At 46.9% G+C, this 71,824-nt stretch overlaps 2 protein-coding genes and 1 non-coding gene across 3 annotated transcripts; all 3 read right to left on the reverse strand.

Moving 5' to 3' along the window:
* Positions 1-22,797: 22,797 nt before the first annotated feature.
* trnad-guc lies at positions 22,798-22,869 on the reverse strand. Its single transcript has one exon. It is a non-coding gene; the product is annotated as a tRNA-Asp (tRNA).
* Positions 22,870-39,383: 16,514 nt separating this feature from the next.
* Positions 39,384-48,727, reverse strand: LOC118209719 (protein CTLA-2-alpha-like). Its single transcript, XM_035385328.1, has 5 exons — positions 48,643-48,727; positions 43,838-43,867; positions 41,749-41,811; positions 40,919-41,061; positions 39,384-39,746 (listed from the first exon to the last, which is right to left on the reverse strand). The coding sequence occupies exons 2-5, from the start codon at positions 43,863-43,865 to the stop codon at positions 39,699-39,701; spliced, it is 282 nt and encodes a 93-aa protein (XP_035241219.1). The 5' UTR covers positions 43,866-43,867; positions 48,643-48,727; the 3' UTR covers positions 39,384-39,698.
* A 2,316-nt stretch (positions 48,728-51,043) lies between these two features.
* Positions 51,044-58,493, reverse strand: ctsl.1 (cathepsin L.1). Its single transcript, XM_035385209.1, has 8 exons — positions 58,363-58,493; positions 57,791-57,891; positions 55,320-55,462; positions 54,811-55,011; positions 54,179-54,370; positions 53,186-53,351; positions 52,576-52,681; positions 51,044-51,157 (listed from the first exon to the last, which is right to left on the reverse strand). The coding sequence occupies exons 2-8, from the start codon at positions 57,888-57,890 to the stop codon at positions 51,058-51,060; spliced, it is 1,008 nt and encodes a 335-aa protein (XP_035241100.1). The 5' UTR covers position 57,891; positions 58,363-58,493; the 3' UTR covers positions 51,044-51,057.
* Between the last annotated feature and the right edge of the window lie 13,331 nt (positions 58,494-71,824).

Here is a 71,824-nt window from a genome sequence, read left to right on the forward strand (position 1 = left end):
GAAAGAAGTGATAACAGCCTGGAGTAAACATACTGCCCCTGCTGTGAAATGAAATTTTGCGAGAGTGAGAGAGAGAGAGAGGGAGAGAGGGAGAGAGAAAAAGAAGGAGAGGGAGAGAGAGAGAGAGAGAGAGAGAGACGCAGAGGCTGAACAACGCTGTGCGCACGCAGCCGTGTATGAACCAAGCCACCAAAACCGGGATGCGTTTCTGAAGCTCACTTCCTGGTCTTGTCCAGAGACGCCCACAAACTACACTTCCCAGGCTTCAAAGCGCTTTTCCACAAGCCCATGGAGAGTCAATGGGTGACATCATAGTGACTCTGCCCCGTATTTCTCTACAGTCTATGGTGAAAACGCGAGGTGGCCGCAAGGTTTCCCGCTCTTTTGCGGGTGCTGTGCGGTGGGGGGGGTGGGGGGGGGGGGAGGGGGAGGGGGAGGGGGGGGGGGGGGGGGGGGGGGGGGGGGCTGAAGCGCGGCGGGGGGGGCGGGGGTGGGGGTCCCGAGACGCCGTGCGTGCCCTGCCATCCACGTGTCAGCCTCTCAGGGAAAGAGGCCTGCTCAGTTTATTCAGAGGAGGCGCTGAAGAGCTGTTATTGGGCCCCGCTCACGGACGCCAGACGCGTCTCCTCTGTCTTTTAATTTCACTCGTCCACCACTCCCTCCTCTCCCTTTGCTCTCTGTCTCTCCTTCTCTCATTCCTCTCATCCTTCTCTCTCTGCTCCACTCCCTCTCTCGCTCCCTCTCTCTCTGCTTCTCCTTCTCTCATTCCTTGCATCCCTGTCTCTCTCCCTCCCTCGCTTTCTCTCCTTCACTCCTTCTCTCACTCCCTCCTTACGTCCCTATCTCTCTTTCTCCCTCCCACCCTCCCTCTTTTTCTCTCTCCCTCCCTCACTCTCTCTCTCTCACTCTCTCTCTCTTTCTCTCACTCTCTCTCCTAAACAGTATTCCCACAGGCTTTGTTAACATAAACAGAGTTATTCAGAGTTGCCAAAAATATTTTTGTACAAATAAACATCACAATCAACCCAGTTTTTAATGCTAAATAAATAATCTGCAGTAAGACAATCAGCAAGTCCTCCCCCTCGGTCTGTGTCTGTCTTTATTTCACTTTCACAGGTTACCAGTTATTGTGAAGCAGCAGCAGTAGTAGTAGTAGTAGTAGTAGTAACAGTAGCAGTATTCGTGGAATTATTAATATTATTGTTATTATAATAATAATAATTATTATTATTACTATCATTAATTCAAATAATAATAATAATAATGCTCCGAATACTACTACTGCTGCTGCTACTACTACTTCTACTACTGCCACTACTACTACTAATAAAAATAATAATAAAAATAAGAAGAAGAAGAAGAAGAAGAAGAAGAAGAAGAATATCCAGAGGTAAATGTGACTGGCTGGCTGGCCACTGTGTGAGTAGTTCTGCGCGTTTTGAGTATATTCCATTTTCTTAAGGCTTGTTTAGTAAAATCACATTGTGTTTTCTCCTGTGTGCCCTTGATTGAAAAGCGAACTTGAGCAGCACCCGGAAAATGTTAATTAAAGTTGCTGAATTTGTTTGTTTTCATGCAAAACCCTGTTTACAAACCATTAACGTGAAATTAATAACATTCCTGGTGCAAAATCTGACCGAATTTCGATTCACTTCACTTCAGACACGAAAAAAAAAGAGAAAGAAAAAAAAGAACACCGTTAAAATGCTGCAAATTGCTGACCTAATTAAAGGGAGATTCGGGGAGAAGGGCAATCAGGGAACTGTAGTCACTATGCGCTGATTGCATGTAAAAATAACACCTACAGACAGGCCCCTCGCATATGAAAATATCCACCAATTATTGGCCTTAGTGGCGCTCATTTAGCAAAAGAGAAAAAGAAAAAAAAAGTCCAAATACACGGTATCATTTTCAATTAGCAGCCCGGCGGAACCATTGTAATACATTTTAACGCAGCTAAAAAAAAAAAAGCAGTCAGTTACCATGGCGCCGGCGCTCCGAACGTCGTCTACCCACAATGCCTTGCGACCGAGGAGCCGTCGTGGGGGCATCCCACGAGCGCCCCCCCCCCACACACACCCCCCTCACCGCGGGCCCGGCGGGCGAAGCGGCTTTTCCCGCGAAACAGGCGGGTTTTTATTTGACTCCTGAATTAAGGGCTAATTACCGCGTTGTTGTTCGCTTTATCCCGCTTTAATCTACCCTCCGTCCCGCGCTCGGCTTCCGCGGGAGAGCGCAGGAAAAGCCGCCGACGAGATAATCAACTTTAATTGGCGCTTTGTTTCGGAGCGAGATGAGGAAGCGGGCCCTAAGCGAGGACTCAGCCGCCGCAGTCTGGGAATCGCATCCCTTTCTCTCTTTCTTTCTTTCTTTCTTTCTTTCTTTTTTTGTTTAATTAACCTCGTTTTGAATCGAAGGTAATTTGACTAAATTTTAAAAAATAATAAACAATTATATATATAGTTCGTTTTGTTGTGTATGTACGTGAGTGGTTACATGCGTAGGCATGCACGCGCGCGCGCGTGTGTGTGTGTGTGTGTGTGTGTGTGTGTGTTATAATCAGCTCACCTGCCTGTGGAGTTCTACACGCATAAAAGAGAACATAAAAACCACAAAGCCAACCCCCCCCCATCCCCACCCCCCACCAGGTGTGTAGAAATAACCTCAATGGAATGGCTACGGAATACATGACAGAAATAACCCATTTATTCTGGAAATAACAGGTTAGCCGTGCCACGTTAGCATGGATGCTGGTGTGGAAAGCTCCAGACAGCTGCAGGCCTGCATTAGCTACTCTCTGGGGCCTTAGCTGTCCAACCCTGCTGGGCTCACGGACTGAAGCTATTAATGTACGCGAGCGTTCATATTTCTCAGGTGTATAAGCGCGCGCTCTGACCCCCAGCCTTGCGTTCTTACACACGGCGCATTATCACGGCGGGATATTTCGGCTGGAGCGAACGCAGCGCTCGACGGCACAGTGGCAGTGCCACCCCAGCTGGGATTTGAACCCGTGACCCCCCCCCCGTTCTCTAGCCATTGAACCACGCTGCTGGATTGCGTGGACATTAAATGGAGGGATTAATGGCACTCGTAACGCACTTTGTTGCCAAATTTGTGATCACTGTCCGATGAGTCATATTTACATCTGGTGACCCAGAGAGGGACGCTGTGCCGGCGGAGGTGCGGCAAATTACGGGCCGTGATGGAGCGGCGTGGAGCGGGGAGCAGATGGGCCCACATCTGCACAGCTGCTCTGAAATACGGTCTTAACGAGGATCTGGATCAGTCCGGCTCTCTGCGGCACCACACCGACCCCCCCCCCCCCCCCCGCCCCCCCCCCACTACAGAACCCCCGACGGCACCCCGCGGTCGTAACCCTCTGATGCGGCGAGGTTTACGGCGCGCCGTGGCCAGGCTGCGTCCGCGGCTCAGCCATCAGCGACCCGCCGCTTGGCCAGCGGCCATTGCAGCGAATTTCGCTCCGCGCCGTTTCTCTCCCCCGGCTTCACGAACGATGCGCGCGCCGTTTCTTCTGAGTGAGAGTTGTACTGGGCAGCAGCGCTTACTGCGCACATGCTCATTGCTGACCGTTGGTGTGTGAGAGTGAGAGTGTGTGTGTGAATGGGTGAATGAGAGGCATCAATTGTAAAGCGCTTTGGATAAAAGCGCTATGTAAATGCAGTCCATTTACCATTTACCATTTACAGTAATGCCCTGTCAATGCCCCCCCCCCCCCCAAGCAGCACAACATCTTTATATTGCTGGAGGAAACCGGGGGGTAGGGGGGGGGGACTCCACACAGAAAGAGCTCAGCCGGGATTGAAGCCCTGTGAGGCTATCCACCGCACCACCGTGCCACGCTTTGCGTCTCAGTGAGGAACCTTGAGGAACCTGGGGGAACCCGGGGGAACCTTGAGGAACCCGTGCCGCTGTCTCCCCCCAGGTTCCCCCGGGCTGGAATGAGGCGGCGGCGGCAGGCGTCCCTGAGCCCCCGATCCTCGAGGACAGCGTTCGTCGCGAGCCGGGGGCCTTCGCTGCTCGTACCCGCGCCGGCAGGGCTCGACCCCCGCGGCGCGCTCGCTCGCATCACAAGGCTGTTTACCGTCTAAAAGCCGCCGAGCGCGTTTGAAGCCAAGCGAGCCACCCCGCCCCCCCCCCCCACCCCCGGCGCCTCGCCGCTGTCTAGACGACGCCGAGCCGGAGACGTCTCCCGGGCGCACGGGGTGCAGCGGCAGGCTTTGTTCCGCTGTCCTGTACGTGCGCTTTCAGCAGCGGAGAGAGAAAAAAGTTTTTAAAAAATGTGGCTGCTTCTTCGATAATTGTGCGCTGGAATCCTTCACACACACACACACACACACACACACACACACACCCTCCCCAGTTTTAATGAGCTTTAAAAGGCTCGATAGACTCAAGGCTTTTTCTTCTGCTTTTTTTTTGTCCCATCTCTCTTTCTCTCTCTCACTTTTTTCTTCCTCTTTCTCGGTGTCTTGCGCTGGTGGGACCGACCGTGGGTGAGTCTGGTCTCGGTGAACTCCCAACCCCGTCTCTCCCTTTCTTATTTTATCGACCAATCGAAGGCCCTGGTGTGTGAACTGTATCCGAGCCAACAGAGGGTTCTGAGCAGAACAGAGGGACCACTGATGTTGACCTGTGCCTTGCACAGCCTTGAGCCAATCAGGGGAGAGGAAGGGAGAATGGCGATCCAATCAGGACCGAGGAGAAAGGAGTGATTCCTTTCACACACACACACAAACACCCACACACACACTCACACAGACATACACACATGCATGCAGACACACCCAGACACACACTCACACACACACTCACACACGAACACACACACGCACACACACACACACACACACATTCATGCACACACACCCAGACACACACCCACACACTCACTCATACGCACACTCACACATGCACACACACACACACACACACATACTCCCTTGCACACACACTCACACACAAGCACACAAATGCACCCACATACACACACCCACATACTCACACTCACATTCACACACTCCCTCGCACACACATACGCACTCACATCCCCACACACATACACACACACACACTCACTCACATCCCCACACACATACACACACACACACACACACACACATACGCACTCACACACACACTCTCCCCTCTGTGCCGTGACTGCGCGGCTGACAGCCGCAGTGGCAGAGGTGATGGATAACTCTGCCTCTCGTTCCCGGCCTCAGAGCCGCACTCCGCAGTTACCGGGGAGCCCCTGCCTCTGCCCTTGTGTCCTCTGCCCGCGTCGTCGCTTCTCCGCGGCGGCCATTCCGGCTCCCGCGTTCCCGCCTACTTCAGCTTCAACCCTCCCCCTCCCCCCCCCCCCCCCGTCTCCACAGCCCTCCAGAAAAATTCAATCTAAATTCAATCTAAACTTTTACCCCTGCACATCAAACAAACGGCACAAAAAAAGAAAAACTAAGACAGTGCAGACTTTATATCACATCTCCGAAATACACTTTAGGACGGGACGGCGGTGTGATGCTATAACCGCATCAACAACAAAAAAAAAATTGCGGAATATTTATCGACGCGCTGACAGATAAGTAGCCAAGCTGACACGCTGACGGGTAATTAATTCTGCGGTAACTCGTTTTCTTCGTCAATTTGTTCCTGACGCCGCCGCCGCCGCCGCCGCCGCCGCCGCGTGTCACTGGCCCTTTGTGAACAAGCAGTTAGCAAACTAGATTTCGCCCTCAGGTCTTCAAAAAAACCGGTTTCTAAATCAAATCGCGGTGCGAAGTGACGAGGCGGAGAGTTGGGGAATTATGTTTTGTGCGTGTGTTATCGGGTTTCAGCCCACGTCCGGACAGCGGCGGCGCTGCCGGAAATCTGGCCTGGAGGTGGGAGTTTGAAAGCCCAAACCAGACAAAAATTGGCGCCAGGGGGTGGGTGTATGTGTGTGTGTGTGTGTGGGGGGGGGGGTGGGGGGGGGGGGGTGGTTTGGGTCATTGTCCACCCCAGGATTGACTGCTTTGGCAGCGTTCAGGTAATTATCATTTGTGTGTCCCTGGATTTCCAGAGGCAAGGTTCAGTGAGTTTTCGTGATGAACTTCCACATATTTTCCCTATCTACTTTACGCCCACCACTCCCCCCTGCCCGCCCCCCCCCCCCCCCCCACCCGCACCAGAAGTGCAGAGTGAATCAGACTGCTCACTGCTTCCCTAAAAATATTATTTTCTTCTCATTTAAAGCCGTCTTCACATCAAGCTGATGACTCCAAGCTCAGAGGAATTCTTGGAGCCTAAATTGCCGTCCTCGCAGTTGGGCCTAAAATCAGCTGCGCCTGCCTCCCTCTCCCGGATTTGAGTCTACGTGCGAGGAGAAAAACAGTCCGTCCGGTAGGCAGTCAAGCATCTCGCCTGCCGACGTTTATTTATTTATTTATTTATTTATTTTATTTATTTTTAAAACCTCTTCACACTCTAAAGAGCAACAGCTGGGCTGGAGAGAACCGCGGAGAGGGGGGGACGAGCAGGCCGAGTGCCTTTCAGATTGAACCAGTAATTACATTAGCAGGAGGAAAGGATTTTAAACACATGATTTAATTTAGAAAAATAGCGATATTATTTAAAACGTCGTGGACCCGGCGCCATCTGCTCCCGCTTCCGAGGAGGAGGAGGAGGCCGCGCACAAAGCCTCGCACATTTGTGTCATTTCGATTTTCTTTTTTTTTTCTGTTTTTTTTTTAGAATGGTTGAAGTGTTGTTTCTTTAGTTTTTTGTTGGGGGGCGGGGGTGGGGGGGGGATAAATGAATATTGACGGAGCTGCAGCTGTCCACATCCTCGCTACTGCCGTGCGCACTTCGCAAAAAGCGGGCCTCCAGTTTCACTAACCTCTTCTCTGATTGGCCCGGAGCGCAGCGGGTTTTCAGCTGTCGGCCAATCGCGGCTCACGGAACGCGCGCGTGGGTCGAGGCTGCGTCCGTTTGATTATCTCGCACGGGACGCCCCCGGCGAACGTAAACAGCGGTCGGCGGGGCGCGTGGGGGCGCGTGGGGGCATGTGGCGGATGAATCCTCGGCTGACCTGCGTTCACGCTAGCCCCCCCCCCCCCCCCCCACCCCAACTCAGACAGACGATAACGAGAGAGGCCAGGGCCCGCTTCTCGCCGTCTTCCTCCTGCTCATTTGTACACCTGCCCCCCCCCCCCCCCGCTCGCCACATCTCTCCTTCTCCTCCTCCTCCCCCCCTCCATCTCTCCATCTCTCCATCTCTAACCACCCTCTCTCCGTTCCCTCAGTAACGGGCAGCAGGCCCGAAGCCCAGTTAATCAAAGAGGAAAGTTCAGCTGCGATTCACCTGCATGCAGTTATGGATTTATATGTACATATATATGTGTGTGTGTGTGTGTGTGTGTGTGTGTGTGTATGTGTGTGTGCGTGTGTGTGTGTGTGCGTGTGTGTGCGTGTGTGCGTGTGCGTGTGTGTGCGTGTGTGTGTGTGTGCATGTGTGTGTGTGTGTGCGTGTGCGTGTGTGTGCGTGTGTGTGTGTGCGTGTGTGTGTATGTGTGTGTGTGTGTGTGCGTGTGTGCGTGTGTGTGTGTGCGCGCGTGTGTGTGTGTGTGCATGTGCGTGTGCGTGTGTGTGTGTGCGTGCCCTGAAATAGATTGGTGGCCTGTCCAGGGTGTATTCCTACCTCTCGCCCAATGCATGCTGGGATAGGCTCCAGCATTCCCCGCAACCCTGCCCAGGATAAGCGGGTATAGATAATGGATGGATGGATGGATGGCTATAGATACACACGCGCACACACACTCTCACACTCTCTCTCACACACACAAACACACACACACACACATACAGCAGAAATGGCCGGTGTTCCTGTGACTGTGTGTTGTGTTTAATTCCAGGCAGAAGCAGGATAATTTACTGCAGCTGCTGGGTGCACGGTCTCTGAAAGGCAATTATTATAGGATGCTTCCCAATCGCCAATTTAGAAACATGGGTCTGAACTATCTTGCTTGACTTCTCTGCAGTGGTTTAAGGGAGCCAAACACGCCACTAGCATGCTACGCTTAAATCCGCTCCACAAACTCCAATCCACAATGAATTACTCGCATATTACTCAGTACCAGGGTCATGCCCAGGTTTTTTTTTTCTTTCTTCTTTCTTTTTTTTGCAGGGCATATGTTGAACATAAAAAAGGACACTTGTGGTCAGTAAAAAAGAAATCACTGCAGCCAAAAGGACACTCTTTTTTTGATATCTTGGGGCAGTGGGCATATGCTTCAGCATATGTTGGTGTCTGTCCTTACACGAGCCTGGTCAGCACAGAACCATGTGTGGTGTTTTTTTAATTAATTTTTTTAATTTTTAGATAAAACACACTAAAAAATAAATTTAAAAAGCCTCATTCGCTACTCTAAAATGGTCCGAAACTTAACTGATTTATTTAGACAAAGAAAAAAGTTTTTTTTTATGTTCGATAAGGTGCGAATAGGACATTTTAGCATGACTAATACCTTGCAACTACATTAAGCCCACATTTGTACCTACATGTTATAAAGCAATATCACTGAAAATGTTTTTTTTAATTTTTTTTTTTACAGATATTAATATTAAAACTGCTATTTCAGCACTCAGCTGATGGATGCCATAGGTTCACCCATGGCAAACTCTTATCCAATCACATCTTGGTCTCTGCATCATGTGACTGATGGCCTGAGAAGACTCTTATGTCATGAGTGGGTGGAATTTGGTAAATGGTAAATGGACTATATCCAAAGCGCTTTTACAATTGATGCCTCTCACTCACCAGAGCAGTTAGGGGTTAGGTGTCTTGCTCAGGGACACTTCGACACACCCAGGGCGGGGATCGAACCGGCAACCCTCCGACTGCCAGACAACCGTTCTTATGTCCTGAGCTATGTCGCCCCTTGGAATTTAATCTATCCAGGTGGTTCATCTGAGAACTAATCTCACTTTTTCCCACGGCGCGCAGGAACTGTCGCCGTGGGCCTATGCATGGCAGATTGTGGTCACTCACTCACTCACTCACGGACGACCTGTGGGACGCATGCGCAGGTGGTGCTTTGTTTAGTAGGACGCACGCACAGGTGCATCTCTCAAAATCACCACTTCAAACGGCACCAGATTTTTAACCACAGCTTTATCGCCTAACGTTACTTTAGCTAACCCTAACATGTTAGCGTTTCACCCAATTTTAGTTAGCCTAGTTAGCGCGTACGGATGCCATCCTGCACACATGAGTAGGAGCTAATGACACACAGCTACAACCACCGATACAGATGTATGGACACACGGACGCTACAACCACTGACACAGATGTATGGACACACGGACGCTACAACCACTGACACAGATGTATGGACACACAGAGGACAACAAATAACATTACAGAGGTGAGGACATGCCATAGCTAGCTAGCTATATAGTTAGCCAAGTTTTACTCATGACACTTTGCACAGGTGCGCCGTGAGTCTGCACGGTTTCGGGCTTGTTTGGTCATGACCTTGGAAGAAAGGAATGGAAGAGCTTGTGTTAGCCAGATGTAGGGGTTTATTCGATGGCCAAATAAAGAGAGGGAATTTTGTGTGGATTTCGGCCAGGACACCTGGAGTTAATACCCCATACTCTTCTGAAAACACACATATTTCTGCGTTACTTTATAAACACCAACCACACTTTCGGCTTCACAGAGCGTCCTCATCCCTTGTTGTTCCCGCCTGGTGTTTGTCAAAAATTTACTGTAACTCTTTTCCTCTAAAACCGTTCATTTCATTGAACGTACCCATATGGAGAAGTAAAATAAAATCTGATGGAATCCGTTGGCATTTCCACCCTTTTTGCTCAAGTCACTGAAGCGTTTTGTGTCAAATCCAACATGGCTGCCACAAACCGAAGCCACGCCTTTGATTCTCAAATGTAAAATTAATACATTTCTCGTCCTTCTGAGATATTTTCACATCTGTGCCACATTTATTTATTTATGTATTTATTTATTTATTTGTTTGTTTATTTATTTAACATTTTGAAATGTCGCCAAATGAGAAAGAACGACAAAGCTTGATATTAATTTCAGAAATTATACCGAGGAGCTCTTCCTATGATATTTATTCTCTGTGTAAATGAAACTGGAAGAATGATCCAGAAACCTCGCCCCCCCCCCCCCCCCCCCGCCCCCCCACCTCCCTGATGACTCATGTAAATTTTACTCAGATCTGAGTTAAGTCGGCGTAATGAGCTTTTGATTGACTTGTGATGAGAAATGGTTCATATCAAATGCGATTTCGGGAGTTCTGGGAGTTCAGTGCAAAATTTGAAAGATCATTAAATATACAAACTGTAACATTTTCATAACGGCGGTTTCTAGGACTGGTGATGGGGGGGGCGAGCTTGTCTCCTTTTTTTCTCTGAACATTGTTCATACGCTTTCATGCGGAACGCTATAAATAGCATCTGGGAGTAGAATTTTTTAATTTTTATTATTTTTTTTTTACCGCCTCGGTTCAAAAGAGGCAAGTTCAGCAGCGAGCGATGGAAAACGTTCCTCCACAGAGGCAGGGACTACCCACAATCCTCTGCTCTCTGCTCTGGGCGGGTGCTCTCTGACCCCTGACCCTTGACCCCTGACAGCCGGAGAGGAACGAGCGGAGCGAGCCCGCTGCGAAATGACAAATGTGATTTCGGGAAAAAAGGCAAAAATGTCAGTCCGTGGGCCCTAAATAACATCACGACAAGCGCAGGAGAGACAGGCAGCTCGGTAACCCCCGGTTACTGACACACTCGCGGCCCCTCCCCTCCGGTTTATTCACCTCGGGGGGGCGGGGGGGGGGGCCTTAGAACCACCTGCTGTTGTAAGGTGGGTGTGGAAGGGTACAGTTTTGGTGTACCTGAATGTTAAGGTGCCTCTTTCAATTTTAATATATTTTTTAGCAGTTTCTCCGTTGAAATGAGCGTGAGTGTGCGTATACACGAGTGTGTGTGTGTTGTGTGTATGTGTGGGTGTGTTGATTAACTGCTATTACAGCTGTTATTGTGAACATGCTCATTATCATTATTGTTTAGTTTTCTTTTTTATTGCTGCTGTTCTTGATTATTTCAAAAATATTTCAAATGTATTTCCTGCCATATCTTCAAATTTCAAACAGACATTCACATGTAAGATGGAGGAGAAAAAGCAGATGAGAGAGGGAGAGAGAAAGAGATGATACTATTGTACATGAACTATTTTCATGTACATTCTATTAAATTATCATAGTTGCTGTTATGTCTTTATCCTACATGGCATAGATAGTTTGGTAAAATGCATTTTCACATACTGTATGTTCTGTCGATGCTTTGCCCGCACTGCTCGGGTGAAAAATGAACTGAACAGAATTGAGAGAGGGATAAAAAGAGAGATAGAGAGAGAAATGTGGGCTGTTACGTGGCGCTGAATTGTTGCGGAAGACGCACACATTCAGAGAGGCACCGGAGTGTGAAAATGAAAAAACCTGTTCCTCGCTTGTCAGAAAAAAATAGACGCACAATGCTTAATTAAAGGCACCCAGCCCCCTCTGTCTCACAACCGGACCGGACCGACTTCACCTGTAATCACCTGAGGGAGGGAGAGAGAGAGAGAGAGAGAGAGAGAGAGAGAGAGAGGGAGAGGAAAGAAGAAAAGGAGGGAGAGAAGAGAGAGGGAGAGACAGAGAGTGGAGAGAGAGGGAGAAAAGTATAGATGGAGGGAGAGAGGGGAGGGAGAGAGAGAGAGAGAGAGAGAGAGAGTAGGACAGAGATGGAGAGATATGGGGAAGGGAGAGACCTTTGATACTCCTTTATTGCAACCAATCAGAGCATCAGCAAGGTCTAAACACGCACTTAAAGAAGAGGGAAAGAAAAAAGAAAGAGAGAGAGAGAGGGAGGAAGGAAGAAAAGGATGGAGAGACAGAGGGGGGGACGAAAGCGGAGAGAGAGGGAGAAAAGTATAGATGGAGGGAGAGAGTGGAGGGAGAGAGAGAAGGTGGAGGGAGAGAAGGGAGGGAGAAGGGGGAAGAAGGGAGAGGTGCAGAGAGGGAGACAGAGAAATAGGCAGAGAGATGCAGTGGTGGAGGGGAGAGGGAGGGAGGGAGGGGGGGAGGGGGGGGGGGGCTGTTGGCGGGATCGGGGTGTAATTGGCAGCCTGTTAAACACAAGCAAGCGGTAATGCCCGCTGATGAAAAGCCTTTTCAGACTGACAAGCCTCTGCCGCCAGCGACATGCCAAGAAGCGCTCCCGCTTTAACTCCCCAAACAGCTCACACAATACCGGCCTGATGAGCAGAGAGAGGGGGAGAGAGGGAGGGAGGGAGGGAGGGAGGGAGGGAGAGGGAGGGAGAGAGGGAGGGAGGGAGGGAGAGGGAGGGAGGGAGGGAGGGAGAGAGAGAGAGAGAGAGGGAGAGAGGGAGAGAGAGAGGGAGGGAGAGAGAGGGAGAGAGGGGAGAGGGAGGGAGGGAGAGAGAGAGAGAGGGAGGGAGGGAGAGAGAGAGAGAGGGAGGGAGGGAGGGAGAGAGAGAGAGAGAGATGGAGGGAGAGGGAGAACGAGGGAGCGAGGGAGGGAGGGGAGGGGGAGAGGAGGGAGAGAAACGGCTCGGTGCAGCTTCAATTAATGGAACGATTCCTTGCCAGGGAACATGATAATTCTTCCCCCCTCCCCCTCCTCCCCCCCCCCCCCCTTTTCTGTGGGAGCCTGATTTGCAATCTCAGGAAGCCCTTTTTCTAAACGGTAAGTGTATGCGGGGACCGGCGGTGTCTGCCGCTGTCCATCACAGGGCTAATTTAGGGAGCCGCTGCGAGCGCCGTGGGCACGCCGGGACCAGAGCGATCGCCCAGAGTCCGCGCCTCGCACAGCCCAGCCACATAGCGAACCGCAGACAGCTACAGTGCGAGAGCTTTAATTAACCAGTCCCCCGGTATTAAGGATGCCTGGATAATTAAAAAAAAAAATTTCTCTGAAATTCACTTTTCTGGGGCGTTAGAGCAAACGGTGGAACTTAAAAAAAAAAATGCATCTGATGGCTTTGGATTTTTTATTTACTTTTTTAAAATAACAAATTATATATTCTATGACTATATACATTTTTTTTTTTTTTTGGCAGAACAGAAATTATTGGGGAATGTAAATCAACACTGTCCACTACAAAGATACACTGCAGTTATCCACTAAAACCATACACTGCATCTATATACTAAACTATACACTGCAGCTATACACTAAACTACACACTGCATCTATATACTAAACTATACACTACAGCTATACACCAAACTATACACTGCATCTATACACTAAACTATACACTGCATCTATACACCAAACTACACACTATAACTATACACTAAACTATACACCGTAACTATACACTAAACTATATACTGCATCTATACACCAAACTATACACTGTAACTATACACTGCAAACAAGGTGTTCAACAACATGTAAGTACAGAGCATCATGGCAATATATCAGAGGGCGTGAAAATTGGCCTGTGCAACCAAGGCTGTTGCTGATGATGATGATGATAATAATAATAATAATAATGATAATAATAATAATAATAATAATAATAATGATAATAATAATAATAATAATAATGATAATAATAATACCTCCCCCTCTCTTCCCTTCTTTCTCCCTCTCAGACCGTGTCTTGTCTCTCCTCCTTCCCTTTAGCACCCCTGCCATTCGTACCAGTTCATGTTTTTGGGCATTTTTATGGCGCTTGTTATGGGTGCAGACTGCATGCACTCGCGATTTGTATTTTTTGTTTTTCTTGGTCTAGTTCAGTTCATTTGCATTAGAGCTTCAGCGCACATGCTGTACAGTCGTCGGTCTGGGAACGCCATTATCCAGACCCAGCGCCATCGCTCATGTTAATCAGATGAATAAACTCGTGTTTCTCCGGCAGAGAGAGAGAAGAGAAGAGCTTCTCTGGAGAACAGCATCTGCTAAATGAATATTTTGCGATCCGATGTCGACAAATTCCATGTCAAGTGAATATTCAGGTGGCACTGCTTGGAAAAACTTTGGAGTTTCTGGCAGATACCCAACCTGTTATATTTCTGTGAAATTTGGGGTGTGTTGGTTGTGAGTCCCCCCCCCCCCCCCCCCCCTCCCCAGTGTATTTCCAGAAACTTCTGCACACTCCTGGGCCACGACAGTTCTCAGGGATTTCTGGACCATCTAATAATTCCAATTATTAATTCATGGACTCTGTGTGAGTCACGGTGAAATTTTCGTGGTGGTGTCCTGAGAAGTGGGCGGCCGTGTCCGGTAATTTATGCCAAGTGTTCGGACGAGAACACCTCCGCGCGCAAAATTCTGTTTGTTTCTGACACGGAACTGTGGTTTTCCGACATTTACGCGTGCCGCACGCGGCAGGGAACGTGTCCGTTTTCGGGTTCGTGTCCGCCCCGTAAAAAACAAAATGCCCCTGTTCGTGCGGCGTCTGAGTGGGCCTGACATTTCTTTTTGTTCTTGTTTGTTTTCCGTTTGCAGCGTTCGAACTGTACGGGAAGAGGCTGTGACCTTCGGAATGTTTCCAGCAAGTGACATCACAATCGGTCCAAGTGAGGTCACAATCATGACCCCCCCCCCCCCCTATGGAGTCTTTGGGCATGGACTCCACACAAACACTAATCCTGTCCAATCAGCTCCGTGGCTCCTCCCACCGCCCGGAGAGCAGAACATGTGCCCTCCAAAATTTACCCCCGCCCTCTACTGCCCGCCCTCCAGGGCCCTGGCAAGATGGTTCTCGGGGTGACGTCACCAGCAGTAGGGGATGCCGCCCCCCGCCCCGCCTGGCCCCGCCCCCATCTGTTGCCATCTGCCACTTGAGCTGCAGGTGATATGCGGCATTGCGATGCCTATGACAACCGCCAAATACCCACACACACTCACACACAGACAGACACACACACACACACTCACACACGCACACACACACACACACTCACACACGCACACACACACACACTCACACACACACAGACACACACACCCACACGCACACACACACACACACTCACACACACAGACACACACACCCACACGCACACACTCACATATACAAATCCCCCCCCCACACACACACACACTTACACATACAAATACCCACACATACACACACCAATATACACGCACACATATATAAATACACACACACACCAATACACACACTCACATATATAAATACATGCACACACACACACACACTTATAGTATTTATATATTTCATTTAATTACCATTATTTTATTTCTGTTATTTCTGCAGCAGGTCTAAAGGGTAAAAAGAGATGGAGGGACTGGAAAGTGAGGCGTGTGCGTTCGTTTGAAAAAAAAAGAAGAAAAACACCTGAACAAGCGACTCTGAAGCCGCCAATCAAACGAAGCCTAACAGCCGAGGTCAGGGCAGGGCTGCCGCGTCTTACGACAGCGCTGCTGACTCTTCCTTCCACCCAAAACTGCCTCAGACTCCATTCACCGCTGCTTAAAACCCTGAGCCCTTCAGCTGGGGCCTTGCCATTCAGCGGATTCTTATAATTGAGTTTCTGGTAATTACTGGGGGGGGGAGCTAACGCTTAAATGGCCCCCAAATCAAGAGAGAGAAGCCTCTCTTTTTTTCATTCCCCTTACACGCGCAACTTGTTTGCGGCTGGATTAGAGGGATCTGGTGCCTGAGTGCCTGTGCGTACGTCAGTGTGTGTGAACGTGTGTGTGTGTGTGTGAGAGTATGTGTTTATGTGTGATTGTGTGGAACTGTATACGTGTTTGCTTGTGCATGACTGCATGTGTGTGTTTACATGTCTATGCATGTGAGTATGTGCGACTATGTGCAGGCATGTTTTTATTTTCTGTGTGCATATGTGTGTGTGTGCGTCTGTGTTTGTGTGTGTGTGTCTGAGCACTCAGAGCAGAGAGAGAGCTCAGAGCAGAGAGAGAGAGCACTCAGAGCAGAGAGAGAGAGCACTCAGAGCAGAGAGAGAGAGCACTCAGAGCAGAGAGAGAGAGAGCACTCAGAGCAGAGAGAGAGAGAGCTCAGAGCAGAGAGACAGCACTCAGAGCAGAGAGAGAGAGCACTCAGAGCAGAGATAGAGAGCACTCAGAGCAGAGAGAGAGAGAGCACTCAGAGCAGAGAGAGAGAGCACTCAGAGCAGAGAGAGAGCACTCAGAGCAGAGAGAGAGAGCACTCAGAGCAGAGAGAGAGCACTCAGAGCAGAGAGAGAGCTCAGCGCAGAGAGAGAGAGCACTCAGAGCAGAGAGAGAGCTCAGCGCAGAGAGAGAGAGCACTCAGAGCAGAGAGAGAGAGCACTTAGAGCAGAGAGAGAGCACTCAGAGCAGAGAGAGAGCACTCAGAGCAGAGAGAGAGCACTCAGAGCAGAGAGAGAAGACTCAGAGCAGAGAGAGAGCACTCAGAGCAGAGAGAGAGCACTCAGAGCAGAGAGAGAGAGCACTCAGAGCAGAGAGAGAGAGCACTCAGAGCAGAGAGAGAGCACTCAGAGCAGAGAGAGAGAGCACTCAGAGCAGAGAGAGAGGACTCAGAGCAGAGAGAGAGCACTCAGAGCAGAGAGAGAGCACTCAGAGCAGAGAGAGGGAGCTCAGAGCAGAGAGAGAGCACTCAGAGCAGAGAGAGAGCACTCAGAGCAGAGAGAGAGCTCAGAGCAGAGAGAGACCACTCAGAGCAGAGAGAGAGAGCACTCAGAGCAGAGAGAGAGCACTTAGAGCAGAGAGAGAGCACTCAGAGCAGAGAGAGAGAGCTCAGAGCAGAGAGAGAGAGCACTCAGAGCAGAGAGAGAGCACTCAGAGCAGAGAGAGAGAGCTCAGAGCAGAGAGAGAGAGCTCAGAGCAGAGAGAGAGAGCACTCAGAGCAGAGAGAGAGCACTCAGAGCAGAGAGAGCACTCAGAGCAGAGAGAGAGAGCACTCAGAGCAGAGAGAGAGAGCTCAGAGCAGAGAGAGAGAGCACTCAGAGCAGAGAGAGAGCACTCAGAGCAGAGAGAGAGCTCAGAGCAGAGAGAGAGCACTCAGAGCAGAGAGAGAGAGCACTCAGAGCAGAGAGAGAGCACTCAGAGCAGAGAGAGAGCACTCAGAGCAGAGAGAGAGAGCTCAGAGCAGAGAGAGAGAGCACTCAGAGCAGAGAGAGAGCACTCAGAGCAGAGAGAGAGAGCTCAGAGCAGAGAGAGAGAGCTCAGAGCAGAGAGAGAGAGCACTCAGAGCAGAGAGAGAGCACTCAGAGCAGAGAGAGAGCACTCAGAGCAGAGAGAGAGAGCACTCAGAGCAGAGAGAGAGAGCTCAGAGCAGAGAGAGAGAGCACTCAGAGCAGAGAGAGAGCACTCAGAGCAGAGAGAGAGAGCTCAGAGCAGAGAGAGAGAGAGCACTCAGAGCAGAGAGAGAGAGCACTCAGAGCAGAGAGAGAGAGCACTCAGAGCAGAGAGAGAGCACTCAGAGCAGAGAGAGAGAGCTCAGAGCAGAGAGAGAGAGAGCACTCAGAGCAGAGAGAGAGCTCAGAGCAGAGAGAGAGAGCTCAGAGCAGAGAGAGAGAGCACTCAGAGCAGAGAGAGAGCACTCAGAGCAGAGAGAGAGCACTCAGAGCAGAGATAGAGAGCACTCAGAGCAGAGAGAGAGCACTCAGAGCAGAGAGAGCACTCAGAGCAGAGAGAGAGCACTCAGAGCAGAGAGAGCACTCAGAGCAGAGAGAGAGAGCACTCAGAGCAGAGAGAGAGAGAGCACTCAGAGCAGAGAGAACGGCTGAACGGCTGAACGGCTGCTCATGACGGCACGGCTACGTGGGTCAGCGTTGCCACGGGCTTCGGTTTAAAGACGGGAGCCGTCGACGGTTTTAAGAAACGGCGGTTATAAATGGAAGCTCATTTAAGTACCCTGAGTGTGCCCGCGCGGCGGCGGCGGCGGCGCTGTCCTCGGGAGAAGGTCGGACAGCCGCTAAACGCCGCTGCGAGCGTGGCAGCGGGGGGGGGCGGCCGCGTTCAAAACGATAAGACGGACGGAAAACTACCAGAGGCGATTACTCTGAGTGCGCCTCAGGTTTTCGGCGCGGCTCCCTGTGTTTAGCGTGCGCGCCGGTAAAATGGCCAGCTCCCGCCGCTCGCTCTAATGCACACACAAAAACAAGAGCTTTTTTTTTTTTTTTTGTTCTCCTCGGGTGTTGAGTGAGTGTGTGAGTGAGTGACAAGGGTAAATTCACATTCGCGCAATTGCGGCTAATCACGGATAATCGGAACGGTGGGTGCGAAGACGGAGGCTCTGCTGGTGTGTGTGTGTGTGTGTGTGTGTGTTTTTCTGCTCCCCCACCCCCCCTCTCCACCCCACCCGTTAATAAAGGAGGACAGGAGCGTTTGAGGAGAGAGCGGTCCTTGCTGTCCTTTTCTCTCCTTCAGTCAGACTCTCCACCTGACCTAATTAGAGAATGTGCACGTGATTTCACTGTTCCACGTTTCCTTTACATGTATACCCACCCATCCATCCATCCATTATCTATACCCGCTTATCCTGAGCCGGGTCACGGGGGGTGCTGGAGCCTATTTCAATATGGTATTTCTCACTAACAAAAATGATTATCTCGCTCTCTGTCTCTCTCTCTCACACACACACGCACACACACACGTGCACACACACACACACACAGACACACACACACACACACTTAGCCCACACCATTACAGCAGCGTAACGCTAGCGTTGCATAGCGGCGGTGGGCAGGGGGCATTGTTAAAGCGCGAGTGTTAGCCTCCTCCCTATCATATCGCAGAAGAGCCACAGGGCCCGCCGTCCAATTAGCCCACAGCAAAAAACCATTAGCCCCCCCCCCCCCCCCCCCCGCTCGAACCTGCAACAGCGCAGATTTACATTTATTCACCAAAAGCGCGAACAGAAAGCCTCTCCTCAAAAAATGCAATTACTCCAAAAATAGCCGGCTAAGGGCACGCGCAGGCGGGCCTCGGGGGGCTTTCAGCGGGGCGCTGGCGGAGCAACCTCGAACACACTCATTTAAATTATAAAATCAATACCCGTCCCTCTCTGTGCATTAAAACCGCGGTCTTCACACAGATTTTATCGAGTAAATATGAATGAGAATGCATTCGTTATTCCCCCTGGTAAAGCAAAAAGGCGTAGTTTAATAATAACAATAAGGCGTAATAGCATATTTTGCAATAACAGTTTCTGTAACAACAACGATAATCGTCGTCATCGTAATAATCATGACGAATCAAGATTTTTTTGTTTTTGCAGTCGCAAAAAAAAAAAGTGAAATGAAGAACAGGAAGTAAAAGAAGACCCACTGGAATTATGGGCACTACAGTGAAGTTTTTATGCAGCTGTTACCTGCAACTTACCTGGGACTTACCTGGGACTCAGGTATGTCCCAGGTAATTTGCAGAATCAGAGGAATTGCACTGGAATTGCAGCTTACAAGAATTCCAATGGACAACAAAAAAAAAACAAAGAAGAACATTTCTTATAAAGATTGGCTGAATTCTCCACAATTGTGCAGCTAATCCTGGAACTGAGAAGCCAACAGAAATTCTGTGAATTTCTTTTTTCTAAAATTACATGAATAATAAAAGCACACAGATGTTGTAATAGGAAGATTGTTATTTGTTCCTGGGTTTAAATGGCTGTATTTGATTTGTTTGTCATTTTAAAAAAAAAGGATGTCAACAGTTTGGCGCCTTATTTGACCTTATTCGTCACGCGATGATGTCATCAGGGCGTCTTTTGGTACACAGGGATTCTCTTTCTCCGGCTTGGGGGATTTAGACGGCATTCTGGCAACCCCCGGGAACAGGAAGCAGCCAGAGGCGCCAGAGCTATGAAACCACGGGGGTAGTAGTAAAGCAAGTTTATTAATGAACCCTCATTATTCACTGCTGCTGGGGAAGGATCGAGACTAAAACACCTGGCTAGTTAATGTTTCTCTGCTCCGTGGGACTGCTGAGGACAAGTGATTTAGTGGCCGTGTGGCTTGGGAGGAACTCCCCCCCCCCCCCCCACCCCCACCCAAACCCCCGCTCCCCTACACCCCCTCTCCCCCACCCCCTCCAGCCATTAAAATTCCACCCCGTCGGCATCTCTGGTATTTCTGTGGGGTGAGGGGAAAAAAGGCGGGAGAAATTAGTCCGGTCGCACGCACGATAGTTAAATCCTACCCATTCGCTGGCCTTGAAAAACGTGAAAATTAGTTCCTGTCTTTTTTTTTTTTTTTTGGACTACAGTTCCCAGCACTCAACAATTCGAATTGCACAGTTTCTTAGGTGTAAGTCTTGTGAAACTTACTGGGTACTGTGCTCCTTAAAAGGTGGTCATAAAACAAGGATTGAGAAAAACATTTGTTGGCAAATAATGAATGTGCACGTCTTAAATATTAAATAAAAAGTTAACAGGGCATTGCTGTAAAAGATCATGTGTGTTCAGTCAACCTACCCTGTATATACAAACAAATGAATTGACACATATACAAGGGTTTCCCCAAATCAAGGCTTACTTTGAAAGACACTTAATTCTTTTGGTTCTTTTGATCAGTTAAGCCTCTGTGTCATCAGCTCAGAGCACTGTGCGCATGTCAACCAGCAGGGGGCGATATAAAAGTGCAGAAAATGCAACGGTTTCCTAGGGGAGGGGTGTTTATGCGTGAGGTAGTGCGGTAGGCGATAGTGGGGGGTGTAAGAGTATAGTGGAAGCATGGCGTAAAAGAGCCGTATAAATCAGTACTAAATAGCTTTGCTTTTTCAGGTTATTTAATTTCAAGGGAAGGGAATTCGCATTAGCATTGTAAGATGTGACAGATCTGTCAGATCTCTTATATACGGACTAGCATTGCCTTGTGTGTCTCCAGTTCACATTGATGTTGTGGCATCAATTTAAAATAAAAAATAAAAAAAAACATTTTATATTTACTTTCTGTGATGATTTTTGATACTGTAACAGAAAAAAGTGCGTATTACTGTACTCTGCTGTTTGTATTTTAAAAGTGTTTTTAGGGTTTTCCTTTGTTCCTGGAACGTGCAGTTTAGTATAATGTGGAAATACTCCGCACGCCTGGACTGGCACCTGCAGCCGCGTGACTTCAGAGCTTCTGATTGGACAGAATTTGGAAGGAGCTAATTGGCCAGGCTCTGCTTTAAACGGAGCTTTAACTGGCTGGGTTTTGTGGGCGTGGCAGCCACAGAGCCGTCTGATTGGTGCAGGGACCCCGCGGCGGGAGGGCTGATTGAACTCCCGATCAAACATCTGTGACTCTGACCTGACGGTGAAATGAAGGCTATAAATGGACTTACGCTTTAGCCGTGTGCTGGTCGAAAGGTTCCCATTACATTACATTACATTACATTACATTACATTACATTACATTACAGGCATTTGGCAGACGCTCTTATCCAGAGCGACGTACAACAAAGTGTATAACCATAACCAGGAACAAGTATGACGAAACCCCTAGAGAGAAGTACCGGTCCAAGTGCAGGGAACAACCGCATAGTTCAACTTGGACCCTGAAGGTTAAACTGATTAACGCTAACACAACGAGAACGGCAACAACGCAGTCTATGGAAAAAATACAAGCAGTAGTTAAGACAGTTAATACACCTAAGTCAGAAGCTCCACTGAAACGCGTTACAATCACATGCTATTTTTTTTAGAGAATCAAACCCTGAAGACAAACGTGGACATTTTGAGAGAAATGATGCAGATCTGGTTGCTTTTTTGCTTTTTACGAAATGTTGCCAGTTTCTTCAGGAGATTGAGGAGGCTGACTACAAATGCGCGATAAAGGTGTAAGCCTACATATCCGCCACACTGAAACGGGTGAAGGTTTAACAATTATTAAGTTGCATCGCTGCAAGCTCGTGAAGCAAAATTTTCCACCAACTTACCGACTTCATTGTCAGAATTTTTTTGCCGATTGAGTTGGAAAGTTGTGAAAGCGGCATTTAGTGGACACAATTTTTATTTTATTTTTTTATTTTATTTTTTGAGGAGGGGGGGGGGTGGCTGTTTGTTGGTGTGCTCTGTTAAAATAGATGGTGGCAGCTTGCTGTACAGCACAGATCATAGCTGGCCACAGGCTCCCCATAGGAAAGCCAGCTTAGATGACGCGAATGTCCCCTATCATTTCCCAAGAGCTACCCCTCTGGCCAACTGAGTAACCGCAGCCAGCCTGACTGCCTGCTTGTTTTTCTAGCATTTCTGAGTGTGTGTGTGTGTGTGTGAGTGTGTGTGTGTGAAAAGCTGTGAGCTGGCAAATTAGTGGTATTCAGCTGGTGTTACAAAGTGGGTGATGCTTTCACAATCTGTCAGAAGTGCTTTTGAGGTGGCAGTTTGACTCATGTTTGTCATCTCCCTCTCTTCCTTCATATCTCTCTCTCCCTTCATCTCTCTGTCTGTCTCTCTCTCTCTCTCTCTGGAACTCGCACAGTCAGAAACATCCACAGCCGACAAGTATATAAACACACACACCGCAAACCCACGGTAAAAGTTTCGGTGTCATACATTGTACATGTGTATATGTGTGTGTGTGTGTGTGTGTGTGTGTGTGTGTGAATGTCAGTGCCAGCATGCCTGTGTGTGTGTGTGCATGATTGAGTGTATGTGTGCAACATTACAGGCATTTAGCAGATGCTCTTGTCTTGTTTTTAGATACATTAAAATTGCATCAATTTATACAGTTGGATACACTGCCACACTCGCGCTGGAGGTCGTGGTTGAGGTCAAAATAGGTGTCGCTGTTGCTGAGGTGAAAAGAAAGCCTCCCCGTCGGGGAATCGAACCCCGGTCTCCCGCGTGACAGGCGGGGATACTCACCACTATACTAACGAGGAAGAGCATGCTTACAATAGTGTGTGCGGGCGCATGTGACCATGCGTGTGTGTGCAGATCTGTGTATGTGTGTGTGGATCTGTGTATGTGTGTGTGTCTGTGTGTGTGCTTGTGCTTGTGCATGTGTGTGTGTGCTTGCGTGCAGATTTGCTGCAGACATCACAAGCATTCCATTTCTGCACCGAAAACATTTTCATTTTTTGTATTTCATTTCCTGCTAATCCCCCTTTTGAAGAAGTCAAACAGAATGGCCATGTGGGATTATTCTCTGCAGTGGAAGATAACCCCAGCAGATTAAACTGCACACAGTCAAGAAACAGCTGTGCTTTTGAAATGAGTCCCCACCCCCACACACCCCCCCCCCCACCCCTACACACATACACACACACACACACGCACACACATGCGCAAAAATACACACATCCATACAAACATAAACACACAAATGCAAATGATTATACCCACACAGAGGCAGAAATACAAACACAAGCATTAAAAAAACACACACACACACACACACACAACTCGCTTTTTCTCTTTCAAGTAATTTCACCTGTGGCCTAAAAGTCTGAATATGAAAGCTACTTCTCAGGAGTGAGTTAAATGCATCTTCTGGCTTTACTATTTATCTCCAGATCCAGGCCAGACTTCAGCAGGTGACATTTCCTCTTAACGTTGCTTATTTTACACAGAAAACCCCACCCGTTCCCACCAGAAATGCTTCCGGCAAAAACACCAGCACTACACTAATCAGACAGCCTGAATGGGGTTCGAGGTATGAAAGCCACCATTTTAGCCAAAAGAAAATAATTTCCATTTTTGAAAACCCAGCCCATAATAGCTCCATTAACAGTGCAGTATGAATGGAACTGCCACATTAACCTTGCGTATTAACATTTCACTTTTCTCCTTGTGGGTGGGGGGGGGGGGGGGGGGGCGGGGGGGGGGGGGGGTTTTCAGTTGGGAAATTGATTCCAGGGCTCAGTATTACTCACAACAGCAAAAAAAACAGTAAGAGAAAAAAACAAAACAACACAAACCAACCAAACACAACAGAGAGTTTTCACAGTGCAGAAATGTGGGGCTGTACGGGACCCGCACGTACGTGCCTGACGGCCCGACCACCGCGCAACTCGTGCCATTGGCCAGCTGGATTAGCCAATGAGAGACCTCCAAACAGAGAGGTTGATGCAATCGGGCGTTATTGTTAGCTTGCCCTCCGCCTTCACCAAGCTTGTGTAAGGAACCGTGCGTGCTCAGATGCCAGTCACGTCTGATTCAGCGTTTCCAGCCCTTATGCCTGCCGAGTGTGTGTGTGTGTGTGTGTGTGCGCGCGCGCGTAAGGCCGTGAGCTGGCAAATTAGCAGTGCTCAGCTGGTATTACTAAGTGACCAATACTTTCATAGTCTGTCAGAAGTGCTTTCAAGGTGGCAGCTTGACTCATGTTTGTCATCTCTCATTCTCCCGCTCTTCTCACCTCTTTCTCTCCCATGCTCTCTATCTCTTGCTCTTTCCTTTTACTGTCACACTCTCTCTCTCTCTCTCCCCCGCCCTTTATCTTTTCCCCTCTTTGTTTACTTCGCACATTCTCTCCATGGCTTCACAGTGCAGTTGAGCACAGCGAGTTTAACACTGTTATTCTTCCTGTCTGTGTGAAACTACACCCTCCCCCCCCCCACCTCACCCCCAGCCCCGCCAAAACAAGCAGCACTGTGGGCTGGTGGCGAGGGGGTGGGGTGTTGGGGTGAGGGAGATGTGTGATTGAGATGAAGTCATCGCCTCAACCGAACCCCGACTTGGTTATATGACAGAGGGCGGAAAAAAAAAAAACTCTCTCTCTCTCACTTTTCTGCCAAAAACACACACTGTCCGAGATTCCACATTCCCCTAAAGACTGTTTTAATTAGGCCTTAATTGTCTAATTAACTTGAAGCATTGATGAGAGGGAAAGAGGGTGTGAGACAGAGCAAAAGAAAGTGTGAGAGAGAGAGACAGAGCTAGAGAGCGAGAGAGAGAGGGAGACAGAGCTAGAGAGAGAGCTAGAGAGAGAGAGAGAGAGAGACAGAGCTAGAGAGAGAGAGAAACAAAGCTAGAGAGAGAGCTAGAGAGAGAGAGAGAGAGATAGACAGAGCTAGAGAGAGAGAGAGAAACAGAGCTAGAGAGAGAGAGAGAGAGACAGAGAGAAAGGGAGACCGAGAGAGAGAGAGGCTGTGACTTGGTTCACAGTGCAGCCTTGGAGAGCTGAGTGTGGCTGTTAGGGGCAGCTGGGATATCTCCTGTGCCATGAATACCTCTACCACTCCCCTTTATGTTGACCCCTGACCCCTGACCCCTGACCTCACACGTCAGTGCTGATTGGCGGGGAGAAGCTGACACACCGACGGCGCAGAAGAACAGGAGGAGGTGGGCTCCGTGCGTGAAGACTCCAAAAGGCCACGCCCCTTTCAGCTTTTCCCCGAAACTCTCGCCCCGATCTACAGAGCGCGGACGGCGAGGATCAGCGCGGCGGAAACCTCGCCGGGTCCATCGGCGCCGTGGCGTACGCAGGGAGGGGGGAACTCAGCTTCAGGAGTGTTTGGAAGCCCCCCCCCTCCAGTTACCCTGGTAACTTTTGGATGGGAGCTCACACAATGAGCCGGTTTGTGTCTCACGGGCCGGGTGGGAATCCTACCCCCCCCCTACTGGGCACTGTCGTCAGACCAGAGAGGAAACTTGAACAGAGTGTGACTAACAAGGAATTCATCACCGCAGACGGAAAAAGTGACAGGGCGCAGTGCTGACATCACGCGTGTTCACGCAACACAGGCAGTAGTGTAGTATAGCGGTTAGGGAACTGGGTTTGGAAGTCCAAGGTTGCGGGTTTGATTCTCATGGCAAGGCACGGCTGAGGAACCTGTGAGCAAAGATGCTTAACTTGAACCGCTTGAGTAAATATCAGCTGTATAACTGGATTGTCTATGAGGAAAAGTAATCTGTGCAAGTAGCTCTGGGTAAGAGTGTCTCTGAAAGCCTAAATTTGACTCTCATGTGCCACAGGGATTGGGGTACAGGTGGAGAAGAAAGCAAATAACAAAAACGCAACAGAAACACAGAAGAAGACCAAGTAACTGAACAGGATCTTGGGTCGCCATGTGTGGCCAGTACTTCCTGCGTGCGCCGTGGAACAGGGCCTAACAGCGTGCGGAATTCTGCAGAAGGAATACCACCACGACTCTTCCAGGATACAGTCCGAGGAACATGGAATACATTCCTGCTCAAGAAGTCCTCCCAGAACATCTCATAAGTGAACCTAAACTGGGTTCAGATCTGGAGACCGAGGAGTGCGTCATAATGGATGACGTCACAATGGACGACGGGTTCTACATAACACTCACATCATAGTGGATGATGTCATAATGGACGACTGGTTCTACATAACACTCACATCATAGTGGATGATGTCATAATGGATGACTGGTTCTACATAACACTCACATCGTAGTGGATGATGTCATAATGGATGCCGGGTTCTACACAACATTCACATTATAATGGATGATGTCATAATGTATGGAGTGAGTGCTAAGCTGTTCAATTTGATGTTTCCGGGGGGGAGGGGTTTTTGGTTGTCACCTTGGAAGACACCCCTCTGGAATTCTGCAGTACAAATATATATGCCCGCTCGCCCCGAAGAAAAGAAACTCTGTAGCGCTGAGCTAATTGGGCTCCCCGAGGTCCTGAATAACTCAGAATAACTCCGGATTCTCCTTCTCCGCGCTCTGAAATGAGGGAGGTCAGGGGACGCTCCGTGCCTGCTTTACCGTGACCGTGTCTCTCATTTACGGGGGGGTGCGGGGGTATCCCAGACAGCACACTGTCAGAGGGGGTAATGAGGTGGTGCTATTTTTAAGGGTGGTTAGGTGGAGGAGGCCCACACACGTGCAGAAGAGGTTCATAAAGACAGCATCTAAAGCTCCTTCTCTCCTTTGTTTTTGCCTCTCCCATGTTTCTCCCTCTTTCTCACTCCCTCCCTCTCTCTCTCCCTCTCTTTCTCTCTCTCTCTCTCTGTTGAAATAGTCATCAGATGCAGAGGAAGGGGGAGGATGGATAGTGAATGCATGAAGGCAGAGATGAAATGGTGAATGTATAAGGGTGAGGGTGTTTTTGTGTGTGATAGAGGTGTGTGATAGCACTTACTGTACCAATGTGCGTGGGTGTGTGTTTGGTGTGGGGTGTGTGTTGTGTATTTGTGTGTGGTGTTTGTGTGTGTGCCTGTTTGTGTGATGTTTGTGTGTGTGTGTCTGTGCGTGTATGTGTGTGTGTGTATTTGTGTGTTTATGTGTTTGTTTGTGTGTGTGATGTGTGTAGTGCATGTTTGTGTGTGGGGGTGTGGTGTGTGAGTGGATGTTTGTGTGTGGGGGTGTGGTGTGTGAGTGGATGTTTGTGTGTGGGGGTGTGGTGTGTGTGTGTGTGTGAGTGCATGTTTGTGTGTGGGGGTGTGGTGTGTGAGTGCATGTTTGTGTGTGGGGGTGTGGTATGTGTGTGTGCGTGTGTGTGGTGTGTGTGATATGATGACATTACCCCCTGGAGAACGGCAGCAGTGTGAGGGCAGCCACACTAAGAGGCTGGTGAGGTAAGGCCGCCCCCCAGGGAGGGAGGGTGGGAGCAGGGCCGGGCGTCACCACAGCTCTGGCCTCCCTGACAGACCAGCGGAGGAATAACCTGCTTCCATCATCCAGCCTCCACACTTCTGCACTCCCGCCGGCCAATTAAAGCACACAAACAAAACAAAACAAAACAAAACAAAAAAAAGATCCAAAAATACACAGGCAAATTACAGGAGTACAAAGGAAACAAAGAAATAAATGAAAGCCAGCTCCCACTGCTGGTGCTAATTACTGCTGATAGCCTCGGCCAGCGGCCCTGAAACCAGACGCATTTCACCCAGAGTCCCTCTGATGATGACGATGACGACGAAGATTTTGATGATGGTGATTATTATTATTAGCATCATTATTATTTGTGTTTGCGTGCTGTTCGTGACGTGATCAGCACGTGCCGCGCTAGCTCTCCTCAATCTGCGTTCAGGTACCTTACCTGAGGACAGGTGAGATGCTGCACCACCGGCTCTCGTTCGAATTGACGGCAGATATTGTTTCAAGTGCGGAAAAAGCACCGTAACCCACACGCTGTTCAAGATGGCGTCATCGTGCGTCAACGATATGATGTGACGTTATAATGTTATTATAAAACGTGCGTGTTCTAGAGAAGTTTGTGCTATTTCGCTAATAAAGTAGCCCACAGATAACTGATAGCATCACCCGCTATACGGTTCCTACTTTAGTCAGGAAACAAACCCAGCGTCGCCCTCACAGGGAATTTATTAACACGAGAGCCGAATCGACTAGCCTATACCACCACAACCGAAAAGTCAAGCGTCATGGCCTGACAATGCTGAGCGGAAGCTAACATAGTGATAATACATGTGCAGCGACCCAGCAATGAACAGCAGCGAGCGATTCTCCCGCTCAGCCAACACGGGGATTAAAAAAAAAAAATAATAATAATAATTTTTAAAAAATGTATAATAATCATCAGCTTTGTCTGGGGAACGCCGATTGTTTAGGAAAACGAGCAGCCAATTGGACGGCGTGCTGCCGTGGCCAGTCCCCGCAATTAAGTGCTTAGCCCCTGTGCATTTATCTCACTTAAGGGGACGGCTGTCACCAGGTGCACATAAACCTGGCTGACGACGCCAGGGCTGGACCCGCAGCTGGTGAACAGCAACGCTAAAAAAACGTGTCACGGGCCAGCAGGACGGGACAGAATCCCCGGAGGTCCCGGGGAGAGAGGGCTCGTCCTGGCTCCGGCGGGAACCAGTTAAAATAAAAACACGGTTTTAACAACAACAAAAAAAATAAAAATAAACAAACAAGCACTTCACTACATATTAGTGCACTTTTTATCGACCTTTTTTTTTTAGACTCAAACGGGTAATTATTACCGTTAAAGCGACCTGCGCATGCGAAACAGCTGTTTGTAGACTCATTTTATTATTTTTGATTTTTTTTTAATTCCGTGGCGGATTAAGAAAAAACCATCCAGACTGCGCACTGAAATATTAAAGAGGTTTGTTTTTTAGGGGGGCGGGGGGGGCGGGGGGGGGGTTTCCGCGGTGCCTGCGTCTCTCTCCTGAGGGGGACTCGTTTGAGGAAGAACTTCCTGCCCCGCGGCGCAGCGGCAGCGTCAGTCAGCCTTGCGAGCGGAGACGGCATCGGGGAGAAACCGGTAAGAGGGAGGGAGCGAGGGAGGAAGGCAGTTCTGTGTTTTTTTTTTTTTTTTTTTTTAGACAGAAGGTATTTCTGCTCTTAATTTACTCTCACGCTTCCTCTCTCTATCTCTCTCTCTCTCTCTATCTCTCTCCCTCTCTCTCTCTCTCTCCCTCTCTTCCTCTCTCTCTCTCTCTCTCTCTCTGATGCTGAAATGCCATGATTCACGCAGAAGATCTCCTCTCTGTCAGCTTCGCCACATCGCCGGGCTTATTAAAGCGACAACGGCAGTCGCCACCTGAATCACCCCCCCCCCCCCCGCCCCATCCCTCCTTCCCCTCCAATGATGATGAAGCTCGGTAACCTGCTCTTGTCGAACATGAATTCGCCATCGTCGCCCCCCCCCCCCCCCCCACCAAGTGTGAGGATCCTTTAACCGCCCACAGACCCCCCTAATATACCCGCCCCAACATTTCATTCGACAGCAAGACAGAGGGGAAACGACCGCTGCGATTTCGCTCGTTACGCGGAGCAGGTGACGCGGAGCACGCCCCATCTTCTCGCGGAAGAAAAATCCCGCGAAATTGCGCGCCGCGCGCGGGGTTACACAGGGAAGTGGCGGCGTGAGTCAGCTCCCCCCCCCTTTAGCAAAGCAGTGTGCTGCCATCTGGTGGCAGGAAGGAGGAACTGCGGTTTGTTTTCTCGCACCGTAATAACGCCTTGGGAGAAGCTTCCTAAAGTCAATGCTGCCCTCCAACACCACCTCCCCCCCACCACACTCATCTGTTTATGCAGGCCTTTGTACCATCATTAAGAGGTTAATCAAAGTTCAGCGGTCTAAATGAGACTTCCTTGCGTGCGCTCAGCTACACTGCGAGGCATCGCGTTGGGAGAATATTGAACCTGCGGATCTGTAAGGTGAACAGGGCCCGCCCCCCCCCCCCCGGAGCCCGGGTCACGCGTCTTGTCTGAACGGAACGACGCCAATTAGCCCGATGTAGCGCAATTAGCCACGCCGCCGGGTTCGCTCCGTGGATTCGTACGCAGCCGAGGGGCCGCCAGCACCCCGCGAAAATCCCCCGGAAGCTCGACACGGGAGGCAATCGACAAAACAACGCGGCGAAGTGCTTCTGCGATTTTTGCGGGGGGGTTTTTTTTTTCCAAATATTTGTAGTTTTGCCTTGTTCTCTTTGGCATTAGCCCCTTAGCCCCTTAGCTGTGCGGTTTTTTTTTTCACGATGTGTCGTTACTCTTGGCATTTAGGTGTCATGTGACCGCTCCTCCGTGTCAGTCAATCCATCAATGAACATATTTACAAAATGGCCGCCAAATTTGACTGAAAGGGAAGGCCTTAGTTCTCCCACAGCTGATTAGTGATCAGTGAGCTGATCAATGTTTACTATGTTGGGTTTTCAATGGCCCATGCACTCTTTTGATGAAGCAATACGGAGTTAAAGGTGTGTGTGTGTAGTGTGTGTGTGTGTTTGTCTATGGTGTGGTGTGTGTGTGTGTTTGTGTATGGTGTAGTGTGTGTGTAATGTTTGTGTGAGCGTGTGTATAGTGTGGTTTCTGTGAGTGTGTATATGTGTGTGTGTAGTGTTTATGTGTGTGTGTGTATGGTGTGGTGTGCGTGTGTGCCTGTGTTTGTGCTTGTGTGTGTCGGTGTGTGTGTGCATGTGTGTAGTGCTTGTGTGTCTGTCTTTGTGTGTGTGCGTGTGCGTCTCTGTGTGTGTATGGTGTGGTGTGGTGTGTGTGTGTGTGTATCTGTGAGTGTGTTTGTGTGAGTGCAAGTATCAAATCTGGAGATGGTGTTTGTTCAGCAGCCAAAGGCATTTTTTTATGGAATCATTTTATGCACCGTTTTACTGCATGACTTAGGTGAAGTCGTACATGCCACATTAACTGATTTGGCAGCTGAATTTCGAGCGGGGGAAAAATGAAAATGAATACTCACGGACCTTTCCGGAAGGGAGCCTGACCCTCCCGGGTGTTAATGGAGGACTCAACGAGGGACCGGATCCCAGCTCATTTCGTTGCACCGGAGGGAATTACAGCTGCACTCTGAAGTGAAGACCAGCCACGCAGGTTTGTGGCCGCCTAAGGTTTAAGTACCGTATATATATATTTTTTTTTTTACTCATCGACGCTATATTAACTGTGAATCCGTCAACCGTGACTCGCTTGCTCCCTCTGGTGGACGATGGTGAAAGTACACGGCGAGGAAGAAAAAAAATGTAAAAAGAACGAGGTTGACAGACGCGCCAGTCAGCAGGTGTTGTCCTGTTCCCGACAGCGTCTTCCTGCAGGTAGCCACGGGGCGGGCTTTTTTTTTTTTTTTTTGGATGCGACGGTAAGCCGGCGTGGTTCTCTCGTTGGACGGTGCAGAGGCGAGGTCACGCAGACCCGCGTTCGAAGGACAGATGTCCCGCAGCCGGCCAGAGAAAGAGAAACCGCAGGCGCCCCGAAATTCACTCTGAGCCCCCGATGACAAAAAACAAAAAGAAAAACAAAAAACAAGTGGATAAAGGGTAATTTCTCAAGGGCACACAGTGTGTAATCTGCTTAATTTATTTTTTCTTTGCTGGACCCGGCAATTTGGGTTTAATTTTTCTGAAGCCATTTAATTAAGAAAGCTATTCTATCCATCCTCTCTCTCGCCCTCACTCCCCCCCTTCTTCCTCTTTCTCTCTCTCTCTCTCTGTCTTTCTCTCCCAAAGATCAATATAGTCTGGTTTCTTTCCAACGCTCCCCAATTTAAAAAAATAAATAAATGTCCTCCTCCTATTAAGTGGATTGGACCCCCTTCTCCTATGTAAATGCCGTAAATCAAAATGTAAAATTAAATTTCCTAATTGGTTTCTGTGGGAAGAGTAAAACAGATTTAAATTGATTGGTAGTAATGGCCTCTTGTGAAGCAGCATCGGCTTCCCGTTCAAGAGGGATTTAACAAAACCAATTAATTTGCACCACTCTCGCATTTATCTCTCTCTCTCTCTCTCTCTTTCTCTCTTTCTCTCTCTCTCTGTCTCTCTCTCTCATTCTCTGTGAATCTTGAGGGACCCCAAAAATCTTATTCTTTGTTTTAGTTTTTTTTCCGCGAGAAACGGGAAGTGATGGGTCGGGTAACCGTGACTCTGGAGGGTGGCAGCAGTTGCAGTGGTGGCGGCGTTGGCGGGTTAGCGACTTCGGAAAGGTGGCGGCGGATAATTACCTGCAGGCCCTCTGACACGAGCAGGAGGATGCGACTAATGAGAGGAAGAGCGGTGCATGCTGGGAAGTGCTCCGCGCGCTCCGGAGGACGTGGTTTAATGAGAGGTAGACCGATGCATGCTGGGAAGTGCCACCGCGCGCTCTGGAGGATTCCCAAGGCAAAAGGGGGCGTGAGAGAGGCGGGAACAAACGGTTGCATCATCTCCACGGCTGCAGACCAGAGCTACAGATTAAGAGCGTTTCGCCAGAGACGCAGATCTATATTCACGTGCCAGCACTACGCGAGTTACGGGTCGCGATCTTCGCACACTGACAGTCCTTTTACACGCCCTCGCAATGCAATGCTTAATTTCTATTCGCCGTTCACGCGAGTAAAATATAAATGTATTTCCGAAGTAACTTCAGTTTGGACATGGGTAATTGTCATTTCTATACACGTCCAGACCAGGGGCGTAGCACAAAGAGACCTGATTCTACTTTCCAAGGTCTAGATTTAAAGCCACAATTAGTTCGTTAGTTGAATTGGGTGTCGTACCGCTGGGCTAAAACTCAAAACCTGCACCCACGCTGGCCCTTTTAAGATAAGATTGGACCCGCCTGCTCTAGTCTTGACACTGCACTGATAAAAAGAGTGAAGCTGTCAACACATTTCCTCCAGTGATATATTCTTTTTAAAATCTGACAAAAGATAAATAAGCTAGTGCTAGAAAGCATTTCGAACAAAACACAGTTACTTTTGTCTGGGCACACTGGGTATATCATAATTCGTTGTGGATGATACGTATTGTGCTGCCATCCGTAATTGAATTGTGTGCATTTGAACGTCCTTGTGTGCGATCTCGCCTCGTTGTACCCGAAAATCGCGCGAGTAGTTCTCTCGCGGGGGAAGTAAAGCACTCCTAATCTAATCTAATTCAATCAGGAGACGGGAACTCTCAAACTGAATGTTGATACCTTGAGAGTAAATTAACATTAAATAAATAAAGACGTAAAAAAAAAAAAAAAAAAACATCCGCAAAATAAACAAACAAAAACAAAGTCACTAAATCCCTTCGCCGAACGCTACAACCACCAAGCAGGGACACAGACGTGAGAAATACCGAGGTATTTTTTTTTATAGCGGACCAGTGTCTAAAAACTCTGCCTTTCTTCCATACCAGCAACACACGTCTGTACACTCAAGCCATGTAGTAGTCACAGTCGGGTTAAGAATTCAGAATGATGTTTTTACGTGACTACATGTGAACACAATTCAGTAACTAAACTATTTTTAATCAAACCGAAAGTTTCAGAATAATCCCCACCTTTTTTTTTATTCCAAGCATCTACATTACGAATATTTCCTCTTTTTTTTTCAAAAGATTTTTCGTGTTTCACACACAAATATTTGTGTGTGTGTGTGTGTGTGTGTGCTTATGTTAGTGAGTCAGTGACTGAGTGTGTTATTGTGCACATATGTCAGGGAGTCAGTGAGTGAGTGTGCTATTGTGTGTGTGTGTGTGTGTGCATGTAGGGGATAATACACAAGGAGGGGATGTTCTTTTAGCTTGTACACACACACACACACACACATGTCCATGAGAAGGGTACAGGGTGGTATGGCTGCTTAGCTTCCGCAGTTTGACCTGAGAAGGGTACAGGGTGGTATGGCTGCTTAGCTTCAGCAATTAGCCATGAGAAGGGTATGGCTGCTTAGCTTCACCAGTTTGACATGAGAAGGCTATGGCTGCTTAGCTTCCTCAGTTTTATGCAATTGTCCTTGAGTTAAAATGGCAAGTAGGGCACGTTTCTCAGCAGACAGGGCGATATTTGTGTTCCCACCCAAGACAGCCGAGCAGTTTTTGTTTCTGACATCTTCCAAAACTAAGGGGTGCCGAGGCCTTCGCCCATTTCACTCGGCTTCTGCGGTACCTGACAGATTACGTCGCCTTGGCAACCATGTTGAAGCAGGGATTTGGGCCACAGCCTCGGTATTAATTTTCATTTGTGGCTGAAAAGATGGCTGCCTCCCATGCCATTAAGTGCTCCAATAAATAAAAAATAAAAAAAGCTTTTCGGCGTGAGCACTTCTAGGGCTCGATAGAACAGTTGACTTGTGTTGGATGGCCACATGCCTTGGCCACTGCAGTGCTGGCTGTCTTGTCGTTCCGTACGTGAAACCAATTTCCTGGAACGCTGTGAAGAGAGGCCTTGTCCAGCTGGAAAAGCGAGGCTGCACCATCATCCGTGTGCACGCTGCCAATTCCCGGAATAATAACGCACACACACGTACTGTATATGAGCTACCAGACTGTTGTATAGCCGGCGAGTGATCTATGGTTTATTTTAGAACATAATGGGGATAAAAATAGGCTATAATAGAAGAAAAAATAAAAATAAAAAAAGCATTCACGAAAAGGCATTCAGGATTTATGTCCTGTTTTCCTGGTAAAAATATAGAACAGTGTCTACATTTGTAAAGCACCGCTGATATTCTCTGCAGATTAAAGATTTTTTTAGCACACCGAACCAGCGCTTAATTAGTCTCCTGTCAGCTCTGGCGGACGCTTCGATAGCATCTCTCCCGGCCAGATAGCTTGGGCACGGAAAACATGCCCAGGAAACTAAAACCCTGTGACGTGTGTCACAAAGATACCTGCTCTTCATCCTCATCTGCTCACACGATGATAATTGTTTCATGGTTTTCTCACGTTTAGTGAATGATTGATGCACTTCATTTAAATGTTCACTAAATGAATTGCATATTCGTGTTAATTTTAGAAACGTTTACAAAATGTTCAAAACATGAAGTGAAATGTTTTCTTTTTCCTGGATATTGAATATTTAGACTGCTTTTTCAGTGTGTAGCTCTCATCAGATGCTCTTAGCTGTCTAAGCATGGACAAACATGCTTGAATGGTGTGTATGCATGGGTGCATGCTTATGCATGGATGTTTTTTTGCATGCGTGCAAGTGTGTGTTTCTGCATGTGAGCATGTGATTGCTTACATTTGTATTCCTGCATGTCTGTGCATGCATGTATATGTGTGCATGCGTGCATGTGCATGTGTGCTTTTGAGCATGCGTGCATGCACGTGTGGGTGTTTCAGCATGCGTGCATGTGCTTTTGAGCATGCATGCATGCGTATGCATGCTTTTGAGCATGCATGCATGTGCATGTTTGCTTTTGAGCATGCATGTAAGTACGTGTGTGCTTTTGAGCATGCATGCATGCACGTGTGCTTTTGAGCATGTGTGCCTGTGTGTGCATGCTTTTGCGCATGCCTGCATGTGCACGTGTGCTTTGGAGCATGCATGTGTGTGTGTTTGCTTTTGAGCATGCATGCGCTTGCAGGTGTGCATATATATTTCTTCTCACCCTTCGGTACATTCTGTCATAAGGAGATAAGTTTGCTCACAATATGATTAAACTCACCTATTTCCCAACTCATTTTCTTCTATATCAGAGCAAATATTTAATAGATGACTTTAAAGAAGGGAAAATGAAGCGCTAAGTACAATTTCAGTAATTACATCCAGGGCAACAGTTTGCCCATTATTAAAACAGATGTCATCTCTTTCTCACAGAATGGAAAAGCAATCATTTCTGTAATGGTGTTTTCCATTAATAATACTGCAGAGTCTGGGAGTTAAATGCCTCTCTCCGCACACTTGTTTTCATTTGGAGGAGAAAAGATTCCTCCTGCATCAGTTCCCAGGGGAATGAAAGAAGCAAAGTCTGACTGGCACGACAGGTTGTGAAAGGTTTCATTTCAAAGCCAGTAGGACTGGGGACTGCAGTGCAGTGTAATGGTTTGGGATCCGGACCCCCACCCCCCCACCCCCAGGGTGTTGGTTCAATCTCCCCATGGTGATTTGTTCTCATTTGAACTTTTCACAGAGGGCTTGATTAACCCTGTGTGGTGCAAGTTTGCTATTAGAACTGAACATTCCAATGCTGATGTAACAACCACTGCTGGCAGTTGAAAGCAGCGGGAGTTCTAGAACACCTACTCTTCAAAGGGTTAATAGAAAAATCCATAAGCCATTATTTCAGAACAGAACAGAAATTGAATTGGCCTCCAATCCCTTCTATGGGCCACAGGATATTATTATTATTATTATTATTATGAATAATAATAATAATAATAATAATAATAATAAAGATTTTGCATTTCACATCATACTTTCCTGTGAAGAACTTCTATTTTCCATAAAACTCTGTTCGTAGCTCAGTCACTCAACATACTGATACTGCTCTCATAACACACTATTCAAAGCTCAGTGACTTAACACTTGGGCACTCGCGACGCACTGTGTTCCCGCGAACTCCGTTTCATTCCCTGCGGTTCGGTTTCGAAATACTCCACTGCGAGAACAGAACGGAACAGAAATGAGCTCAATTGACTCGTTATCACGTTATGATTAATTGGGCGAAGTGAGACCGGTCATAACGATGTTATCGGAATGCATTATCGAACCGCGGCGGTCTGACAGGGGGAAGCCGCCAGAATCGTTACCCGCTCGCGCAGTCAGGATAAATGGAGCCGTATCCATTAACACCGGAGAGGGAAAGAATAAACGCTCACCAGTGGTGATAATGATCCACGTACAGATACCACAATTCAGTAGATTAGATTTCAGAGTAATTTACACAATTATTATTATTATTATTATTTTTTATTTTTTGCATAAATGCATTGATATGGCTGAAGCATTGCAGGTTAAGCACCTTGCTCAAGGGTACAAAGGCGGTGTCCTACTGGGGAATCGAACTTGTGACCTTAAGGTTACAAGACCAGTTCCTTACCCATCAGTAAAGGGCCTGGGCGTGACCAGATTTCTTTGTGAACACTAAAACAAAACTACCGTTTGTTTGTTTGATTTTTCTGTTTGTCTTTTACTTAGCCAACACAATGTGCCACAATTACAGAAATTAACCCAACAAGCTGTTTGGGAAGACAAGAAATATAATGTCTAACCTGACGGCAAATGTTTAATTAAATTCAGGCCCACGCTTTTAAAGCCTCCAACGGAACTATAGAAAAACTTGGGTTTTCAAAAATCTACATCAATGCAGAAACCTTTTCAAGTAGCTCACAAGTTTTTGGAAATGTGTGAGCTTTAGGCTGAGCAAGACCTCTTCTGCTCAAAGAATTCTCTCTATAATGAAGGAAAAATCCAAAACAGTTGTCCGTCAGATCAGAAACACCGCTTTCCATTCGTGTCAGCTGTGCAGTCTGGATTTGAATCAAAGAGAAGAATGGTTGGTAGCACATTACATGAATGTACATCTAGTGCAAAAACTGCCTCAAAGTTTCCAAAATATCAGCCATATTTTGGATGTGACCTTTTCGCAACACTTTACTGGAACTACACTCCATAACGCCAACCTAATCCTGCCATAGACATGACACACAAACGTATACTGAACACATTGAATTTTACCAAGCAGATTTCAAAATAACTATGAGCTGTTATGACTGGTTATGACAGAGTAATGTCGGCTTTACGGTGTATAGCTGTGGTGTCGCCGAATGTTCATATAGAAACTTCTCAGTTACACATGGCACTCTGCTGACACGACAGCTGCGCAGGAAGTGACACAACAGCTGTGCAGGAAGTGACACAGAGGCTGCGCAGGAAGTGACACAGCAGCTGCGCAGGAAGTGACACAAAAGCGCTGCACAGGAAGTGACACAAAAGCTGCCGAGGAAATGAAACGGCGACTGCACAGGAAGTCACACAGCAGCTGTGCAGGAAGTGACACAGAGGCTGCGCAGGAAGTGACACAAAAGCTGCCGAGGAAATGAAACTGCGACTGCACAGGAAGTCACAAAACAGCTGCACAGGAAGGTGTTGGGACTGCATAATGAAAGGAAGTGGAGGTCAGCAACATGCATTTTTCTGGGAGATCAGTCACTGAATCCAAATGAGAAAACGGAAAATGAATAATTTTCTTACATCACTGTAAAAAATAAAAATAAAAAAAGAGTTCTAAAGAAGAGGGACTGTGTGTGGAGTTTAGAATACAGCCGCACAGCGGTTGCCAGAGTTGTTTGGAATAACGCAAAACGCAAGCGTGTGGCTGCCAGGTCTGAATGTGCCTCGCGGTACAGGATCAATACCAGGAAGTGTTATTGATCCCCGTGTCTGTAAAGAAACAGAAATCAGGGCAGCAGCCTGCCGAGAGAACCGGCACTGGAACGCACAATACGATATCCCTGTCAGAGGACAGCCAGAGGTGACTGCACCGCACTTTGCCCAGTGAAGAGACGTAATGAAGTGAGTTTGATTTCCTGGAGTCCCAGCAGGGCAGCCACATCAGCTGCCACCGCCACCAAACAGGGAAACAAGAATAAGAAAAACAGCAGTGTGTGCGCGTGTGCGTGTGTGTGTGTGTGTGTGTGCGTGTGTGAGTCTATGTGTATGTGTGTGTGTGTGTGTGCGTGCGTGTGTGAGTCTATGTGTATGTGTGTGTGTCTGTGTGAGTCTATGTGTATGTGTGTGTGTGTGTGTGTGTGAAGTGTGTGTGTGTGTGTGCGTGTGTGAGTCTATGTGTGTGTGTGTGTGTGTGCGTGCGTGTGTGAGTCTATGTGTATGTGTGTGTGTGTGAGAGTCTATGTGTGTGTGTGTGTGTGTGTGTGTGTGTGTGCGTGCGTGTGTGAGTCTATGTGTGTGTGTGTGTGTGTGTGTGTGTGCGTGCGTGCGCATGTGTGAGTCTATGTGTATGTGTATGTGTGTGTGTGTGTGTGTGTGTGTGCGCATGTGTGAGTCTATGTGTATGTGTATGTGTGTGTGTGTGTGTGTGTGTGTGTGTGCGTGTGCGTGTGCGAGTCTATGTGTATGTGTGTGTGTGTTTTTGTGGGTATGTGCATGTGCATGCAGGTGTGTGTGTGTGTTTGTGGGTATGTGTATGCCTGTGTGTGTGTGTGTGTGTGTGTGTGTGTGTGTGTGAGCATGTATGCGTGTGTGTATACTATCATAGAGGTGGTGTAGTGGCAAACAGGTCAGTTTAGTTTTCAGACAGTATCATTACAACGAGACAAACCTTTTTGAAGAATGAGGAAACACTTGGGTTTTATTATCTTCGGGTATTTTTAATGGGTGTACGCACTCAGCATTGATGTTAGCAACAGCTATAGATTGACAGCCCTGAGAGGTGGGGGGGGGGGGGGGTTAAGCAAATGGTCATGTGACACAAGCTGGATGCTGTGATTGACAGCAGGAGGCTGATGAGCTGGTTGCTAAGAGTGATTATGTAATGAGCAGGGAATTCCACAATCAATATGAAACTCCCAACCACCTAAGAGAGAAAAGAAGAAAAAATGACCACAAAGCACCAGCGTACACTTTCTCCAGACAGGGAGGGGCGACTGCTCCCTACTGTTTCACTATTTGGGCTGCATAATCAATCCAGTTGGAGGACCTTCGCCAGGAAGCTGTGGGAGGAGAGGAACAGTCAAATTTAGGGTCACCCAGAACTGCTGCCCATCCCTTTCTTAAAAAAATATATATATATAGATATGAACACAAAATTTTCTCTCTCTATCTCGATCAGTCTCTCTTTATCTCTCTCCCAGTCTCTATCTCTATCTCTCTCCCTCTCCCCCTCTGTCTTTCTCTCTTAGTCTCTCTTTGCCTCTGTCTCTCTCTTTATATCTCTCCCCGTCTCTCTCCCTTTCCATCTCTGTCATTCTCTCACACTCCCGATCTCTCTCTCTCTCATGCTTTTGAAAACTGCACCCGACTCATCCCCCCCCACCTGTTCACTTAAAAGTACATTTTCCTGGGCGGGGCAACTGGCCGGCAGTTGGACTCAGTTCAGCTGCGCAGTCACTCTGCAGGAGGACAGCAGTGCCTGCGCAAGTGACGCAGACAGAACCCAACATCCCTTTCTTTGCAGGCCAAAAAAATAAATAATTTGCCTGTGACTGACATGTAACCATGAAACGGCAGTGGGAGGCAGTGTAGCATAATGGCTAAGGAGTTGGTCTTGTAACCTAAAGGTCGCAGGTTCGCATTCCCCGGTAGGACACGGCCGTTGGTACCCCTTGAGCAAGGCGCCTAACCTGCATTGCTCCAGTATATATCCAGCTGTATAACTGGATACGAAGTAAGTCACTCTGAATAAGAGCGTCTGCTAAATGCCTGCAATGTAATGTAATAAAACCACATTCTCATGTTCTATACGGATATTAGCATTTGAGTTGCTAATCTGACAGAGATGACCCTGCAGACGGAAACTCTCCTTCCTTGGTAACACTGCAAGTCAAAAACCCAACCGTTCACACAGCACACCCTCACGGCATTACAATTTAAACCCAGCAGACCAGCACCAGTACCTGTGCTACATGCAACACTGTACCGCAGCATTTATTATTATTTATTTATTTATATATTTATTACTATTTGGATTTCTACATAGCAAACACGTACACATCTGCATGAACCAATTAAGGTTAAGTACATCTGGGAATCGAACCTGCAACCTTTAGATTGCCACACTGCTGCCTTTAGCTGTACTGCTGCTAGTCGGGCTCACCAACAGCTCTGCATCACAGCATCTGATGACGGGCACATGCAAACGTGAATGTAAGGAGAGGCATCTTACCAGGTCAGCGAACTGGTTAGCCGCCTGATAGGAAGTCTCCTTCCCCTCCAGGTACTTCTTGTTGTGCTTTGTCACCCTGACCCTTGTTTCGAGCCACGCGTTCTTGCGTTTCTCTTCCTCTTCAGGGGTGTTGTAGCTCTTCCCTGGTTTTTGCAAAGAGAAGCAGAGAAATATGACTTTAATAAGCACTTGATGGGTAATTTAGACTGGTGTTAAACGGCCAGACACAGCGCCCCCCTCTAGGACTGGAGTTAAACCAGCAGACACTGTGGCCCTCCAGGACTGGAGTTAAACCAGCAGACACCGCGGCCCTTCAGGACTGGAGTTAAACCAGCAGACACCGCGGCCCTCCAGGACTGGAGTTAAACCAGCAGACGCCGCGGCCCTCCAGGACTGGAGTTAAACCTGCAGGCACTGCGGCCCTCCAGGACTGGAGTTAAACCTGAAGACACCGTGGGCCTCCGCAGACACAGCGCTTGGTTTTTTATTTTGTTGTAGTTTTAGAGGACACCACCAGATGGCAGTACTGATCTGAATGGTACATTTCAGTGCTACTGAAATACTATGTACCTTCTCAGAATATAAAACCACTAAGGTCTTAGTTTGATGAGAAAAAAAAAAGTCTTATGTGGAAAAACCATTGAACTCAGCTTCATCACAAAGAACATCAAAGTACACATGACATTCAAACATGATGACTGTTTACAAGTCATATTTTATATATCTTGGATCGTTATTTGCAAAGTGAAGTTAAAGTTGGATTTCAGAAGAACGAATTGCAGGTTAAATCTGTGTTTGGGTTCAGCGAACCCCTCGAGCTTCAGTCTTACCATACTTTGTCTTCCAGTCCTTCCAGTCTTTGTCCACATTCCCGTCATTGTTATCGTAAATTTCTGTAAAGACAGACAAGGTCACACGCATAACACAGAACACTTGATGTAACAGAGACATTGTCGCGCAAGCACATTCTGTTATTTAGGGATACGGGAACAATCTCTCTCCTCCAGACTCCTCCTGGTGACAGGTCTGAAAGTGAGCGTTCTGACACAACGACCCTCCGCTCACTCATTAAATGGATCCTAAGGAATGGATCCTAAGTGGATCCTAAGGAATGGATCCTAAGTGGATCCTAAGGAATAGATCCTAAGTGGATCCTAAGGAATGGATCCTAAGTGGATCCTAAGGAATGGATCCTAAATGGATCCTAAGGAATGGATCCTAAGTGGATCCTAAGGAATCTTTCCAGCACTTTGTTCGATCCACGCTGTAAAGAATTCAGGTGATTTCTGGAGGCAAAATGGGGGCCCCACCCAGTGGCAGACAAGTGCACCTGAAGTGGCCACTGAGTGTCTATTCTTGAACTTGAACAAGCAATTAACATCAGCAAGGCTGAACTGGATTTAACGATCCTCGTTAAAAACGATGCCATTCACAACCATAAAATAATAATCACACCACAACATTACATCAAAGAACTTACAATATGCAAAGTTAGGCGGTAAATAGGTTTTAATTAAGAAAAAACAGTATCGGATGAATTATCTGGGATCGTAAGCTAATTTTTGTAAGTACGTCGCTGTAGTGCAGCGGTTCCCAGACTCAGTAAACTGTGTACGCTGGTTTTCATTCCAGCCATAATTGCAATCCCAGAAATTTAACAAGCTGTTCATTTTTCTTAATTAGCTGCTTTTCATGTTTTTCAAAGGGATTGTTTACCCTTTACGGCCACATTATTTGAGAAATAGCTATACGTGACCTGAAGAATAAAATTCCCATTTTTATATTGTGCTCACTGTGCTATATTGCAAACAATTACATAAAGGTGGTAACAAATTTGTGGATCAAATGGAAGACTGAGGTAAATCAATAGATTCGTAATTTGGTTGTTGAACCGGTGTACTTCTTTCATAAATGTTTCATTAAATTTAGTAACACGATGCAGGTTTGGCTTGTCATCTTATCATTTGCTTTGTCCTTGAATACTTCATTGTAATCCAGAGGTTTAGTCTTAGTGGCCAGGTGTCCACACCAACTAGGAGTCTATTGATTCACTTCAGTCTTTAATTTGGTCAGTTAAGAATAATTTACCTCTTTTTTCATGTAATATAGCACAATAAGCACAATATGAACAATTTTATTCTTCTGGCAAAATGTGGCTAAAGAGGGCACATAATCTCTCTAAAACATGAAAAGCACCTAATTAAGAAAAAGTAACAGCTTGTTCAAATTCTGGGATTGATAAATTGTGGTTGAAATGAAAACCAGTATACACAGTGGAGAAGGGGGGGGTCCCAGGAGTTTGGAAACCACCAATATAAGTGTGTAGTGGGTTTTGCTGACTTGACAGAGGGTTTGAATCTTGCACACCCCTCAAGGCCAGTTCTGATCAGAAATGCATCAGCCGACTGGATAGTTATGTTTATTAATAAATACATTTTTGAATTGATATTATCAGGAGACATTTTGCTGCCGTAATTTAGTATAATGTCTGCCAGCAGCTGATGTGGTCACAGATTTAACACATGAAATTTTGAGTTCAGAGTTCAAAGAAGTGACAAATCCACGAAATTACCTGAAACCTGGAAATGGTCATTTAATCAGTTACTTTGGTTGTTTTGACTGTGTTGCTTCACTAAAAAAAAAATTTATTTTGAAATTTTTTGACTGGTTAGCAGAGGTGTAAAATCAGAGGGTCAGAAAGTAGAAGTCCAGCCATGTATTGCTTCCACCCACGAAGCAAGCTTGATTTCATTAAGTGGTTCTGCCTCCTGGCTGAAGATATGTGCTAATCAGCAAAACCAGCTGATCGGAGCAAAATACGGCATACAAGTACTTTTACTTTCTGAACCTGGATTTTCCTTCGCTGCTTGTTGGCTGTCGCAGTTTTGATCTGAATCGGTCTTTACGCTGTCAACTTACCGGGCTTCTTTTCCAAGTTCTTGGCCATTGCTGTGAAAACACAGAGATCACAAACTTTACAACACAGACTAAAATAAGATGTTTGCAAAGAGAAACTGTTCTGCAAACAGGTTCAGTTTATTTACTGATCTACTGTCATTAATGTGCTGACTTAGATTTTATTTTCTCTCAAAAATATGGGTAGTTTTTTTTTCATGAACAACTTTGAGATCGAGCCAGGTTCGGGTTTGCTAGTAAGTGTTCCAGTGTGTGGATTGGTCCCACGGTCTGGTATCTGTTAAGGCTCTGTTCCAGTGTGTGGATTGGTCCCACGGTCTGGTATCTGTTAAGGCTCTGTTCCAGTGTGTGGATGGGTCCCATGGTCTGGTATCTGTTAAGGCTCTGTTCCAGTGTGTGGATGGGCCCCATGGTCTGGTATCTGTTAAGGCTCTGTTCCAGTGTGTGGATGGGCCCCATGGTCTGGTATCTGTTAAGGCTCTGTTCCAGTGTGTGGATGGGCCCCATGGTCTGGTATCTGTTAAGGCTCTGTTCCAGTGTGTGGATGGGCCCCATGGTCTGGTATCTGTTAAGGCTCTGTTCCAGTGTGTGGATGGGCCCTATGGTCTGGTATCTGTTAAGGCTCTGTTCCAGTGTGTGGATGGGCCCCATGGTCTGGTATCTGTTAAGGCTCTGTTCCAGTGTGTGGATGAGCCCCATGGTCTGGTATCTGCTAAGGCTCTGTTCCAGTGTGTGGATGGGCCCTATGGTCTGGTATCTGTTAAGGCTCTGTTCTAGTGTGTGGATGGGCCCCATGGTCTGGTATCTGTTAAGGCTCTGTTCCAGTGTGTGGATGGGCCCCATGGTCTGGTATCTGTTAAGGCTCTGTTCCAGTGTGTGGATGGGCCCCATGGTCTGGTATCTGTTAAGGCTCTGTTCCAGTGTGTGGATGGGCCCCATGGTCTGGTATCTGTTAAGGCTCTGTTCCAGTGTGTGGATGGGCCCTATGGTCTGGTATCTGTTAAGGCTCTGTTCTAGTGTGTGGATGGGCCCCATGGTCTGGTATCTGTTAAGGCTCTGTTCCAGTGTGTGGATGGGCCCCATAGTCTGGTATCTGTTAAGGCTCTGTTCTAGTGTGTGGATGGGCCCCATGGTCTGGTATCTGTTAAGGCTCTGTTCCAGTGTGTGGATGGGCCCCGTGGTCTGGTATCTGTTAAGGCTCAGTTCCAGTGTGTGGATGGGCCCCTCAGGCTGGTATCTGTTAAGGCTCTGTTCCAGTGTGTGGATGGGCCCCATGGTCTGGTATCTGTTAAGGCTCTGTTCCAGTGTGTGGATAGAAATGCAGGTTTGGACTATTTAGTCTTTGTCTCTCTTTAATTTCCGCAAGTGGTTTAGTTTCAGGTTTAGTTGACCTGGTGTTACTTGCTATCGAATCCGGACCGTGCCAGCGCTGACTCCAACAGTTGGTTCTGGAGTCAACCAGGGATGGGAGGGCTGTACTTCGCTGGGGGTGTAGCATCTCATCATGCATCATACCCACCCCCCACCCCCCCGCCACAATGTTCCCCCCCTTCGCCCCCCTGTCCCAAACCCCAACCCCCGTTGTCTGATCGGGAGCCTAAAAGTTTGTCACACGACTCGTGTCTGGTGCAAGCCCATCTTGTGGAACACAGCAACACCAAGGGGCATTTGGCATCCACATGTCTTGGAGGAGAACCTTTGCCTGTTCGCACGGTGATTTTCATTTCAACACCAGACTGGCACAACCGGTTGTACCAATTGGCAGCTCAACCAGATCTCCAGCTGTTGAACGATGTTTGGTTTGGCAGATCTCAGGGAACATGGTCGGGCATGCTGGGCTTGTTGACACTTGCAGAAAGACGTTAAATAAATGTGACATTGCCTTCCTGGCGAAATGTTGGAGCGACATGGAGCGTCTTAACTACTGCTTGTATTTTTTTCCATAGACTGCGTTGTTGCCGTTCTCGTTGTGTTAGTGTTAATCAGTTTAACCTTCAGGGTCCAAGTTGAACTATGCGGTTGTTCCCTGCACTTGGACCGGTACTTCTCTCTAGGGGTTTCGTCACACTTGTTCCTGGTTATGGTTATACACTTTGTTGTACGTCGCTCTGGATAAGAGCGTCTGCCAAATGCCTGTAATGTAATGTAACATGCGAACGTTGCGCTCAATAAATGTGTTTTTGCAAGGATCGCGCTAGAGACCGAGGAAGGAGGGCATCTCGTCTGCGGCTTTGGCATGTAGACCAGGGGCGCCGATTCAATTCAATTCAAAAGCCTGTCAAGGACAATGCAGGACGTGTTAACTGGCACAGTGGATCAAGAATAACAGGTGGAGTGCAGACCTACGCAATAGCATTGCATCTGCGCATCTGCAACTTATTCTGTTGCGAATGAACCACCGGCGAGATGCCACCTTTAAATATCCGATAAGTTAGCCGAAAATCAGGAGCGCTTGCATTTTTAAGTCTAACCATTATTGTGCAGCAAGAATACCGTAGGTTGTAAGTTTTAAATTATCCAATCATCGTACATTAGCTAACTGGTTACTATACAAATAGGATGAATGAAAAAGAAAAAAAAATGACGCAAACATCTTTTAACGTTAACTAGCTAGCTAGCTAAACGTTGATGTTTAGCTAGTTATCGACTGTTCACAACAGAACTGCGACACATTTTTGTGATTTTGATAAAGGATTTCTTAAAATTTGTCAAATTTATCAAATGTGCAGTGACATCACGAAGTCATAAATGGGACAAGCCAGTAGCTCCCTAATGTTTTGGGGTGGTAAGCTGTGGAAATCTTTGCCACCACCTGCTCACTGTCATTGTCTACAATCTCTCACTGTTGCCACGAGTGGTTTAGTTTCGGTGATCTGTTGTAACTTGTTATCGTATCCTACATCGTATCAGGTCTTGGCCCATGATTGATCGCAACCTCACAACAAGTTTGTCCGTTTGTCTCATTGACACAGACTCGTGTCTGTGCAAGCCCATCTTGTGGAACACAGCAACACCAAGGGGCATTTGGCATCCACATGTCTTGGAGGAGAACCTTTGCCTGTTCGCACGGTGATTTTCATTTCAACACTAGATTGGCACACCTGGTTATAGCAATTGGCAGCTCAACCAGATCTCCAGGGGTTGAATGATGTTTGGTTTGGCAGATCTCAGGGAACAGGGTCAGGCATACTGGGCTTGTTGACACTTGCAGAAAGACAGTAATTAAATGCGACATTGCGTTCCTGGCAAAATGTCTGAGTGACATGAGAATGTTGCATCTATAAATACATTTTTGCAAGGAGGAGGAAGTCTGAGGAAGGAAGGCAGTGGGTCTTCATTTCAACCCTAGATTGGCACACCTGCTTAAACTAATTAGTAGCTCAACCAGATCTCTAGCTGTTGAATGAGTTGTGCTTTGTTAGGGTTGGAGTAAAAACCTACAGGACAATAGGTCTCCAGAAAGGGTAAACATCCCTGCTATTGTACCTTGTAGTATAGTGCTTCTCAAAATTGGTCCTGGGGGCCCCCCTGTGTATGCTGGTTTTCGTTTCCAACCGCAAATTGCAATCCCAGAATTTTAACAAGCTGTTAACTTTTCTTAATTAGGTGCTTTTTATGTTTTGGAGAGAATATGTACACTCTTTAGGCACATTATGCCAGAAATAGCGACGCATTCCCATGAAGAATTAAATTCCATTGTTCACATTGTGCTATATATATATATATATATATTTATGCATACATACACACACACACACAGCTGTTTCTTTATGCAAATCACATGAAGGGGATTGCGCATAAAATTAAACTAAATTAATTATAAATTTAAAAAAACAGTCAGCACTCATCATCTCATACACTGGGATACGCACAAAAACGTCTGCATATGTCATTAATCGCATATTGGTTTTTTGTCGGAACATTGTTGGGAGCAAAAGTAAGAAAAATTTTTTGTGAATGAGCCCAACTGAATGCTGCGTCACCTTCCTGACGAAGGTGTGCGACCGAAGCGTTGCACTCGTTTACAGCGTTCATGCGAGTAGCCTCTGCAGGAGTTCCTGCCAATTCACTTCATTCATATTTTTTGTTTCTTCAGAGCACCTGAGATCAGACTATTTTTTTCCAAGTGTGCATTTAGTCCTTTATCGGTGAATGTTGTTAGCCTGGCGTACCGGGAAAAACTGCTTTGATAAATCAGCAACGGCGCTCGTGCTTCTCCTGCACTGTAAATCGCTCTGGATAAAAGCGCCCGCTAAAATTAATTAAATTTGGGCTTCACGCTACAGCGTCTTTCGGGACATTAAAGTTCTGTATACGGTGAAGAGGGGGAAGCTCTGAGTGAATGAAGTACAATGGAATACAGACACACACTGGAAAAGCACGAGAGCCGGAAAGGGGAACGAGTTTCAATAGTTAAGTCTCCCAGCAAAACCCACGCGCATTTTCATCGTATTTTTTTCTTTTAACGGTTCCATCTGTCCTCGCCCGCGTTTTCTTCTCTCTACAGATAAAGGGCTTGTTGGAACTTTGCCTGGTCATTCTTCTAATCGCCAGACAATTAGGCCGCAGCATGTATGAACAGATAAGATTTTATTTTCTCTCGTGACCTGTTAAGGTTATAATTACCGTGGGTTTTTGAGCAAAATTGCATTTGATAAGATGCTCTGTGCGGCGATGTAGGCTATCTTTGGAAAAGGTTTCTCGTATATAGGCTATTTCCGCACACAAAACAAAATAGCGCACATTTTTGTTTTCAACAACCCCACAGTTTGCGCACGCTGTCTCTCTCCCCTCTCTCTTTATCTTACCTGCGATTTTCTTCCTGTCAAGCGGAGGCGAAATCTGTCACTCACTCTGCGAGGTGCCACCAGGTAAATATGAGACTGATGGCAGCACGGCCCATAATGTAATGTACACATAGGGGTAGCGTGTTATTGTTCCTCTTTTAATTGTTTATCTGTTTTCCCTTGCGTTGCAGTTTCGATAATGAACCATCTTTTCTAGATGTGTTAAAGTGATTTTCAGTTAATTGTCCATTGTGGCTGTTACATTGTTTAAAACATTAATGCTCCCGGCAAAACAATGTGTTTACCTGTCATGTGTTTTCAATGGTCTGCTCCAGTTCACTGCCAAAAGAAGCTGGTTTACCTGGGCAGGTGCGTTTGGCGCGGTAAGGAACTCGTTGGCTGAGTAACCTTGATAATTTATTATCTTTTTTTCTGTGTGCCTGTGGGTGTGGATGTGTGTGTTCTTTTCCGAAATGTAAATAATTGAACCCAATAGCAAAGAAAGGCAGCAGGAGACTTGGATTGAGTTGCAAAAAAAAGAGACTTTACCGAGTCAAATCAGGATAAGAAAACTTAAAGAGCTTAAAAAATAATAAATAAATAAATATTCGAGACAACGTATCACGCACATAACGCGCTTAATCTGAGGGCAGCACGAAGCAGCAGGCATGAAGGCTCGAGACTGAGCGAGGAGCAAACCAACTAGGCAGAATAAATGCTACAACTAATTAGCTCTCAAATTGTAGACAGGTGAACACGTAATCACACAATCAGAGTCCGTGATGATTATGCCGCCCTCTGGCGACCTCCAGGAGGGGGTGCAGCTTGAATCATCAGAGGATAGGACTAGTGGTAAATGGTAAATGGACTGCATTTATTTGGTGGGTTCGGTTACTAACGAGTCTGGTCTTTGTGCCGGCCAGCTTTTACGGTGAACGGTGAACCAATCTTATTGGTGAACGGAATCAAATTATATGTATAAAAAGTGCTGGAATGACTATCTGCTGAAACCAAAACGTATTAAAACTGCAGTGTAATCAAAGTTGAGAATCTGCAAATTAACTACATGTGAACTGATTGATTACAATTCACAATTCTGAACTTTTGAAGAGCCAAATCCAAGGAAAATATGTATTTGACCCAAACATTAAAGAAGGCTGTGTGTGTGTGTATGTGCGTGTGTGCGTGTGCGCGTGTGTGCACGCACATATATTTGTTGGTGGTTGGACAGATACTAATAGTAACTGTTGCACACTTCATATATTATTATTATTATTATTATTTTTGGCATAGTTTATATAATTCCATATCTTTTGGGGTTGAATGGCTTGGCCAGACACAATTGGGGGACTGTCTCTTCCTGACCAGGTTGATTTTTATCCAAATCCAAATGGCTGCTTGGAGTTGACATACCCCAGAGAATCATGGATCCTGAATAAAATAAATTATGACCAGTTAGCAATCTGACTTTAAATTTTTATTTCATTGTAATGTTTAATTTGTATTTATTTATTTGGTGCGGGTAACTATCACACATGAGAACAATTTCTTACAATTGCACAAAGTACATTTGCATGGAAACAGATGAAAACATGAATGCTGAGAACCTACAACTGATTTTATGACGGTTTGACAGTTTGGTTTGTTTGTGCTGTCTTTAAAGTGCTCGGCAAGGCCTCGGTGGTGACAACACAGAACCCTCGGTGCGGTTACACGTAAACTTCATCATCAACCACTGGAGGAAAACAAAAAACGTGGACGTCACAGTGTCACATGCGGGCGATTACGGGGTATCTCTCCTGTGTTTTGTGTTATTGTTTCAGTAAAAGGAGCAGTTCATATTTTCCATTTTTATGCTTCAAATAAAATCGTGAGGGGAACAGTCACTCCCAGGCCTGTGAAAAGCAAATACATATATATATATATATATATATATATATATATATATATATATATATATATATATATATATATATATATATTATTCATTTGCCCTTGCCCTAAAATTAAAAGGCATTTTTCCCATAATTGAAAAAATTATATCCATATCATCCTTTACCGCATCGTGTTATCAGTAATAAATTTCACAATTTGCTGTTAGCAGAACAGCTATAGTTAATATTGATGCCATTAACCATTAGAAGAACACTGTAGTGGTTAATAGTAATGGTATTACATATTAATTATCCCCATTAGCAGAACACAGTTATCATTAATAGTGATGGTATTGCATATTAATTCTCCGCATTAGCAGAACACTGTAATAGTTAGTAGTAACGGTATTACATAGTAAGTCTCCTCATTAGCATGTATGATAGCTGTTCCGATTGGTTCTACACACACAGATGATGTCACACACACAACCGTTCTGATTGGTTCTACACACACACAGATGATGTCACACACACCGGCCCATTGTGAGTTCTGCTCCCGCCCTCACACCAGAGGGTAGCTGGCTGCCGTGGCGATGCCACACTGGTTGTTCTTGTTCCTGGACATCTTGATGTACCCCTCGTCACCCCAGTCAAGGCCCCAGCTGTACACGCACACACACACACAAACACAGACACACAGACACACACACACGTTATTGCTTGTTTGCATTTTTTGCTCCCAGATTGCTGGTGCACTGGGTTCCTGATTGCACTGTGGTGTAGTTGTGCTGTGTCCATTTTCGCTCACCCTTGTTCTTGAAACTCTGGTGGCTTTTTGAGACATACAGTAACACTGCACACCTGGATTAATCTAAAAACCTGGATATCCCTGTTAACCTCTACAACTGGATTTACCTAAACACCTGGATATCCCTGTTAACCTCTACACCTGGATTTACCTAAACACCTGGATATCCCTGTTAACCTCTACACCTGGATTTACCTAAACACCTGGATATCCCTGTTAACCTCTACACCTGGATTTGCCCTAACACCTGGATATCCCTGTTAATCTCTACATCTGGATTTACCTAAACACCTGGATATCCCTGTTAACCTCTACATCTGGATTTACCTAAACACCTAGATATCCCTGTTAACCTCTACATCTGGATTTACCTAAACACCTAGACATCCCTGTTAACCTCTGAACCTGGATTTACCTAAACACCTGGATATCCCTGTTAACCTCTGAACCTGGATTTACCTAAACACCTGGATATCCCTGTTAACCTCTATACCTGGATTTACCTAAACACCTGGATATCCCTGTTAACCTCTACACCTAGATTTACCTAAACACCTGGATATCCCTGCTGACCTCTACACTTGGATTTACCTAAACACCTGGATATCCCTGTTAACCTCTACACCTAGATTTACCTAAACACCTGGATATCCCTGTTACCCTCTGAACCTGGATTTACCTAAACACCTGGATATCCCTGTTAACCTCTATACCTGGATTTACCTAAACACCTGGATATCCCTGTTAACCTCTACACCTAGATTTACCTAAACACCTGGATATCCCTGCTGACCTCTACACTTGGATTTACCTAAACACCTGGATATCCCTGTTAACCTCTATACCTGGATTTACCTAAACACCTGGATATCCCTGTTAACCTCTACACCTAGATTTACCTAAACACCTGGATATCCCTGCTGACCTCTACACTTGGATTTACCTAAACACCTAGATATCCCTGTTAACCTCTGAAGCTGGATTTACCTAAACACCTGGATATCCCTGTTAACCTCTACACTTGGATTTACCTAAACACCTAGACATCCCTGTTAACCTCTGAACCTGGATTTAGCTAAACACCTGGATGTCCCCCGTTGACCTCTACATCTGGATTTACCTAAACACCTAGACATCCCTGTTAACCTCTACATCTGGATTTACCTAAACACCTAGACATCCCTGTTAACCTCTGAACCTGGATTTAGCTGAACACCCGGATGTCCCCCGTTGACCCGTATACCTTGGATGCACTAGTCCGGGCGGGCGTACCTGTTCTTCACCAGCCAGTAGTCCTGCCCTTTGTCCGTGCCGTACCCCACCGCCAGCACGCCGTGATCCAGGTCTGTGCTGCTACACTCGGGTTCGTCGTAGATGCCTGCGGACAAACGCGCGCGCACGTTCAGAGTCACGCGCAGACTGACCTCGCGCCGGTAACTCTTTAACAACCTGAGTGTTACAACTGTTTCCCGTTCGCCGTTACACACATTACATTACATTTATTTGGCAGACGCTTTTATCCAAAGCGACGTACAAAAAGTGCATTTCATGGTCATAGACAACTGCTAAACACAGGTTCCGTAAGGTACAATACTTATTTTGTACAGCTATTTCTAGCCAAGAACACAGTTTAGTTCACACAGTGAGCACACACACACACGCGCGCGTACACAAGTGGTTATTTTGGAATTTCTTTCTTGAACGTTTTCAAATCGCGCGACGGCCAGGATGGTGCGGTACGGTTCTTGTTCAGAAAGCAGCTCAAATGCCCTTTAATGAGACTAATGAAGCTGACGCAACCGGAATGCTCTGGTCATCAGAACTCAAGTGTGTGCCTAACATGGCCTTCGAGCGAATGGCGAGCGAACGGCGGCGCCGGTACCGGACGTGTAGAGCTGGAAGGAGAAGTGCCCGGCGTCGATGGCGACGGACACGGGTCCGATCGTGGCCACGGCCTCCTGCAAGGCCCCCTCGTCCATGGGGCTTACGTCCACGTACCCGGTGCAGGTGGCGCCGATGCTGTCGGGCTTGAAGCGGCACTTTCCGTCCTGTAGCAGATTGGGGGGGTTGGGGGGTGGGGGGGGTGGGGGTTAGGGTCGGGGGTTAGGATTGGGGTGTACAGTCTGAGTTGAGATTGGGGTTAGTGATCAGGGATAGTGATGAGTATTAGTGATCGGGGTTAGTGATCAGGGATAGTGATGAGTATTAGTGATTGGGGTTAGTGATCAGGGATAGTGATCTGTGTTACTGATCAGGGATAGTGATCAGTGTTAATGATCAGGGATAGTGATCGAGGTTATTGATCATAGATAGTGATCGGGATTAGTGATCGTGGTTACTGATCAGGTATAGTGATCAGTGTTAATAATCAGGGATAGTGATCAGTGTTTGTGATCAGGGATAGTGATCAGTGTTTGTGATCAGGGATAGTGATCAGAGTTAGTGATCAGGGATAGTGATCATTATTAATGATCAGGGATAGTGATCAGTGTTTGAGATCAGGGATAGTGATCAGAGTTAGTGATCAGGGATAGTTATCAGTGTTAATGATCAGGGATAGTGATCAGTGTTAGCTATTGTGGTTAATGATTAGGGGATAGGGATCAGGGATAGTGATCAGTGTTAGTGATTGTGGTTAGTGATCAATGTTAGCGATTGTGGTTAATGATTAGGGGATAGGGATCAGGGATAGTGATCAGAGTTAGTGATTGTGGTTAATGATTAGGGGATAGGGATCAGGGATAGTGATCAGTGTTAGTGATTGTGGTTAATGATTAGGGGATAGGGATCAGGGATAGTGATCAGGATTAGGAGGGTGGGGTAGAGGGAGGCTTTCTGAGTTTAAACTTCGCTCTGTTCTAGTCACGAGGCTCACCGTGGCCTCGTAGGGGTAGGACTCCTCAGTGTCGATGCCCCCGTTGGCAATGATGTACTTGAAGGCCCAGTCCATCAGCCCACCCCCGCACCCCTCGTTGCCAAAGTCCCCGGAGCAGTCCACCAGCTGCTGCTCGCTGAGCGACACCAGCTTCTGCGTCTTACGGAAGTTCTGCCCCTCCAGGGAGCCCGTCTGGGGACCGCACACACAGAGACATTCACCCAGTTAGAGAAATACACACACACACACACAGACATTCACCCGGTTAGAGAAACACACACACACACGCACACACACAGACATTCACCCGGTTAGAGAAACACACACGCACACACATACACATGCACACACCTATGCATGCACACACACACACTCACACACAAATACACACAGACACATACACACTCACACACATACGCATACATACACACACCCTCACACACAAATACACACACATACGCACACACACACGCATACACACACTCACACAAACACGCATACTCACAAACACACACACACACTCACACACTCACACACACTCTCACACTCACACACACACACATACAACAGCTGTAGGTGTTGTAGGTGCAGAATTGCATTGTGGGTCGAACGGTAACCGCGGCGTCGCTCACCGTGCTGAAGGCCCAGCAGGAACCGCACTGCTTCTGGTCCTTGACGTCGGTGACGTAGCCCTTCTGCCTCCAGTCCACCTCCGAGGGGGGATCGGCGCCCCCTGCCTGCCGGAGGAACGTACTGCCGCTGCGGCCAGCCATGGTGGTGTTGAAGGAACCCAGGCAGCCGCGGAAGACCGCGTTCCGGTACTCCTGGTTGTCCTGGCGACACAGAGGCAGACGCGGTGCAGTTCAGCTGTAGCACAGTACAGTGCGACAGTAGAGTAAAAGTGGTACTAAGTGCCTGCTTCATTTTGGCAGCTCAAATCCTCCGAATACCTTCCTGGAGGTAAAAGCAGTTTATGTTTCATTGGCTGCATAAGGGATACTCAAATCAGGCCCTCAGAATGTGTGTGTGTGCACGTGTTTGTGTGTGTGTGTGTGTGTGTTCTTAACATTTCTGTCCAATTCCAGTCATCAGCCGTACTCTGAATCTCTGAAATACGTGCGGCGGCAGCGCCATGTCTCACCATATCGGCGAAATAGGTCATGCCGAGCCGGTAGGACTTGATACCCTGATCGGCCAGCATGTTGTGCACGATGACGAGCTTGCGGTTGGAGAGCCAGGTGAGTTTACGCTGGGCCTCCTCTTCAGACGAGCCGTAGATCTTCTCTGGAAAGATAGAGGGAAAGATTTACTCCGGTGCTTCCACACGTCAGATATGGGGTGTAATTTGCCTCTCTGGCCACACGAGGTCAGTGTTTATTCATTGACGCTGTTGCGAACTAAAAAAAACAAACAAAAAAAACTGCAAACTTTGAGCGGGAAATCAGTTGGTGACTAAAGTTATTGTAAGCATGACTTCGTGCATAGAGGTATACACGTACAGCCGATACATCTGATACATACATTTTATTACATGTATGACCACAAGTCCGCCTTGACTTAGTTCCTCAATTTATAATTTCTTCCTCACTCCGGGTTTACAGTAATCAGCTGGAATATAATGAAACTATTTGCGTTCAATGAGTATTAGGACTACTTAAAAAAAAAAAAAAAAAAAAAAACTAACAGAAATCACTTGGGTATACAATGGCTGTTGGGGAATTATCATCACCTCTCTAGGGCATCTCTTGAACTCTGTGTGCACTTCTGAAAGTCTCGAGTGCATAATCTCATATTCATTCAAGCAAACATTCATTTTAAATGATCTACAACCTGGTTACAAGTGGGGAAGATTAGAAGCACACTTGGCACTGAAGGGCCTGGTCAAACCACCCTGAAAGACTGAGGAAAATCTACAGGAATAAAACATTTTAAACTGAATTTTAACCAGTAGTAATTGGAAGGATGTTTTTTTTTTCTTTTTTTTTTAAACACAGTTTGTCACAGCCAAACCACACTGCCGCTTGGTAACCGTTTCAGTTTAAAGTTGTTTTAGAGATACGTGTTTTATTATTTTCTATCTTTTATGTAAAATAAGAAAATTGAGTTGGTTATGATGTGCCTTATTCAGGAGTTTAATTGTGTATAGTATGATGTTGTTATCGCTGGCCGACCTACTTTAGGTGATCATAGATATCGCAAAACAAATAGTCGAACGGCTTGCGTTTCATAGTGACGCGAAGCACCGCGAATCCCCCCGTGCCAATCACTGTCTACCTCAGTGTCTGTACTTCCGGAACAAACCTAACGTTTCCCGGGTGAGAATACCCAATCGCGCGAAAAGCTTTTCCGTTTTTTCTACCACATATTTACTTATTTAGCACACTTCAAACAGGCCGGTTTTTCCCCACGATTGACGCATTTAGCAGAATGTGTAACCACAGAGTTTCCTATATTATAAATATTTTTGACACGTAGCCTACGGTAAAAAAATATACAAATGTCAAGGTCTGTTTCGCCATATATGCTAAATGATTGCGGTAAGGTAAATATGCCTATCCCTACATGGACTAGGCGAGACGCAGGAATACACCCTGGACAGAGGTTTGTATAATGCAACAAAGTACTCTGCAGGTAACTCCAAAAACAGCTTGTGCAGTGACATTATTTTTACAGGGCTTGAACTGAAATACGTTACCCAATTTTATATAAATTTAAAAAAAGACTTTGGGCTTCATTCACAAAACTTTTCTTAAATTATTCTTACATTTGTTCTTAAAAATGTTCCTACGAAAAACCAATATGGGATTTGTGACACAGACCTCTGTTTTTGTGCGTATCCCAGGTGTATGCGATGATGAATGCCGGCTGTTTGTAAATGTTATGCGCAATCCTGTTTACGTTATTAGCACGAGGAAACAGCCAGAAACAAATACAGGTCAGAACAAGACCACGTTAAAACCTAGTATACGGCTGGACCGAACCGGCCGACATCACAGACATGTGCGGTGTAACTCTATCACTCAGTCAGTCAGTCAGCCAGTCACAGACATTCGCGTTTGCGGTCCAGCCAAAAAAATTACGAATGATGAAACGATTGTGGAAACATTCTTACTCACAGTTTACGATCAAATGTGACCGTGCTCGTGTTTTGTGAATGAGGCCCATTGTATCTTAACTTCTGTTAAACTTTTTCTTACGCTGCATACAGTTAACCTTCGACCATTGCATTCAAGCAATTAAGCGTTGGCACGATGTAAAAAAACTGATGTCTATGTTTAGAATTTTGAATCATCACCGTAAAATTAATCTGCATTTGTACAGCCTCATGACGTTACTGTGCACTATACAAATTTCCATATGCCCCTGTACCATCCATTGTAAAGCCAGCTTAGGAATTAGAAACCTTTAAAGTACCAAAAATTCTCCATCACTGCACATAAAACATACATGAAAAAAAGCCAGGACGTGAACGCATCCTATAATGTGTTTCTCATGACCCACCTAAATCCCAAATAAGACCCGCAAAGAGGCCCAGCCCACTCTTTTGGGGACCACTGCTCGAGCCCACGGCACAGCTGATTTGTTTTTGTTTTTTTTGCCCCGTATCCTTACCGAATTTGAGTTTCCAGGCGTGGAACTCCAGGTCCTCCAGGGATATGGTGGCGGCGCTGGCTACGGCCAGCAGGGCAGCCGCCAGGACCAACAGCTTCATCCTGCGAAAGATACGCAAAGCAAGAGCACCCTGTGAGAAAAGGCAGCTCAACAACCAGACCCCGGCAACACTCCCTTCACTCTGTCACTCTGTCACTCTCCCTCTCTCTCTCTCTCCCTCTCTCTCTGTCACTCTGTTACTCTCCCTCTCTCTCTGTCACTCTGTTGCTCTCCATCTCTCTCTCTTTCTCTCTCTGTCACTCTGTTGCTCTACCTCTCTCTCTCTTGCTCTCGCTCTCTCTGTCACTCTGTTGCTCTGTCTCTCTCTCTCCTCTCTGTCTCTCTCCCCCTCTTTCTTTCTCTCTCTTGCTCTCTCTCTCTCTCTGTCACTCTATCTCTCTCTCTCCCTCTCCCTCCGTCTCGCTTTCTCTCCCCCTCTTTCTTTTCTCTTCCTCCTGTGGTCTGTGAATTAGAGAGCAGATTTTTTTTTTTCCTTCTAAGACAGGAAGCCCTGTGCTGGGACCGCACCTCACCTGTCAGTGCAGTTCTGAGCTTCTGAGCGAGAGAGAGAGAGGGAGAGAGCAAGAGAGCGAGAGAGAGAGAGGAGCAGAGAGCGAGCGTGCGTCTTCAGAGAACAGCAGACTGCGCCACACTGAGACTGTGGTTCTCTCGGCCTATATAAAGGCCACGGTAGGCTCTGGTCAGGTGCCTGTCATAAAGGCATAAACACATAGGCACCAATAGAAACAGAGAAAGAGAGAGAGAGCACGAGTGTATGATTATGGATCTTACGTGGGGAAGTAATGCAAGAACGAGAAGAAACAAAAATTTGCATTTTGCAATCTGAGTTGAGAGGTGGTTGTGAGCTGCTGACCCCTTGCTAAAAAAAAAGACGAAGTCAAGAGTTCAGTTTACAGTAATAACTCTGATTCAAAGGCTTAGTGCTGAGAATTCAGGTTCCAGCTGTACGGCCAGCTGCGGGCAATGACTAACACGCGTTAGTGAAAATACGGAAGGCGCTTCGTTTCCACCGAAAATCGGCGACTGACCGGTCGCGCGCGGCTCGCGGCGCAGTTCGGCATTTCCCCTTCAGCCCGTCACATGCTTCAGTTTCATTTTCCCACGGCGCGTTGACTCGCTCTTCTCGTAAAAAGCGCGAGGGCGGAGAGGCGCTCCAGACCCGACGCAGGGCGTTGATCGTCTTTTTTTTTTTTTTTTTTTAAATAATCGTGCAAAAAAGGGGCCAAAACATTTTCTTCCACGCACGGTATGTAAGCAGCGCACGCATGAGGATTACTGTGCATGTGCACAAAGCAGACGTTCTGTTAGAATATTACACATTATTTTATTATTATTTATTATGCTGATATTGTTCTGCTACTACCAGGAGATACGCTGACACCGTGCGGATGGATTTCCGGATATTGCCATCATTTTCTGATGTATCTAAGAATTATTTTCAATTATTAATTTTGTGATCACGTTTTTGCCGGGCGGCGTTTGTCTCCTGGGGTTTGCCAGGCGGGCAGTGCTGGTGTGAACGGTGGTGGGGGAGCCTCTGTGTGTGGTAGTGAGAACAGATGACAGCATCGCACTGCATGGGGGGGCCTTCACACTCGCAAACCATTGCCAGTTTACAGTGTTCACCGCAAGGTTGTGGGTTCACATCCTCCCCCGAGTTATCAAATCAAATAAATATGTCAAGTTTTGGACCAGGCACCCCCCACACCCCCAGCTCAGCAAATGGTAGCATCTGTATACTAGACAGCATTTCCTGTTGTAGCTGCCTTAAAACTAGGCCAAACTTCCTCTTTCAGGAAGTTACGCTTTTTTATGTGTTGAACTTTTTGCTTTTTCTGTAGAAGTCTTTGCTCAGTTCAATTCAATTCAATTCAATTAAATAAGCTTTATTGGCATGGCAAGGGTACACTTACATTGCCAAAGCATACACTCACGTGACAAACATAACGGACAGGCAATAACAATTTAACTACAATAAACAGAAAAAATATAAAATTCAGAACACAGAAATAAAATTCTACATCTAGAACATACATAAATACAAAGCATACAAAATGTCAATGAACTATAATAAGTCTTTGCTCTCTCTCTGTCTTAGTCACTTTCTTTTTCTGGGAAGAGATTGGTTTGAAGAAAAATGGGCCCTGGTGGTGGTTTTGAAAAGCTGTGATGAAGAGATCTGTTGTTCATTTATGATTTTATAACATTTCAATGTTTTACGTCTTCATTAACTGTTTAATTTATGTGTTTAACAGTTTTATTTATTTGTTTATTTTTTAAATTTTGTTTTGTGTAATGTGTTTTAACGTGTCTGTTTGGGCCGTTGTTTTGCTTTTTTGTTCCCTTATTATTAAGGTGTTTCCGTGTGTAAATAAATGTTTTGTTTTTAGTATTTATTATTATTTTTGTGGCATGCAGCGCGTTTCCTAACTGCTGTGTCGTGCACATAAATCTTCCGCTCCTGATGACCTGGGTTGAGGTGTTCTCACCACAGGATGGTGTGTCGCTTTCGAAGCTATGAGTCCGTTTGGGCTGGTGAAAGACTGAAAAATGAGTGTCAGCAATAATATTTTAAAAATCACACGACAAGACAGACAGTGCTGAACTGTTATAAAACTGTTTTTCTTTTTTCTGTTGTTGATGTTAAACATTCACGCTGTGCCTACACACACACTCTTTCTCTCTCTCTCTCTCTCTCTCTATCTCTCTCTCTCAATTCAATTCAATTCAATTTGCTTTATTGGCATGAAATACATACAGTAAATATTGCCAAAGCATTGTATAAAAACACACACACACAAATACAGGGATTCCAAATTGAAGGAGAAAAGAGGGTTAAAAGAAAAAAGCAATAGACTATTTATACTAGGTTTTAGTTAATTGTAATTATATTTACGATCTCTCTCTCTCTCTCTCTCTCTCTCTCTCTCTCACACACACACACTCACACACACACATGCAGGACAATTCTGATTTTACCCCTTTTATGACTATGCAGTATTCACACACAATAGTCTTTTGTGGTACCTGTAAAAGTTACCAATATGTAACTTGTTTTGTTCACAATGGTCATATCTTTGGGTTTTTTTTTAATTGGTGTGTTTTATATATTGCATAAGTTGAGCATGTGATGATCTTCTGACTGGCCACCCGGTCGGTTAATTAACAATGCTACCTTTATATGACTGACATGTGAGGTGGATTTGGTCGATGTCACTGATTCCCAACCTTGCTCCTGTGGCAAATTACGATTGAAATGAAAACCCACAATGCACTAGCAGTTGAATGTGTTGTGCTTTGTTAGGATTTGGAGTGAAAACCTACTGGGTGGTAGAGCTCCAGGAAAAAGGATTGGGCAGCCCTGCTCTAGCTGTTGAATGAGGTGTGCTTTGTTGTGGAGGATCTCAAACTGGAGCCCTGGGCTTGCTGCGGTGCTTGCTGGTCCAGGGTCTACTTAATTTAAGCAATTAATTGAAGTGAATTGCTTGCTTGAGGAGTTCACAGGCCTAAATTAGCTGCTGATTGAAAGGAAAACAAAACCTGGCGACTCTTCCCTGGTCTGTGTGACGTCAGACAGTGGATCCCAAATCCAAACAAAAAGAATTTTTGGTTTTTGGATTGCAATTGCGGATGGAATGAACACCGGCAAACACAGGGCTGCCCCAGGCCTAACGTTGGGAAACACAGACTGATGTAAGAGCCTGAGAGTTTGTGCTCAGTTACGGACACCCAGAATGCAGTTCTGCAGTCCCACCAAAAAAAATCCCCCATTTACCACTGGCACCAAAACATATTTACACTGAGACTTCGGCTTTCACAAATTCCGTGCGTTTAGGGGGATAAGTCCCCCAGTCTGGCAACCCAGTACAGTGCAGCTGCAAAGCAGTTGAAAGCAGCCGAGGAGTGCGCTGTTACATGTACAGTGCAGCAAACGAGAAACCGCAGTTTTGAAGTTCTGAGGCTGAGGTGGGATGGGGGGATGCTGGGGGGGCTGGCGTCACCACAGGAAATCCACCATTGAGTCAGTCGCGGAACAGGAAGTGAAGCCCCGGGGCCTATGGTCAAACCACCAGACACACCGGGGGGGGGGGTCAAGTGAAAATACAGCGGTCCTTATGGGGGTCGGGGGTCACCACTAAGCTACACGTCAGTAGGATCCTGCTGATTGGTTAAAAAAAAAAAACCTTACAGTCAAATCCGCGCAATGAATGTCGAGGGTTTTGTGGGGTCCAGGTCAAAGCAATTGTTTGCTCTTCATATTATTCTTTTTTTTTTTTTTTTTAACTTGCTTCTCCAGCGTTTACACCTCCTCAGCCTGGGGGGAGAGGAGGCTTGAGGAGGGAGTGTGGTGCAGCAGAAGGGATCGTGGGTAACAGTCGCGTGTGTGTGTGTGTGTGTGTGTGTGTGTGGTGTTTTCATTGTGCCCTGACGGTGTTAGATGCAGGTTTCACTGGAGGTCTGCACTTTTTTGGTTTTTGCCCGGGTGGGAAGAACAACTCGCTTCATCAGGGTCAGTCTCTGCGTATCTTAATTGCGCTTAAATCCATTTTGTGTGTTTTTTGATGGGTAAATGTGATAGGTAAATGTGATGGGTAAATGTGCTGGGTAAATGTGCTGGGTAAATGTGATGGGTAAATGTGCTGGGTAAATGTGCTGGGTAAATGTGATGGGTAAATGCGATGGGTAAATGTGCTGGGTAAATGCGATGGGTAAATGTGATCTGTAAATGCGATGGGTAAATGTGCTGGGTAAATGTGATGGGTAAATGTGCTGGGTAAATGCGATGGGTAAATGTGATGGGTAAATGTGCAGAGGTTTTGATCTGATTTTCTGCCGTCTTCTGTCTCCCTACTCCACAGCTCCGCTCGGGTCAAGACTCCGTGTAGATCTGCGCCGTCCTATGGAGCGCAACTGAGCATGCTCGCTCTGCGGAGGTGAACTTCCCACCATGCACTACGTCCGAAAGTGAGTGAAGAAAACCACCGCGGCAATGCGTGCGTGTGAGAGAGGAGTCAGGGAGCGTTTACAGCCCAGATCAAGTGACTGGCGTACCCACCTGTTCTGAAACGTGTGCAATAAAATGCAATTCTCAAATGCAAAAACGAGGGTCAGAGGTCCTGTGGGCGAGCGCCAATCGGCAGGCAGTAAGTCTCAGGGTCATGTGACTCCTGTGCTGCGTCTCGTGGCTGGGCCAGCAGGGGGCGTGGCTAAGCGTCGGTAAACGATTGATTGGTCGTTTGCCATCAGACGTGTTGTGTGCAGGGTGATGGCTGAATTATCCACGTAAAGAGTAGATCATTTGGAATGTTTTTTTTTAGTGTTCGGTGTTCTAGAACTTTGTTGCTTTCACTTACTGGTGGTGATTATTAGAATGTTCAGTTAAGTACATTCTAATCGCACTTCGGTGATCTTACACCTTAAAGGGTTCATTAGTGAAAGGGCTCAATGTTTAATTAATCCTGCACACTGCACCAGATGAGTGAGAGCTCAGGATCGATTCAGGTTCAGAACTGCAGAAAAAGCATTGCGCTTGTTCTAAAAAAAAAAAAGGGTTAAAGGCATCTTGCTGTAGGTGTGTGTACCCAGATAATAATGGCACTATGAGAAAGAATAGCACTGTCCACACATTACAGAAGACAAGGGACACTGAGGAATGGCAAAAATAGTGCATTCGGCAGTTTGTGATAGGGCCCAGGTATATAAGAGCGAATAGAAACAAAAATGCAATGATTCAGCGAAGAGCAGCCATCAGTGACATTGATGGCCCTGATACTTTGACACTGGCGGTAGCTGTAAGCCATGTCTGTTACAAATAGCAGCGGTAACTATTCTCAGTTTTGTTTACGCATAGCGGAAACAACTTTGTTTGCGTTGATTTTTAAGTGTTGCGCGGGCGATGTTTTTTGTAATTTATTTTATTTTTTTTTTAAGAATCTGATCCTTTTTTTAATAAAGGGGTATGCGGCTGAAGAACGCTCTCTGTGAGATGCGCGGGGACGGCACCTCCCACCCTACGAAATGCCGCGGGCCCGGCGGCGGTGTTCCGGGATGGAACGCTGACTGTGGCAATGTTCTGGAACTCCCTCGCACTTTGCTCTGCGCACTAACCGGCCTGGTTTTCCGTTTGTCTGACTCATTCCCAGCGTACGGCTTTGTTCCATCTTCTCTCTCTCTCTCTCTCTCTCTTTCTCTCTGTGTTTTTTTATTGTTTTTCTTTTTTCTTTTTTCCTCTCAGGTCTCTCTATTGTTGGTTGAGATCGCGGGGGAGACCTGGCGGCGGCAGGAGGATGGCGACAACAGTTCCGCGGGGTTCTCGATGTGCCTCGAGAACACTGAGGTAGAAAAACTGTTTTTTACAAACACCCCCCCCACCCCCCCACCCCGAAAACCGGCGGATTCTGCGCCTGTGACACGCGCACTGGAACAGCTAAGGCTCGGTGATGGTGACGTGCTTCCTGTCAAGGGAGGACAGCTGCCTGGGGTAATTTCCAGTCGACGCAAAGCCGAATTCGGGCCTGCACTTCAGCGAAGGCTCTGAGCAGCTCATCGCTGCGGGAAGCGAGGGACGTGCGTGAGCAATGCGCTCGCGCGCAGGCCTGAATTTGGGCCCGGAGAGATTTATGAAGAATGTGAAACGCGCATAGAAAATGCTATACGCACACATTGCACATCGTATCTTCAAAAATGTGTTCTTCAATATATGTATTTTTTAAAAATGATCTATCAAGGCAAAAATCAAGCCAAAAAGCCAAATCAAGAAAAAATATGTCTTTGTCCTAAACATTATGGAGCTCACTGTATTTGGTAAATGGTAAATGGACTGCATTTATATAGCGCTTTTATCCAAAGCGCTTTACAATTGATGCCTCTCATTCGCCAGAGCAGTTAGGGGTTAGGTGTTTTGCTCAAGGACACTTGGACACGCCCAGGGCAGGGTTTTGAACCGGCAACCCTCCGACTGCCAGACAATCGGTCTTACCTCCTGAGCTATGTCGCCCCTATTTGTGACATTACGCCTTAAAGGGTTCTACAGCGTTCCCAAACTGGGTCCCAGGGGACACCCTGGGGCCTCTCAGTGAAAAATGGGTAAAAAAAAAAAAATATTGCAAAAATTTATACTTGATGACTTTTTTTTTTTTTTTAACTGCCAGATGTAATGAACACGTCGGGGCAAATGAGCATTTGAACTGTTACATAAACACTACATTACCTGGCCAATCAAGCGATGACGTGATCTTACCTGTAACGCCTTTGAAAATCAAGATATATATATATACATATACACTCCTGGGGCCAAGCCCAAAATGGCAAAAATTAAGCTTTTAATGGTCTTAACAACAAATCATTGGTCAGAAAATTAGCAAGAATTAAACAAATGCACTCCTGAGACCTCCTGTGCCACCATTTGCTCGTTTACTTTTGCTTCAGTGAACTATTTGGGGAAAAGCTAGAAACAGGGAAATTCACTTATACAGTAGACAAATTAACATAATATCAAATAAAAGAGTCATGTTTTGTAGTTGGTTGCATATCATTTGCATGCCATGACTTCCTGATGTCTGTGACCTATCAACATCATCAGAGTCTGGATTTCTTATTTTCAGGTTGTCCTACAAGCGATACAAAAACTCTTTGCATTTTAATGGATCTCTATGGGAATTGGGGGGTGGGACTAGATTCAGCTGTAAATTATGCTGATACAGTATAGAACACATTTGTTGGCTAAATGGCTTTAAGTCATCAAGGGTCCAAGGTATCAAATGAGCCTCAAACCACCGTGCTGCTGCCAGATAGATACTACAAGATACTACAAGCATGGTTTCTCCTGAATATTTTTTCGATTGAGTTCAACAGGAAAATTAATCAGGAGAAACAATGCTTGTAGTATCTACTGCACATCTAGCTGAATGTAGTCCCACCCCCCACCCCGAATTCCCATAGAGATGCATCAGAGGGTTTAACTAGAAACTAAGAGGTCACCAGTTCGCCTTGTGATGTTTTCATTTTTATTAATTTGGCGTGCAGATCGAGACAGTACCAGCAGGTGGCAGTATTATGCCACGTGTGCTCACTTCAAGTGAAGAGCGTTGGACCCGTTTCAAAACGCCTCTTTCGACCCCGGTAACTATGACTCTGGACCTCAGGCCCTGGGCATTGTGTGAATTCAGAAAAAAAAAACCCTTGCAAAGGGAGACCTGTGATAATTAACACACACCCACACACACACACGCACCTGCGCATGCACACACACACACACACACACACACACACACACACACACACTATTCTGGCTCTGGTTGCGAAGGCTACCGTAATGACGAGGTCTTATTAGAGTTCTGTTGTTCAGCTCTGAAGCGGTGCCGGTTTTTTTTTTTTTAAACCAATTGATTGGGCAGCCGCTGACGCGGTACGAGCCGTAAAGACCAGCTCCCGCCTCTGTAAAAGGGGAGCCTCGTTACAGCGGCTTTTGTGTCCCGCGGTAATTAGCGCATCGCGGCCTCCCTACCAAAACCCGCCACCCCCGCTGTAATAACGTCTCCTTTAAACACAAAGCCGCGCACACACTGATTCTCCTGGTTTAGTACCCTCTACTTCAGCTGTTTTTTTGTTTTTTTTTTCCTGCTTGTGGCTGATTGGCCTGTTTTATCCCCCCCTCTGTGACATCACAAGAGTACTCAAAAAAATCAAAAACAAAGCAGGCCCCCGTTGTAATAACGTCTCCATAAAACACAAAGCCTCGCGCGCACACTGATAGAATTTCGCCTGGTTTAGTACCCTCCACTTCAGTTGTTTTTTTTTTGTTGTTTTCTTTTTACCTGCTTGCGGCTGATTGGCCTGTTTAATCCCCCCCTCTGTGACATCACAAGAGGGCTCCAAAAAAACAAAAAGAAAGCAGGCCTGTGGCCAATGGGGTCAGGGTTCACATTAGCAGCAGGAGGGGTGAAATGTCATTGGCCGGTTCCACAGCAGATGACAGCAGAGCGTAACTGGCAAGGCCACAAGCATGTCTTAATAAATATGTAGTAGAGTGTGATTACCCAACCTCATACAAAACACTTGCTGCTCCCCCCCCCCTCACCAAAAAAAATGCATATGTGATAGTGAAAAAATTGAACTGAATGCAGTTAAAATTTGAAAGATTATGGATGGATGAATAGACAGACAGACAGACAGACAGACAGCCCTTATTTAAAAAGGGGCCAAGGAGATGCGCTTGTTGTCATTCTGTAGGGTTCCCAAACTGGGGAAAGGATATAATTGTTTGTGTGTATATGTACACATACATAGCCACATATATAAATAAGTGCTCTATAAATATTTATGACATAATAATCATGTTATGTAATGCTTTAAATACAGTACAGGGGGATAAGGGACATAAGGAGAGGAGAGTTATTTTAGGGTAAAAAAAGAAAAAATCTTGGGAACGCCTGATTTAGGAAACCTGGGGCCTTGTTCTCTAAAAAAAAAAAAAAAAAGTTCTTGGACTTAAACATTATCTTAAGATCTTTTCCAAAATTGCACGTACATTTGATTTATAAAACTAGCTGAGGCTGAAAAAAGTTGCTTATGTTGGTTTAAAGTGGTATATCTGCATTTTTAAAGCACCTGTGATATATTCTGTGAATTTTCTGAACATTTTTATAACTGGTACCCCTGGAGTGTGACACTGATGATGTGGGGACAGCCAAAAATGGGTGGAGCTAACCGCGCTACCCGATATAAACCAATCGTCGCGCTTTGCTCTGGGATGGCACATTCTTTTCACTGGTTCACGGGGTCTGTGATTGACGGTTCGTTGGTGGTGGCTCCGCCCCCTGTGATGCGGTCTGTGATTGACAGCTCGCCGGTGGTGGCTCCGCCCCCTGTGATGCGGCTCAGGAAAGCGGTCTCTCGCACGCCCCTTGCTCTCGCTCCAACCACGTTGCTATGGTCTACCCCCGACGTGTCACTCACTCACTCACACGGAGGGCTTCTCCAACCCTGGGCCGGCCGGCCTGCCCGAAGCCCCAAAATTAGCCGAGTAAACTCTTTATACTGCAGATGTGAGCCAACTGCAACCGAGAAACCTGCCATTCGCAGACCCCGCCTGTGGCTTATTATTAGCGGCAAGGTCAAAGGTCAAAGCAGGCCACACTGTACCACACTAGAAATGCTACAGTATTAATAAAATTGCTAATGTTAGCCGTCGTATTAATAGATTCTCTTTTATTTTTTTTTAGAGGTGGAACACATGTCCACAAAGGGTTGGGAAACGGGAAGTGGTGGGCGGAGCTAACATTTTTACGGGACGGACCAATCGCAGCCGGGGCAGGTGACATCATCGCGGAGGAGCTCCAGTAGCACGCCCCAGTTACTGTTGACCGTTTTTAGGGGCTGGAACTGGCGGCAGACAGCATGTGATCGTACAGACTTCAGAGTGAGGGGATCGGAATAACCCCCAAATTGTCCCCCCTCCCCCGACACACACACCCCTCTCAAGGGACGTTGGTCACGAGCCTCTTCCAACAGGTGTGCCGCTTATATTTAAAATTTCATATGCTCCATTCCAAAAACTGTGTCACACACACACACCCCCACTTTAAGTTTTCACGTGGTTCTTTCCAGGAAAACTTTCGCAGTGGAACGAGCATGTGTTTTCGGAAAATTAGCAGGATCCAAAGGAGTCAAAATTATTTATTGTATGGTTTTTTCGAGGCCCAATCAAACAGGTGACATGCTGTTGGCTCCACCCCCCAGTTCTCCCCCTCCCCAATAAAAATAGCCACAGTCTCCATGATGTCACCATCGTGTAAATTACAGGCGCGTTGCATCTCTCTCTCTCTCTCTCCCTCTCTTTATCTCTCTCTCTCTCTCTCTCTTCCTTTCTCTTTCTTTCTCTCTCTCTCCCTCTCTCTTTCTTTCTCTTGTTACCTTGTGTATCATTTCATATCTCACACTGTTTTCACTCTCTTGTCCCCCTCTTTCTCTCTCTTTTTATGGTTCCCTCTCTCAGAAGAGACTACCTCACATGTAGACGTAGTGATGAAGGGGGACTCTGCAGCCTCACACTGTTACCCCACCCGCCATTCCCAAACACTGTGTGGAGCGCGAAACTGCGAGCGATTCTGCTTTCGAGTTCCTTTACCCGCTCTCAAACTACTGTGTGAGCGACTGGGTAAAGTGTGTGTGTGTGTGTGTGAGAGAAAGTGTGTGTGTGTGTGTGTGTGCATGTAAGTGTGTGTGTGTGCGTGTGCCTGCATGTGTGCATGTGCGTGTGTGCGTACATGCATGTGTATGTGCACTTGTGCATGTAAGTGTGTGTGTGTGTCAGCATGCGTGCATGTGTGTGTGTGTGCATGCATGTGTATTTGTGTGTGTGTGCGTGTGTGTGTGTGTGTGTGCATGCGTGTGTGTTTGTGTGTGGGTTTGTGTGCGTGTGTGCGTGTTTGTGTGTGTGTGTGTGCATGTGTGTCTGCGTGTGTGCGTGTTTGTGCATGCGTGTGTGTATGTGTGTGTGCGTGTGTGTGTGTGTGCATGCGTGTGTGGGTTTGTGTGCGTGTTTGTGTGTGCATGCGTCTGTGTTTGTGTGTGTGTGCATGTGTGTTTGCGTGTGTGCTTGTTTGTGCATGCATGCATGTGTGTATGTGTGTGTGTGTGTGCGTGTGTGTGTGTGTGTGCGTGTGTGGTTGTGAGGAGGGAGCGATGGCTCCCAGCTCACATGCACACGGCCAGCAGAGCCCTCGGTGTGACATCACCTCTCCACGCCCGCCCCGCCCCGCCCACCTCCCTGCCGGTGACCTCTGACCCCGCGCTCTGCATCCACAGCCAACTGCAGACAAGCTGCTCCAGGGTGACGGCCGAGGATGGAGTGGCCTGGAGGACGGCCCAGGACAGCTGGAGGGAGGCGGGAGGGGAGGGGGGGTGAGACAAGGGGTGGACGGAGGTTAAGCTGACGTCAAGGCTAAAAAGAGTTTGTCCACAATGAGACCAACCTGGGCACAAAGCCAGCTGGAGGTCTCCAGCCCCCTCTCCCCCCAACTGAGACACAGCAGTTATTTTATGTTCACGGAGGTGCTGAGGAAAAGCATATTTTTTATTTTCATGTTTTTTTTAAAACTAATTTTGTCTCCCCAATTGGGAATGCCCAATTGTATTCATCAGCACTCATTATTGGAACAGAGCCTTAGCAGATACCAGACCATGGGGTCCATCCACACACTGGAACAGAGCCTTAGCAGATACCAGACCATGGGGTCCATCCACACACTGGAACAGAGCCTTAGCAGATACCAGACCATGGGGTCCATCCACACACTGGAGCAGAGCCTTAACAGATACCAGACCGTGGGGCCCATCCACACACTAGAACAGAGTCTTAACAGATACCAGACCATGGGGTCCATCCACACACTGGAACAGAGCCTTAGCAGATACCAGACCATGGGGCCCATCCACACACTGGAACAGAGCCTTAACCAATACCAGACCATGGGGTCCATCCACACACTCGAACAGAGCCTTAACAGGTACCAGACCATGGGGCCCATCCACACACTGGAACAGAGTCTTAACAGATACTAGACCATGGGGTCCATCCACACACTGGAACAGAGCCTTAGCAGATACCAGACCATGGGGTCCATCCACACACTGGAACAGAGCCTTAACAGATACCAAACCATGGGGTCCATCCACACACTGGAACAGAGCCTTAGAACTTGTGCGACCAACGCAGTTTATTTATTTATTTATTCATTTTTATTGTTTACAGGGACAGTGCACAATTAAAAAGTAATTGCACCAGAGTTAGCTAGCAACTAATTTACATCCGTTAGTTTACACCGTGCAGAAAAAATGTGTCGTGAAAATAAAGGCTACTGAGCATTCTTACCCATGATGTAATTGTTTACATACTTCTTGGAAGGCAGGCGCGGGTCTATTTGCCAGGTTGGTGAAAGGTGAAAGGTCAAGCCAGGACTGGGCGGGGCTGGGCTGGGGGGATGGAGGATGTGATTCTGCTTTGCAAAAGCTTCAGGTTGGTGAAAGGTGAAAGGTCAGTCTGGGGCGGGGCTTAGCCCGGCTGGGCGGGGCTTGGCTGGGTGAAGCAGATGATACTGCTTTTCCAGAACTTCAGCTGTGGTGGGTCTGATTGGTGTGTGTGTGAAGGGGGGGGGGGGTGGTTGTAATCCAAGCAATGATGTAACCTCGGTTTATTTTCAGCCTCTACATGCATTCGCGCACACACGCACAGTCACACGCACGCACACGCATGCACCGAGGCATATTATTGAATGTATACACATATGTATATGAACATGCCTACCAAAAAAAACAAAAAAAAACGACGTTCCGTTCTCTTACCAAGACAAATATCTGGGGCCAGCTGTTCCAGATCATCTGTTCACGGAAAGGGGGGGGGGGGGGGGGGGTGGAAGAAGAGAGCGAGAAAGAAAGAGACAGAAAGAGAGAGAGAGGGACAGTGAGAGAAAGACGGATAGAGGGAGAGAGAGAGAGAGAGAGAGAGAGGGCAGGGGGGTCATGGTCATTTATCCTACATGCTCCCAGAGCATGTGCTACCATAGATCCTCCGCCCCCCCAGACTCGCCCCACCCCCCCACCCCATTCTTCCATCATCAGCAGCTGTCTGTCACACGGTAACCCCATCCTTCCCGCATTGCATCACCCCCCCCCCCCCCCCCCCCCCCCCCAAAGCCGCTGCACGATCACACGCCCCGCGAGATCCCTTTATATGGGCAAGAGCCCCCGGAGGTGGACATGGGGTTCCTGCGTCTGCTCCAGCGCACACAACGGAACATAAACAACACGGGACTGTGCGCACACACACTCACTCACACGCACGCATGCACGCACGCACACACACACTCACACACGCACGCACGCACACACACACACACGCACACACGCACGCACACACGCACCCGCACCCGCACACGCACACACACACGAACGCACGCACACACGCACGCACAC

Source organism: Anguilla anguilla, chromosome 1 (assembly GCF_013347855.1).
Source record: "Anguilla anguilla isolate fAngAng1 chromosome 1, fAngAng1.pri, whole genome shotgun sequence".
NCBI lineage: Eukaryota > Metazoa > Chordata > Actinopteri > Anguilliformes > Anguillidae > Anguilla > Anguilla anguilla.

Bases quoted from the DNA above. Each gene is read 5' to 3' on its own strand.
- LOC118209719 (XM_035385328.1), bottom strand. From the start codon at position 43,865: ATGGCCAAGAACTTGGAAAAGAAGCCCG. The intron at 41,812-43,837 runs GTAAGTTGACAG...CTGTCTTTACAG, and splicing joins GAACTTGGAAAAGAAGCCCG to AAATTTACGATAACAATGAC. The intron at 39,747-40,918 runs GTAAGATGCCTC...CTCCTCCCACAG, and splicing joins CTAACCAGTTCGCTGACCTG to CTTCCTGGCGAAGGTCCTCC.
- ctsl.1 (XM_035385209.1), bottom strand. From the start codon at position 57,890: ATGAAGCTGTTGGTCCTGGCGGCTGCCCTGCTGGCCGTAGCCAGCGCC. The intron at 55,012-55,319 runs GTGAGACATGGC...CTGTGTCGCCAG, and splicing joins TGACCTATTTCGCCGATATG to GACAACCAGGAGTACCGGAA. The intron at 52,682-53,185 runs GTACCGGCGCCG...GTTTGTCCGCAG, and splicing joins CTTCCAGCTCTACACGTCCG to GCATCTACGACGAACCCGAG.